The 60948-nt window shown below is 43.0% G+C and overlaps 3 protein-coding genes across 7 annotated transcripts in view; 2 read left to right on the top strand and 1 right to left on the bottom strand.

Moving 5' to 3' along the window:
* The first annotated feature begins 11544 nt into the window (after positions 1-11544).
* On the top strand, positions 11545-30915 carry FOXJ2 (forkhead box J2). Of its 3 annotated transcripts, none has more exons than XM_087855584.1 (11): positions 11545-11673; positions 18787-19133; positions 20442-20516; positions 21271-21339; positions 21512-21652; positions 22093-22291; positions 24640-25047; positions 25454-25555; positions 26110-26319; positions 26920-27018; positions 28152-30915. In XM_087855584.1, the coding sequence occupies exons 2-11, from the start codon at positions 18801-18803 to the stop codon at positions 28238-28240; spliced, it is 1725 nt and encodes a 574-aa protein (XP_087711710.1). In that variant the 5' UTR covers positions 11545-11673; positions 18787-18800; the 3' UTR covers positions 28241-30915. The 3 variants fall into 3 exon arrangements, with proteins under 3 accessions (XP_087711710.1, XP_045637187.1, XP_087711709.1); XM_045781231.2 differs by lacking the exon at positions 11545-11673 and adding an exon at positions 11840-12998; XM_087855583.1 differs by lacking the exon at positions 11545-11673 and having other exon boundaries at positions 17817-19133.
* Positions 30916-31645: 730 nt separating this feature from the next.
* On the bottom strand, positions 31646-39764 carry C3AR1 (complement C3a receptor 1). The gene is made up of 2 exons (XM_045781325.2): positions 39474-39764; positions 31646-35233 (listed from the first exon to the last, which is right to left on the bottom strand). The coding sequence occupies exon 2, from the start codon at positions 35221-35223 to the stop codon at positions 33769-33771; it is 1455 nt and encodes a 484-aa protein (XP_045637281.1). The 5' UTR covers positions 35224-35233; positions 39474-39764; the 3' UTR covers positions 31646-33768.
* Positions 39765-55211: 15447 nt separating this feature from the next.
* The window catches only part of NECAP1 (NECAP endocytosis associated 1), a 13875-nt gene continuing 8138 nt past the window's right edge, over positions 55212-60948 (top strand). For all 3 annotated transcript variants that reach the window (XR_015721598.1, XM_045781122.2, XM_045781121.2), the window contains exon 1: positions 55212-55368. Coding sequence is in view for 2 of the 3 variants with exons in the window: in XM_045781122.2 (XP_045637078.1) it covers positions 55274-55368 (95 nt within the window). In the remaining variant the exon portion in view is untranslated. The remainder of the gene's footprint in view (positions 55369-60948) is intronic.

Here is a 60948-nt window from a genome sequence, read left to right as displayed (position 1 = left end):
AGTCCAGAAAAAAAGTTGAATAATAGACTTTTAGAACTGTAAGAGAACTAAGAGTTCCACTAGCCTAATGCCTTTTTAAATTTTTAAATAACAGGTTTTTTTCTAGCCTATGTTCCTTTTAGAAACTGTTTCTTCCGGGGCGCCTGGATGGCACAGCGGTTAAGTGTCTGCCTTCGGCTCAGGGCGTGATCCCGGCGTTGTGGGATCGAGCCCCACATCAGCCTCCTCTGCTATGAGCCTGCTTCTTCCTCTCCCACTCCCCCTGCTTGTGTTCCCTCTCTCTCTGGCTGTCTCTGTCTCTGTCGAATAAATAAATAAAATCTTAAAAAAAAAAAGAAACTGTTTCTTCCACACCTTCTTTTCTCTTTCCTTAAATGTTAATATTTGTTTGCAGTACTACTTCAGTTAGCAGCAAATGAAGGTCCAGTGGTAAAGTGACCTGTTCAGGACTATTTGGCAAGTCTGAAATGGGCTAGACAAGAAGCTGAGTTTCTTCCCTGCTACAGCTGTGACCTTACTACTTCAGTGGTTTCATAGCAATGCCACACTGGAACAAAGTATTTCCTCTGAAAGGAAAGAACAAGGTAGCATTTTTTTTTTAAGTGAAATGTATCCAGTTCTTAAATTCTGAAAGTATAACCTTCCCATCTTTTTGGTATTAAAAATGTTAATTCTCCAAATGAAATGATGGTCATGGTAGATGGTAGCTGGTAATGTCTTTATATGACTATATAAAAAGTTCTCTGCTCCCCATTATATCTCTCTTGGTTTATAAAAAGAAAAGTGTAAAACAGACTTTTGCTTCATTCTTGTGTTGCTTCTGGCTCAGAATCCTTTCATTCTACTTATTACCAAGGACATTTTATTTTATTTATTATTTATTATTATTTTTAAGATTTTTTTTTTTAAAGATTTTATTTATTTAGTTGACAGAGATAGAGACAGCCAGCGAGAGAGGGAACACAAGCAGGGGGAGTGGGAGAGGAAGAAGCAGGCTCATAGCAGAGGAGCCTGATGTGGGGCCCGATCCCACAACGCCAGGATCACGCCCTGAGCTGAAGGCAGACGCTTAACCGCCGTGCCACCCAGGCGCCCCTATTTTTAAGATTTTTAATTTATTTGAGACAGAGAGAGAGTGCACACGCATAAGTGGGGAGACAGGCAGAGGGACAAGCAGACTGCCTCATGAGTGTGGAGCCCGACACAGGACTTGATCCCAGGACCCCAAGATCATGACCTGAACTGAAGTCAGATGCTTAACTGATTGAGCCACCCAGATGCCCCTTTTTATTATTATTGTTAAAAATTTTATTTTGGGGGCACCCAGGTGGCTCAGCCGGTTATGCATCTGCCTTCCACTCAGGTCGTAGTCCAGGGTCCTGGAATGGAGCTCCCAGTCAGGCTCCCTGCCCAGTGGGGGGGTCTGCTTCTTCTCCCTCTCCGTCTGCCTTTCCTCCCACTCATGCTCTCTCTCTCTCTCAAATAAATAAAACCTTTTTTTTTTTAAAGATTTTATTTATTTGACAGAGAGAGACACAGCGAGAGAGGGAACACAAGCAGGGGGAGTGGGAGAGGAAGAAGCAGGCTCCCAGCGGAGCAGGGAGCCAGATGCGGGGTTCGATCCCAGGACGCTGGGATCATGACCCGAGCCAAAGGCAGACGCTAAACGACTGAGCCACCCAGGCATTCCAATCAATAAAATCTTAAAAAAAAAAAAAAAAAAAGATTTTATTTATTTATTTTTTAAATGATTTTTTATTATATTATGTTAGTCACCATACAGTACATCCCCGGTTTCCGATGTAAGGCTTAATGATTCATTAGTTGTGTATAACACCCAGTGCACCATGCAATACGTGCCCTCCTTACTACCCATCACCGGTCTATCCTATTCCCCCACCCCCCTCCCCTCTGAGGCCCTCAGTTTGTTTCTCATAGTCCATAGTCTCTTATGTTTCATTCCCCCTTCTGATTACCCCCCCTTTCTTTATCCCTTTCTTCTCCTACCGATCTTCCTAGTTTTTATGTTCCATAGATGAGAGAAATCATATGATAGTTGTCTTTCTCTGCTTGACTTATTTCACTTAGCATTATCTCCTCAAGTGCCGTCCATGTTGTAGCAAATGTTGAGAACTCGTTCTTTCTGATAGCTGAGTAACATTCCATTGTATATATGGACCACAACTTCTTAATCCAGTCATCTGTTGAAGGGCATCTCGGCTCCTTCCACGATTTAGCTATTGTGGACATTGCTGCTATGAACATTGGGGTGCATATGGCCCTTCTCTTTACTACGTCTGTATCTTTGGGGTAAACACCCAGTAATGCAATGGCTGGATCATAGGGTAGCTCAATTTTTAACTTTTTAAGGGACCTCCACACTGTTTTCCAGAGTGGCTGTACCAACTTGCATTCCCACCAACAATGTAGGAGGGATCCCCTTTCTCCACATCCTCTCCAACAATTGTTGTTTCTTGCCTTGTCTATTTTTGCCATTCTAACTGGCGTAAGGTGGTATCTTAGTGCGGTTTTGATTTGAATTTCCTTGATGGCTAATGATTTTGAACATTTTTTCATGTGTCTGTTAGCCATTTGTATGTCTTCATTGGAAAAGTGTCTGTTCATATCTTCTGCCCATTTTTTGATTTGTTTATTTGTTTCTTGTGTATTGAGTTTGAGAAGTTCTTTGTAGATCTTGGGTACCAGTCCTTTATCTGTAGTGTCATTTGCAAATATCTTCTCCCATTCCGTGGGCTGCCTCTTAGTTTTTCTGACTGTTTCCTTGGATGTGCAGAAACTTTTAATCTTGATGAAGTCCCATAAATTCATTTTATCTTTTGTTTCTCTTGCCTTTGGGGATGTATCATGAAAAAGTTTGCTTTGGCCGATGTCGTAGAGGTTGCTGTCTATGTTCTCCTCTAGAATTTTGATGGATTCCTGTCTCACATCGAGGTCTTTCATCCATTTGGAGTTTATTTTTGTGTATGGTGTGAGATAGTGGTCAAGTTTCATTCTTTTGCATGTAGCTGTCCAATTTTCCCAGCACCATTTATTGAAGAGACTGTCTTTTTCCCACCGGATGTTTTTTCCTGCTTTATCAAATATTAGTTGCCCAAAGAGCCGAGGGTCCATTTCTGGGCTCTCTATTCTGTTCCATTGGTCTATGTGTCTGTTTTTGTGCCAATACCATGCTGTCTTTGTGATCACAGCTTTGTAGTACAGCTCAAAATCCGGCATTGTGATGCCCCCAGCTTTGTTTTTCCTTTTCAACAGTTCCTTGGAGATTCGGGGCCTTTTCTGTTTCCATACAAATTTAAGGACTATTTGTTCCAGTTCTTTGAAAAATGTCCTCGGTCTTTTGATCGGGATAGCATTGAAAGTGTAGATTGCTCTGGGTAGCATGGACATTTTAACTATGTTAATTCTTCCGATCCATGAGCATGGAATATCTTTCCAAAAAGATTTTATTTTTAAGTAATCTCCACACTCAGTGTGGGGCCTTAACTCACAACTCTGTGATCAAGAGCCACTGCTCCACTGGCTGAGCCTTGGGGGTGGGGGCGGGGGCGGCAGCAGAGCGTAAGGTGGGGGAAGGGCAGAGGGAGAGGGAGAAGGAGGCTCTCTTCTGAGCAGGGAGCCTGACACAGGGTTTGATTCCAGGACCCCAGGGTGATGACCAGAGCCAAAGGCAGCCACTTAACCAACTGAGCCACCCAGGTGCCCCTTCCTCCTTATTATATACTTTCCTCTACTTACAGAGGCTGGAAAACCAAAACCTCAATTTCCTAGATTTTCTTGCGGCTAGAATTCTAGTTTTAAGTTTCGATCTATCAATAATTTGCACATCCAAGAGACTTGAAAAGTGGGAGTGAGGCAGGGGCCATCTCGTGGCTGCTTTGGTAGCTGCTGCTGGCCAGCATGGTCATGGGAAGTCAGGGTTTTCGGCAAAAGTGTTCCAGCAACCATTTACAAGCTTCATGGCCACTGAAGGCTGCTGAGGCAGTGTTAGCCACAGTAGCTTCCTGATGCCTGGATCTTAAGGAAGGCACTATGTTCTTGAACTCAAAAGTTTCAGCAACAGTCTTGATTCCTCCCCTTTCTGCAGCTTCCCCCAGTGGGTGAGTTTAGTAGTCTTGTTTTTGAAGCCATATCTGGTGCTATAGCAGAGGCCCTGCTCCCCCTAAGTCCTTCCAACAAGTTTGTAACACCCACGTCCCCGTATTAAGGCCTTTTCTGCTTAAAATAAAGTGGTTTCTGTTTACTGTACACAACCCTGACGGAATACCTCATTGAGCAATAGTGCTTTGTCCCTTCTACACCTCTACAGCCCCTCCTATACCCCTGCCTTCCCTTTTCGTCTTCTTTCCATAAATTCCAAGTGCACCGTAACCTGGTGCTTTCACCCTTGAGGCCTTGTAGCTGTTGTTGGGCCTCCAGAGGAAAGAAAGATTACTGTGTTTCTCAAGGCAGGGGGTTGGGGAGGTGGGGCAGCGGTTAGGCTCCAGGAGGTTGAAGATTGTGCTAGGGCCTAAGATTCTATCTGACTCAGTGTCTTATGTTCTCACCAGTCAAGATGCCACTGGTTTATCTTTACGTGCTAGAGGGCTTGGATCTTTGATTAGGAACAATGCCAGTTTTTTTCTTCCTTAGACTTAGTGCTAGGCTCTATTTCCCCTCGGAGACAATTTCTGCTTTGATTTATTGGACATCATCAAAAGGAAAGTGACAGTGCTCTAACTGTATGAATTATTAAACCCAAAATAATTTTGTATGTTTCCACATAATTCATACAATATTACCAGGAAAAAAAAATGCACATTAATCTGATAAATACAATTCTTGAAAATTTTCTTAACATCTCCCCTACCTCCTTTCGTATAAGCAATGCATACCTTATTATCCTAGAATTATTTGTACCTTAGGAATAATTTTCCTATGGTGCTTTTATTATTGCAAATATAGCTCCCCCCTGCTCCTCCCCTTATTTCAAACTATTGTAATTATACTGAAGACCCAGTATGATATACTCTCTCATAAACTATCTGTCCTAGAAGATTCTAGCAAATTACAAAGAGGGAATCGTTCTGGATAAATAGAAGGTACTTGAATCTTGACGAACAGCCCGTGCAGTGTCCTGCAGTGGGAATGGTTATAACACTTTTGGGAAGTTTTTGCACTGTTTCCTCAATTTCTGAGCAGTTTTTAGACTGTGTTAAAGCACTGGTGAAATCTTGCTATAATCTTGCTGGAAAGCAAGCGATTCCATAATTTCTAGTATGGATGGTTATCTCTCAATGTTCTCAAATAGTAAGTTTTTCCTACCCTTGACTCTCAGATTGTAGGTTAAACAATTTATTTACCATTCATTGGATGTAGAAGCCATCTTTTTACTAATTCCATCTATCTTTTCAATTTTTCTAGGAATGTGGGTTAAGGGGAAATCTGCTCGCAAATTTTAAAGGCCTCAGGGTGTTAAGGGGAAAATGGTAGGTCTGGGAAGCAGATCTACCTCTCATTTTGTGGCTGGATTAACCCAGGTGGTAAAGAAGTGTGAAACATTTTTCCAGGATCATAAAATTGACATACTTTATTTTTAAAATTTTTATTTTATTTAGATATATATACTTTTTATTTAAAAAAAAAGATTATTTATTTGAGAGAGAAAGAGAGAGAGCAAGAGAGCCCACAGCAGGGGGGAGGGGCAGAGAGAGAAGCAGACTCCATCTTAGCAGGGAGCCGGATGGGGCACTGGCATTGCCAGGACCCCGGAATCTGACCCCAGCCTAAGGCAGATGCGCAACCAACTGAGCCACCCAGGTGCCCTAGATACTTTATTTTTAAAAAAATATTTTATTTATTTATTTGCAAGAGAGCATAAGGGGGTAGGGGTGGGGGCAGAGAGGGAGAAGCAGGCTCCGGGCTAAGCAGGGAGCCCCGCCATGGCGCTCCATTCGAGGGCTCCGGATCATGACCTGAGGCAAACGCAGACTCAACAGACTGAGCCACCCAGATACCCTATTTTGATCTAGATACTTAAAAAATATATATATAATATATATTATATATATTATATGTGACACTACCAGGCATCAGAGATACATCGATGAACAAAATATATTCCCTACCCAAAGTTTTTGTATGTGATTAATGCTCTTCCTTCAGACAAATCGTTTCCGTTCTCTACAACTCCGCCCACTCTCTTCAATTATTTTATGAATGATTTCTTTATGAACCCACCTGCTTGGATACTGTGATCCAGGGTCCATCCTTAGCTTTTTCTATTATAGCCTCAGTTTCCCTATTCTTCCTTAGAGGCAACGTTAAATCCCATGTTTTTCCTTTCCTCTGTCTCATTCTTTTAGGTAATGTAAGTAAATGGGACTAAAAGCTCATACGAATTTAATTATCATGTGTATTCCAGAAAGCCAGGGTACACGCTGACTTCGTTGAGTAAACAGGAAATTATCGATCCTATGCAGGAAATGACCTTGTTTGAGGGCAACGAAGGTGCCGCGGATTTCCCGCTTTCCTTCGGTTCCCTTCTAAACACATTTCCGGGTTTTAATCAATTTGGTCCTTCAGTACAATAACAGAGCCCAGCTGGCTCTTCCCAGTTCCACCCCAGACGTCGTCCCTGAGAGAACCGCCAATAGGCCCTTCCCTTTAGTGGACATTTTTATGCCTTGTTTTACCTCACTGCAAACCTCAACCAATCAGTAGTTGCGGTAGGAGGTACCAAAATAATCTTCACTTCCTCCCCCAAATAGCCACTCCCTCGCTTGCGTCATCCTGATGGATTACGGACGTAGCCAATCAACAAGCAACCTTGGGCCCAGCCTACCTTAAACCCAATCAATTAAAACGAAGACGGGGAATTGGGGGCGGAGAATGGAAAACTTGCCCCCTCTTTTGGAAATGGTTTGAAGAGGTGCGTCTGGATTTCGTGAACTTACAATTTTCGACCAACAATCACTGCCTACTGTATAGCTCAAATGCCCCAGTTCTGTTCTCTTCGACCCCACCCCAAGATGAGCCCCACCCCTCACATATCTCACCCCCACCCCCGCCCTCCAATTTCAGACGGGCACGCCCCCATCCTGAATCCTCCGGGAAGGAACCAAACCCAATAGCCGGTGCTTTACACGTTCCTCTCGTGCGGGTAGAGTAGGGGCAGGGCAGACCCTGCGGCCTCGGGCGCCAATCTTTCCATTCGGTGCGTCTCTCCTCCCTTCCCCACGTTCCCGGGTCGGAGCTGACACGGGAGTGGGAGGAGCTGAGTGTCTGCCCCGCTAGGGGAGAGGCTAAAGCTTCTTAAGGTGGAACGGAGCTGTTGGGAGGCTGGGCCTCAAAACAACTGGGATGTGACGTCCTCCCGCCTTCCAACCTCGTTTCTCAGTTTTTCATCTCTAGTCCCCTAACCTTAGTTCTATGCTTAGTTTTAGGGAGAACAAACAGGTTAGGTAGAGGATATAAAATTAGAGTAGAAAACTTAATAAAGGTATGGAAAGGAAGTACGTACCATGGAATTTTTCCTTTATGATTTAATCTCTGCTGTGTTCTATTCTGTTATTCCTAGATTACCCTTTAAAGTAGCAGCTGGAATTTCTTCTGGTGGGCAAACATGAGCTCAAATCTTGTCTAATAAATATTTCCAAATGAATCATTTGTATGTTCATTTATTCCCTACCCACTAGATCTGACTGCAGCCATGAAAGGAAGCAAAAATCCTGTGCTCAGTGGCTGTGGGTTACTTCCTACACCTTTTACCAGTAAGTCCTCTGGAAAACTGGAAGAGTGGAGGTGGTATGTTGCACAGCCTTGCAGTCTTGGCTCTAGTTAAATCTTCTCATTTGTAAAATGGGGTAATAATACCTACTTCCTAGGTTTAGTGTCAGTACTAAAAGACATAGCGTTAATGAAAATACTGTAATCTGAAAAGTGTAAGCAAACAGATAATACAGTATTATAAGTACAAAGTATATAATAATAGTGAATACTTACATAATCCTTACTATCTTCTAGTATTTTTTTAAACAGTATTTAAAAAAAAAATTTTTTTTTTTAAGTAAACTCTATCCCTAACATGGGGCTTTAACTCAGGACCCCAAGATCAAGAGTCGCATGCTCTACTGACTGAGTCAGGCGCCCCTTAAAAAACTACTTTGTAAAATTTCAAACAAATACAAATGTAAAGAGAATAGTATTTTATTATTTATTTTTAAAAGATTTTACTTTTAAGCACCTCTACACCCAAGTGGGGCTTGAACTCACCACCCAGAAATCAAGAGTCATATGCTTCAGGCTCAGCCACACGCCCTGAGAATAGTATTTAAAAAAAAAAAAAAAAGTCGTAATAAGCAACACTTGGTCAATCTTTTATCACCTGTACCTCTTTCTCCCGTCACTTGATATTTTGAAGGAAATTTCGGGCATTTCATAATTAAATACTGCAGTATGCATTTTTAAAAGATAAAGATCCTTAAATAACACACAGTACCATTAACACATCTAATATAACAATAATTCTTTGATATCACCAGAGTCAAGATTGAAATTTTAGTGACTGCTTCATAATACCTTTTCCAGTTGCTTTGTTCACATAAGGATCCCCCCCCCCCCCGCCCCAAATGTCCACATACTGTATTTGATGGATATGTCTCTTGGTCCATATACATTGCATTTGCTTGGTATGATTTTTAAGCCTCTTTAGGCTTCAGGTTTTTCTTCTCTGTGTACTTATTTAAATGCATTACGTGCACGAAGTCACATCGTCTCTCCACAACACTGTGAAGCAGATCCTATTATTATCCCCATTTTACCGATGAGGAAATAGAACAGTTAAGTGATTTAAATTCTCACAGTTATTGAGCATCAAAGCTGGGATTTGGATACACAAATCGTATTCATTGTGTCATATAATACATAAGTCTTTAATAAATGTTTCTAAAATGGTATTGTGACATATTAGTCACCAATAGTATGAGGAAGCATTTTGCTCAAGGTAGACGAACACTCGTGAATTATGTAATATGTTCTATTTCAGGAAAGGGTGAATCCTTACATTTTGGTTTCTTGCATGTTTCAGTGTAGTGACTCTCTCTCTCTCTCTAGATATATATGTTTCTGAGCTCTACACCCAACGTGGGACTCAAACTCATGACCTCAAGATCAAGAGTGGCATGTTTTACTACTGAGCCACTCAGGTGCCTCTCGGTGACTGTATTTTTATTCTGCTCCATATCACCCTTCTTAATGCAAAGTATACAGAGAATGAATGCAAGTGCTTCCCCCTGTCTTAAGGCAAAAACAAAACAAATGGAGGCTTATTTATCAGTTTTTTTTCTTTTAATTTAAAAGTTACATAAGCAAAACCCATATGAACACTAATTATAGATATAGTAGAAAATGAGGTAAATTAAATTACCTTCAAGCTCACATCTTTGGTGCATATCCACGTGTGTGTGTGTGTGTGTGTATACTCAAATACGTAAATACACATAAGTTTATATTTTTAAAAAGCAATTACATGATTATATTATACAAACTTTTAAAATATGATTTTCTCACTAGAATATATTCAGATATATGAAAAAAATTGGTCCTTTTAAAATAATGCATGCCTATTGCAAAATATCTAAATGGTAAAGAAGGAGAAAATCTGGAATGCCTGGCTGGCTCAGTCCGTTAAGCATCTGCCTTTGGCTCAGGTCATGACCCCAGGTCCTGGGATGGAGTCCCACATTGGCCTCCCTGCTCAGTGGGGAGCCTGCTTCTCCCTCTGCCTGCCGCTCCCTCTACTTGTGCACACAATCTCTCTCTCACAAATAAATAAATAAAATCTTAAAAAAAATCAGCTATTATATAGACATACCATTATTTATTTAACAGTTACCCTATTATGGTTATTTAAGCAAATTTTCTCATTTTCTACAGTTACAAATAATGCAGCAAATATCTTGTATATATAAAATAATTTATTGAGCTTTTAATTTTTCTAAATTTCCAGGAAAAGAGAGTCTAATCCTTCCCTAGCTTTCCCATTTTTAATACTACCTCTCTACCCCTGCCCCTCCAAATTCCACATACATAGAAAAATGTAGAAAATGATTGACAAATGAAACATAGCAAAACATCTAACACATAGCAAGAAGCATTTGATACCAAATTACCTATGTGTGGGAGAACAAGTTAATATTTCAAAGAGGGGGAAAATACAGCTTTAAATCTGTATAGTGGAAAAGGCTCAATTGGGCTTCACTTTAAGTTTAAGGATTTTTTTCATATTTATATCACAAACAACCAATTGACCTTTCTGCCTTCTATTTATGTAGAGGAAATGCCATCTATTTTCTTTTTTATTTGAATAGAGTGGACACACAATGTTACATTAGTTTCAGGTGTACAACTGCAGTGATTGCACAAGTTTATCCATTATGCTGTGTTCATCACAAATGTTGCTACCATTTGTCCCCATACATCCCTATTACAATAAGATTAAGGATGGTTTTTAATTCTGACAGTTCAAGACAATGGAATAGAAGTTAAGCGTTGGGTCTTTGGAGTTATTTGGATTTGTGGGTTTAAGTCCTGACTTCGCTACTTACTAATCATGTGACCTTAGACACAGTCATAATTTCTAAGTCAGTTTTCTCATCTGTAAAATAGGTCTTGTAATAGTAGTACCTTCTGGGATTGCGAGAAGAATTAAATGTGATAACACATGCAGAGTTCTTAGCTCAAGCCTGGCACACTGTAAATATAATGTAATTTTATCTATGCATAACTTAAAGTATCATACATTTAGCCAGAAGATAAAAGACTTCACTATCTAAATGTGAAATGTAGTCATCAAGCTGTAATCTTGAATACACAGTCTTTTTTTTAAACAATTCAAATATTTCATGGATGATACTTTTTGCTTTCATATTATTTTATATGATAGAAAGTAGAATAGTTTGAGAAAATTTTAACAGGTCAGAGGATGAAATATATAAGAATTTCCAGAGGAATAATGTGACTGGAGGAGGGAAAGGAGAGGTGAGCTCCCTGGTGGCATTTTTCTGTCTCTGGAGGGGGGTTATTCCGGATGGGGCAGAGAATAACATTCTTTACCGTGTGACACTCAGGACAAGATATGTTACAAGATCGTCAAGTGAACTGAACGAGAAGTCGTGTTTTGCATCCTTTGTATACTGTACAGTTTAAAAAGTATTTTCACATAAATTATCTCATGTGGTCCTTGCAACCGCCCTAGTGGGTAGTCAGGGCGAGTATCAAGGTCCCCTCCTCGCTAAGACTCGATAGAAAAGGGGCCGTGCACAAGTTTATAGAGTTTAGTCTGGAGTTTTCTCCGTTACGTGCTCTTTTATCTCTTTACACATCCACTCCTTCAACAAGCATTTACTAAACTCCAGGGTGATGTCAGGATAACAGATAACTCCGTCCCAACGCCATAAGCCTTTATACACTATCTCCGGGGAACGGGAAACCCATCAAAGACGCGCCGGAGAAAACACCTCGGGTCTGTCGTGTATAGAACACCCCAGAACGCGCGTGTGAAATTGCGGCTGACAGTGTCGGGCGTGAACCGGGGACCGTCCCGAGAGACGGCAGGGGGCTGCCGTCCCGCGCCGCCGGCGAGGTGCTCGCGGCCCAGCGGCCCGGCGGCTGGAGGTGAGCAAGCGGCGGCGCGTCCCCCGGCTGCGGGCGGCGCGGCTCTCCCGGCGCCGCGCACCTCGGCGGCGCGGCCCGCGGCTCGGCGCCGCCCGCTCCTCCTTAACCCGCGCCGAGAGGCGGCGGCGGCGGCGGCCGGGCGGGCGGGGGAGGGGGAGGGGCGCGGAGCGCGGCGCGGAGGCCGGGGAGGAGCCGGGGCCTGCAGCGGAGCCGAGCCGAGCCCGAGCCCGAGCCGAGCCCTGACACTGTCCGTCCGCCTTCTGGCTCCCCGGGAGCCCGGACTGGCCGGAGCCCGAGAGGTGGCAGCGCCGGGGGCCTCACGCGCCGAAGGGAGCGGACCGGACGGGACGGGACTAGAGGAGGCGCTGCCGCCACAGTAGCCAGGGACGGGAGTCGGGAGCCGCGGCCTCCCGGACCCTGCTGCCCAGGCCAGCTCAGGGAGAGCGGGGAGTAGGAAAACCCCACCCTCGGGGGCACCCCCGGAGCGGAGGCGGGAGCGGGGACGGGAGCAGCCTCTCTCCCCGCTGGAGAGGAGACCCTTACCACTCGGGAGACGGGAAGGAGAGACCCCTCTAGGGGAGAGTGTCTCCTAGAGGCGAGGAAAACCCCCCATCCTGGCCCGGGAATAGACCTCCAGAAGTCGAAAGGGGTGATCTTACTAAAGGAAGCAGGCAGAGCGAGACCGCCCCAGCGTGCCTCCACCCCTCCAAACGCACACTCTCAGCAGTTCAGGACTTCTGAGGCTAAGAGAAAGGGGGAAATGCCTGTGGAGTAGGCGCCCTCCATCCTATCCAGTACTCACAAGGGGAGAGGAGTCCTTACATTCAGAAGCAGAGGACACTCCAGGGAAAGAAGAGGAGTCGGCTTTCAGCCTTTCAGGAGAGGGGAAGAACTCTCCTCTCAACTTCCTTGTACCTAGACAGTGGAACAGGGCAGAGCCCCTCCGCTCAGATCTCCAGCAGACAGAAAGAGCCCTCCACTCCCGAAAGATCCAGTTTGGGGGGGAGGGGGACTCCCCCAAGGGGGAGGAGACAACTCCTGGTTGGGAGAGGCTCCTCCCCTCCTCCCCAGGGTTACAGGCAGGGTGTGGGGGGTGTGCCACCTTCCCCAGGTAGGACCTCCTTCTCCTCCCCCACCTCCTCCTCCCTCCGCTCCTCATCCTCAGGGGACCCAGTTCCCCACCCCAGCTTGGGATGCTCAGCCAAGTACAGGAAGAGCCACTGAGGATGAGACTCTTCATCTGCCTTTGAAGAGGGGAGTCCCTCCAACCCCAAACTCCAGTACCAGGTGGTTCCCTCCCTTTGCTGGGGGAACCTTGGAGACAGGTTAGTGCTTTCTTTCACCTTCTCTGTCCTCTTTAGGTACTAGTGGGTGTAGGGGCTGAGATGGTGGCTCTTGGGTTTCATCCCTGGGAAAGGTAGAGTAATAACTCAGAGAATCCTCTGGGGAATGTGTTCTGAGGAAGCTCCTGGATTCAAACTTACCTCTTGCTGCAGAGGCTCTGAGAAATGGGTTTCTTAGTGTTTGGGGACTGGATGGCTGGGATTCATCTGAGGTCCCTAGGGACATGTATGTTTTCATGCTGAGGGCAAAGGAGTATCAGCAAACACCTGCATTTTCAGAACTCCATCCATACTGTGTAATGATGAGGGACACATCCCAACCAGACTCCCATAGCTCTCTCCATTCTTGGGCTTTTTTACCTCACTAAAGTCATCGTGGCATTTCATGGCCTAGACTTGTCTAGGGCTTCCACTGATACTACCTTTTCTTACCTCGTAAGCCTACGTCAGCTTAATATCCAGAGCTGTTCTCTCCAACCCACTGTGATGACTGTCACTCACCCTTCCTCAGACACCAGGAGGCCTCCTCTCGTGGCACACCCACTCCTGGATGGAAGCATGCCTCTATCAATAAAATCCAAAGGGAAAATAGAAATCCCACCTGTCCCAAGGCAAGGAGAAAGGCTGTGGGGGAACGCTAACTCCTGCGTTGAAGTGCTTCCCTAAGGCTGGCCCTGTACCACTGCCCTCGTGCCCTACACAGCTCCTGTCCACAGCGCCTGTCCTCCACTGACAGTTCCTCGGGGAAAAAGCAGATCCTGGGTAGGAAGAGAGGGGTGTTGTTGCTCAGCCTCCTTCCAGTCTTCCGTTGAAACGAGTTGACACCCTGGGAGATTTGAGCTATGATGAATTTTCTTTCAGAAAAGCACCTAATAGTGTCATCTTTTCCCTTCCTGTGTCTTGTTCTGTGTCTCTGGAATCTTGTATTTAAGTTTTCTTTCATGAGATACGGAGCAGGAATCATCAAAGCCCAGGATCGTCAGAAAAGGCAGGAAAAAGGTGCCAGGAAATCCTTCTAGCGGAGGCCGGGCTGTATGTGTTCAGTAGTGTGTCTTTCCACCTGGGATCACTAGCTGGTGCCGGCTTTCCTGCCTTGCCGTTAGTACATTCCTCATCTGTGTGCACCTCACAGCAAAACCAAGTGGGAGGCTTCAGCTTACGTGGGTTTTTAGGTTTCCTTCTTTCTCTGTCTGGGCCATGGTGGGCTGCCTGAGTCCCTACGTACGTCTGCTTGGTCCTGGAAATTACCTGTTAGTGGTAGTATTTGAGGCTGGGTTATAACCCAGGTCTGCACAGCTGTGCTAGAGAGCGGTGTCCATATGTTTCTTAATTCAGGTGAATGTGGCTCTGTCTCTGTTTTGAGTGGGTATGTATGTAGAGACAGTTACATCCGTGCTTTTCAGACCAAGCCTCCAATTACCCAGAATCTGGTTAGGCCTCTGGAAGCAGGTGCCCCTGCGCGAGGACCTGGAAAGGGTGCTGGTGAGGCTGCCCTGCTGGGAGGAAGGGTTTGGCCTGACCTGGCCAGTGGGAACCCTCAGGAATGGCTACACGAAAGTCATTTCTTGTGGCAGGGCAGCTCAGTGTCAGGCTGGGGCCACTTCTAGAACTAGTAAGAGAGTTTCATTTCTGGTATCTCTGGTCTCAAAAGCATGAGGATCCTTGGCTCTTACCTCTAGAACTCCCTCCCCCACTTTGTGAAAAGAGCCGACTCTGGTGTAATAGCAATGCATTTCTCCCAAAGTGCTTTCCCAGATGCCGGAATGCAACTTGTTCGAGTGGCTCAGAGTGATCTGTACCACGACAGCTCCAGGTGGACCCTTACCACACGTCCCCTGCTGGGATGGAGTTTCCCTAATTCTCCTTGCCTCTGCGGAATCCGCTAGAAGCAGATGGCTGTTGGGTTGGATTAACTATGCTTTAAAGAGTGCTGTTTTCCAGATTGTGTCTTATGACTAGATCTGGCCCTGGTTAAAAATTAGAGATGATATCCCCTCGTTCCTTCATCTTTGGCATCTGCTTGGTCCTGGCATTGGTCAGTAGCGGGGTGACACTATCCCCAAAGTTAAAGTTGGAGATTCTGACATCCCGAGAGCTATTGCAAACTCAGTGCGGGTCTTGTAATGTAAACCATTGCAGGCTCGCCATTTCCAGTCTTACCTCAATGGTCTGCTTTCTCATTTCTAACACTCGCTGTTTTTTCCCCATTCAAAAATAATAATAGCTACACTTACCTAACACTTCCTAAACACCTTAAAAATATTCACTCGAGGCAATCCTCACAACAACCCCGTGCAGGTACAGTTATCATCTCTATTTTATAGAGGAAGAAACTACAACACAGAGAGGTTAAGTAACTTGCCTGAGCTTGCACAGCCAGTAAGTAGTGGAGCCAGGATTGAAACCCGGGCAGCCTGACTGGTAATTGGTAATGTGGTCAACTTAACCACTACTCTAGTAGTGTTGGCATTCTGTCCAGAGCAGGAAGTTATCACTCCTTCGTACCTGACCTTGGCACCATCCAGAGAGCGATTCCTGGCCTTTCAGATAAAGTGGGAAGAAAACTGTGCCTGTTGTTTTGACTTACACGTCTCATCCAGGATCAGTCTTCCACTCCAGCAGAATATCCTTCTGTTTTTCTCTGCCTTTCTCCCAGTACTGTAGTCTTCATTAGACGTCCTGTGGATGTGACGGAGCCTGCCCTTTGGCTGCCTTTCCCAGTTTCTGTGGGTATTTCCTTTCAGTCTTCCAGCACGCAGAGAAGAATGTGGCCTGACTCAGGTTCTGCCCAAGCCCAGTGGCACGAGGCCCACCTGGAGAGAGAGGTCTGGGTAACTAGGTTGGTTGGACTGAGAAATGGAAGTACCTCTTCTTTGCCTTTCTAATAATAGCCCCGAACATTAGCCTCGTGCCATTATTTTGGGGAGCATGGAATGTGTGGCAGCCACGAGCTCATTAAGCTTCATTCACTTCCCTCTAGGGATGAAGCTTTGGCAGTGTTTATGACTTCATCCCTTTTATTGAAGGGGGAAACTGAGGCATCAAGACTTCAGGGAGCAGGGGGTGGTTAGGGACATTTAGTGAGTCAGTGTCAAGGTTGGGAATAGAACTGAGGGACTTCATCGCTGAGGTTCTATGCACTGGACTGCCCTTCAAGAATGGGGAAGTGATGGGGGTGAGGAAGTGGGATGGGTAAAGGGAGAATTGTGCCGAAAGATCAGAAGGACCTTCTGCTGCAAGCGTCTTGTAGCTGGTAAGATTAGGATATATTTTCAGTGCTGGGCGGTATCTGGAGGGCTGACCGGGAGGGTGCTGGAGAAAGGTTAAATTTAACCTCTCCTAACCTGGTGCTGGGGTAAGGATAGGGAAGAGCATAGAACAACTAGCAAAGGCTGAGAGTGCTTCCCTTTCCGGAATTCACAGAGATTGGCATGTGCCAGATGGGTTCTGTAAACCACTTGAAATCTACTCTTATGTCCCTGTCCAGTGTTGGGAGACTTTCAAATGAAGTGTCCACGGAAGGCTTCTGTGTTCTTAAGATGAGGTTTCCTAGGGATCTTTAGCAGGAGGTAATAGGGAATTCTTTATAGACCTCCCCTTCTGGGGAGGACCCAGGAGCACCCTGGTCACTGAGAACCTGCTTATTGTCATGTTACTGTTCAGCGGGGATAACCCAGCTATAGGACCAATTATTGCCCAGAGCGCACTGCTTTACCCCAGATGCTGTGGCATTTTTATTTAGTGATGCGCTAGGAGGTCTGAGGCTTCCCGGAATGAGTAAATGTCCCTATTAGCTTCCAAGTTTCCATGATTTTAAGGCAAGATGGTGGTGGTGGGCTGTAAAGGAGGGTGGTGGGGAGAGAAGCTAAGGATAAAGGGGGAAACCCCTTCATGATGCTATTTATAAACATAACTTTTTCCCCCCTTTCTCCTGTCAAGCAATTCTTGGGTTTCAGTTGGGTCCCATGCTGCTCAGGCCCCTGAGGCACTAAGGTGTTTCCTTCAGCCTTGGAGAGTGGGTGTGTTGCTGGTGAGGAGCACGGGGCAGGGTACATGTGTGTACATGCAAAGATTGTGTGGGTGGGGACTTCGGGGGAGAGGCACATGAGTGAGAACGCTGACCCTCAGGAGAAAGGGTAAATCTCAAGGGGAGGAGGGTCCCCGCTACCGGTGACAGGGTGAGCTGACAGCCTGCAAGATGTGTTGGAGTCAGGAGAGAGGGGTAGGCAGTCATATCTGGGATTGCGCTTTTAACTGCAAAGTATGTGGATTTGTGTCTAGTTGAATCCATAATGCTTGTGCATATTATCCGGGTGCAGATTTAGAAATCACATACGCCATGTGTTTCCGTCCAGGATTCTGAATTCTGAGGCATGCGGGCCCTGGCTCCTCCCGAGAAATGCCCTGGTGGGACCGTCAGCAGGGATAGGAGAAGAAATACTGGCTGGACGCCCCCGGCTGTGCAGGCACAAACCTGCCAGGCGGCAAGTGCTTAGGGGGTTGCTGGCATGGGCTCTCAGCGAGCGCCAAATGGCTACCAAGCGCTTCCTGCCAGCCTTTCTAGACCCTGCGATAACAGACAGCAGCCGGCGTTCTTCACCTTCCCCCACCAAGACGTCACTCTGGCTGCATCTCTCTGCCAGCAAGAGCGCCCAGGCTGTGTGGGTGGCAGCAGGGTGTGCAAACATCAGGCGTGGGCGGTTTGGCAGCGCCAGGAGTTTGCATGGAGGGGCAGCAAGCGTGTGTGCCCGGCTGGGAAGGGAGGACAGAGGAGGAGGGCGGGAGAAGGGGAGCCAGCTCTTAGCCCCAGAGTGGCTATTTTTAGCCAGGCTATCTGATTGTTACCGGTGTGCACACAGCTGGGTGTCTCCCCCGGGCTCAGTGAAACCTCAGCAGGCTGAGAGGTGGGAGGTCCTTGCCGATGGCTTCTTCCTGGTGTTGGTGGCTGTGGGCGGGAGCTTGCCAGGAGTAGCTTTAAAGGTGCGAGAGCAGCTGTACTCAGGATCTGTTACCTCTGTGTGTGACTTTGTGCCCTGCTGGTAAGGTACATCGCATATCTCATCGTGATCTCTGGGTCCGGGGGCCACTGTTAATGTGTGTGTGCATCTGTCCTTTGCTGGTTGTCATATGTAATTTATGCTTGGGATGAATCTAATATGCCTCGCGTGCACATATATGGCATAAAAAGGGTGAGTGCTCAAATACATCTAGTATGAAACATCTGTAAAGTGTTGGTGTGTGCTTTTGTTGGTGTATATTTGTGTTTACTCAGACTTTTTCTTTCCATGTTCACTTGTGCTGTCTATCTGTGGATATTGTGTGTACATAAAACAAGCATCACATAATTGGAGAGTAGACTTTGGCTGATTTTACGTGGTATAGTAAGTTTAAAAAAAAACTATATAGTTTAAAATATTATGTTATAGGGCTTTAAGTCAGGAGGATTGAGGGAATAGCTCAATTGGGTGGGGGGTTTGACTTCTCTTTTAGTCCTGAATGAAGGGAGAGTCCTGTTGGCTATGTTCTACATTAAGATGTAAGACTGGTAAGTACTAGTCTGTCATCTGGTAGGTGATTGGTGATATATTGTTTGGGCGCTTTGGGAACCCTTGGTTGAGGGCTATCCTGTGACAGTCTCCCATGGGAGTTATAATGGGAAGAAACTCTACTTCCTTTAAAGCACTAAGATTTGAATATTATTTGCCACTAGTAACCAGCTATAACACGCATCTATTCTATTTTCCTCTCCCCTTTGTTCTCTTCTCTCCAGAACCCAGAAGTACCATGGCTTCCGACCTAGAAAGTAGCCTCACCTCCATAGACTGGCTCCCCCAGCTGACCCTTCGAGCCACCATTGAAAAGCTTGGGAGTGCCTCTCAGGCTGGGCCTCCTGGTGGCAGCCGCAAGTGTCCCCCAGGCTCACCCACAGATCCAAATGCCACCCTGAGCAAAGACGAGGCAGCAGTGCACCAGGATGGCAAGCCACGATACAGCTATGCCACCCTTATCACCTATGCCATCAACTCCTCTCCGGCCAAGAAGATGACCCTCAGTGAGATTTACCGCTGGATCTGTGATAACTTCCCCTATTACAAGAACGCTGGCATTGGTTGGAAGGTGGGATGGCTTCTGTAACCTGCAATTATTTTTAGCCTTTGACAGCCTTTATCCCTACTTTTGTTTCTTCCTATAACCCGGTCCAGTTCACTCTGACCTGTTTTAGAGATGTGTGAACTTAAAATCTTATATCTCCCATCCCCTACTCTTTTTCAGAGTTGAACAACTTTCATAAGGTATATCAGGGAAACTCCAGTGATATCGAGCCACTAAGTGTAGTTATGAGGATGGCAGGATGCTGTTGCTCATCATACCCTCTTACCTTCTGAGTCCTCAAAAAGGAGATTCATTCATTTCACAAATACTTATTGCCACTCCACTATGTTCAAGTCCTGTGCAAGGCATGGCATTGCTTCTTCCTACCTAGAGGTAGGAGTCTTACCAGATTTCCAAAGCTTCTGGCACATAGTCCTCATCTTTTGAAAAACTGTATACCAATAATAATAATAATAACAACAACAACAACAACAATAATAAGGTCCTTCACCAACAGCTCATCCACCAAGCAAGTAGTAAGAGGATAAGTTGTTTGGCAATAAAGGAAGAAGGAAACTCCTCTTCCAAGCAAAGAAGGAAGACTGATGTTCTCCATCTTTCGGAGCAACAGCTCATTGGCCAGTTGTTGAGTAGGAGTGGGGATTTAATGTAGTTCTTTTGCTCTGTAAATCACCAGTTGACATACAAACCAGATGATGAGCTGGAGGCTACTGGAAGCATTCAGCTTTTCCTTCATGAATGTGTCCCTGCTAACTTCGGCCACCCCCACCCTCATGCAGCACACATGTGCAACATTATTTCCTTCATCCAAATGTAGCATTCCAGTGGGCTGTTGAGAAAACAAAGGTGAACTTGTGCCATTGTTTTGCTCCTAATTTATATTTTGTTTTTCTTTATATAAACAATCTTAAAGTATTATTCTTTTATGGGAGATTAGAATGAATTAAGGAGCTGGGCAGATGTGATTTTGAGTTATTTATATGCCTGTTGTCAGTTGGGTGGAAAGATTGAAAAACTATATAACCAGAAAGATTATATAGGTATATATACATATATATATACCAGAAACACCTGGTAGTCAAATTTATAGGCATTACCTCCCACCGATTTAATTTCTGCGTTTTCTGATCTCAGTGCTCTTACTAGCTGCTAGGTAAGTTCCTCTATCAGTACAGTTAAGAGGTGCTAAGTTTGCCTGATACTTGAACTTTATTGTATGTTACGTCCTTTTGTGTCCCTCTGTGCCCTATTAGAAATTTTGCTGCTTTACAAAAAGTTGCTGAAAGCTAACTTGCTTCTCTGCTTCCCTAGAATTCAATTCGGCACAACCTTTCTCTCAACAAGTGTTTCCGAAAGGTGCCCAGACCTCGGGATGACCCTGGGAAGGTGAGACACTCCTATAAGCACTGAAAGGAGGGGCAGGAAGGAGAGAGGAGTAGTTGACAGCCTAGAGTCCTGTGGCAGTTTTAATTACGCAGAAGAGGAAATCATGTTAATTAGAGAAGCAGCTTTATTTTTCCTCAAAGGAAGAGCTTGGCCATCTCGCTTGTGGGCCCCCACTAGCATGAGTGACTAAGAAAGATTGTGAAATCTTTTTTTTAAATAGAATTATTTATGGTAAAGTTGACTTCCATGCCCCCTTTCTTATGTGTGGCACTCTTTCTAGATGTGAAAGACAGGCTAAATAAGCTTTGCGGGAACTTTTCTATACAAAAACCCCATGACTTTTGTCTTCGAAAGGGAAAAGAGATAAATCAATTTCTTCATTCGATAGACGTGGATGCTGGAGTTCAGGAGAGCCTTGCCTCAGATCACATGGAAGGGGAGGGTTGTGTCTGGGCATTTCCAGCTCTTTGAACTAGATACCAGAACAGTCGAGGCCTGTATTTGGACCGCAGGTCATACCTCTGACATACTCATTGAACTTTTAGGACAAATTTACTCCTCAAAAATAGCCAGTACCCTCAGGATTCTGTGTGATTCTCCAATTATCTTTCTTAATGTAACTTTTTTTTTCTTTTTCTTTTTTCTTTCTTTTTTCTTTTTTTTGTGAAAATCCTCCCAGATACCTACTTTTCCAAAGGTGGGAATTTCCATATATAATGATTTTGTTTTCTATGGGGATGGGTTCTCCTTCCAGGGCTCTTATTGGACAATCGACACGTGCCCTGACATCTCCCGAAAGAGAAGACACCCTCCAGATGACGATGTAAGCCCCCCCTCATGGGGATGTGCTGTTTCTGAGCTGGCCTCTCGGTCCACATCCTGTCCTGTAGTTTTGGTCCGTTCCTGCGTTTGGGGCAAAGGATGAGGTGAAACCATGGGTCTCGGGAGGATGTTTAGTTTCTGCTTCTAGATTTCTGTTCTTTTACAACCCTCAGCTATCCCAAGACTCACCAGAACAGGAGGCAAGCAAGAGCCCACGGGGAGGCATTCCGGGGAGTGGGGAAGCCTCACTGCCTTCCGAGGGGAATCATCAGATGTCCCTTCAGAGCCCCACATCTATCACCAGCTACGGCCAGGTAAGAAGTAGAGGGGTCAGGGTGCACAGGGATGGACGGACGGGTGGTGTTTGAACAGGTTCATAGGTCTGCCAGTTCAAAATTCTGTATTGAGTATCTGTGATGTAGTAGGTGGACAAATTGGGAAAGAAGGGGAAAGCAAAAGAGGGCAGCTGAGAGAGAGAGAGAGATGTAACAGAACTTTGAAGAGGATCGGGGGGAAGAAAAGTGGTGAGAAGAGAAGAAGGGGAGCCAAAAAGGTTATGAGAATGGAAGATGGGCAGAGCCTGGGAAAAAGGCTTGCAGTACATCACGATAGGAATAAACGAAATCGGGGAGATGATGTTCATTCACTGAAAAGTTAGGAGAGGATGAAGGCAAGCCAGAGAGCTTGGTGACCATGAAAGGGCTGTTTTCCTGATTGAGCGCATGGATTGAGTTTCTCTTACTCCTTTTTGTAGGGCACGGGATCTGTGGATGGTGGAGCAGTGGCAGCAGGGGCTCCAGGCCGAGAAAGTGCTGAGGGTCCTCCTCCCCTGTATAACACCAACCATGACTTCAAGTTCTCCTACTCAGAGATCAATTTTCAGGATCTAAGCTGGTCCTTTCGCAACCTCTACAAATCCATGCTGGAGAAATCCTCTTCCTCCTCTCAGCATGGTAAGCCTGCAGCTGGGATGAGGGCTTGCAGGTCCTTACACTCCTGAATGGGTGATAACATTCTCTTCTCTCCCTTCTGTCTTATTTTTCACACAAAGAGGGGCTGATCACTGGTCAGGGGAAGCATGTCAGAAACCAAAATTGTTTCGAGTCAAGCTCTTTTGGCTTAGTCCTAAAGGACAGCTGTTTCAAGAGGCAGGCTGGGTTATTAGCTTCAGAAAGTGAGTTGGAGGGATCCCCCTTCTAGAACTAAGGGCAGTGACTTGTTGGCTGCAGGCAGGTCATTTAGAGGATGGCCACTAGGGGACAGCAGTGGTTTCCTTTCCCTAAGAATCCGTTTCCTTGTGAGATAATTTAATTTTTTAATGTATTTATATTTATGTTGATTTTTTTTAAAAAGATTTATCTATTTATTTGAGAGAGCGAGTGAGTGGGAGGGGGCAGAAAGGGAGGGGCAGAGGGAGAGAATCTTTAAAAAGACTCCCCACCAAGCGCAGAGCCCACCTCGAGGCTCAGTCTCACCACCCTGAGATCGTGAGATCATGACCTGAGCTGAAATCAAGAATTACATACTCAACCAACTAAGCCACCCAGGCGCCCCATGTTGATTTTTATTAGGAAAAAATCTCAAACAGATGCAAAAATAGAGAAAATAGTATAATAAGCCCTCAGGTTTCCAACTTTTGAGATGGCCCAGTTTTAACAGGTACCAACACTCTGTCCAGCTCATGTCGTTTACCACCCAGCTTTTTTTTTTTAATTGGAGTAACTTAATGCAATTCCCAGACATGTCGTCCCACCTGTAGATAACTACTTCAGTGTGCAGGCGTAATGATAAAGACTTGGTTATCCACTGCCATTATTAGTCTTAACACAATTAGTAACACTTCCTTAACATCAGTTTATATTTTGTCCATACTCAAATTTCCTGAATTACCATGTGAGAGTAATTTAAAGTTCTTGTTGGAAGGCTCCTTGAGAGATCATTTGGTCCAGCCCTCTGTGACTCCTCTTTGTTTCTGTTTTTAAAGAAATTAGAGGTGGGGGGGCGCCCGGGTGGCACAGCGGTTAAGCGTCTGCCTTTGGCTCAGGGCGTGATCCCAGCGTTCTGGGATCGAGCCCCACATCAGGCTCTTCCGCTATGAGTCTGCTTCTTCCTCTCCCACTCCCCCTGCTTGTGTTCCCTCTCTCGCTGGCTGGCTCTATCTCTGTCAAATAAATAAATAAAATAAAATAAATCTTTAAAAAAAAAAAAAAGAAATTAGAGGTGGGGTCGACTTTGGGTGGGGCGTCAGACCCTATTGTCCTGTGCAGTCGCCTCGTACAGGCCGCAGGGGTTGAAGGGGTTGCTGAAAAATGATTAGAAGCCACCTTTTGGAAAATTTATATTAATTCCATGGGTTTCTTCTTTTATATCTTGGGGGATTTAGATCTGGAGTTCTGCTCTGAGATTGTAGCCTTTGCTTGAGGAATGAGTCCACGTCAGATGATTGGTTGATCAGAAGTGGGGAGCAGGGAGGGGCTCTCAGAGACAAAGTGAAAAATTAGATTGAGTGAGGATTCAAGTGTTCCCTCAAGTTTAATGGTGGCTGAAAGCCCCTGCCTAGGCTCAGTCTTTAGTTCTTCCCTGCCCAGCATGAGTGAGAAATTCATCCATCCTTACTCGATACCACACCCAACTCATGGTAGTGAATCCAGGAAGATGGTAACAGCAGAAGAGTGTAGACACAGTAAGCAAGAAGAGAGAGTAGGTGCCCAGTGGCTTTATTTTATTTGTAATTTACTTTTTAAACTTCCCCTGATATCTGACTGCTTTTGACACTGTGATTCCAGGCCTACCCCCAAATCCCTGAGGAATAGCATGAAAAGGGACATGCTGACATTTTTGCTAAACTTTTAGCAGCTGCCACACTGTCAGGGCCCTCCATCTGTCTGTTGTATCTACAGAGGTGGGGGAGCTGTAGGCCCAGAGGGAGCTGAGAGGATCCTTGCCTTCCCAGAACACCCTTACCCTTTGAAGTCTGGGGTTTCTGCCTGAGGCCTCCCGTCTCCACCCTGTGGAACTCCTAGTTAGTGAAAAATGCATTGGGGCGTCTGGGTGGCCCAGTCGGTTGAGCGTCTGACTCTTGGTTTCTGCTCAGGTTGTGATCTCAGAGTCATGGGATTGAGCCCCGCGTTGGGCTCCATGCTCGTTGGGGAGTCAGCTTGAGGATTGTCTCTGCCCCTCCCCCTGCTTGCAATGCGTGCTCTCTCTCTTTCTCAAATAAATAAATAATATTAAGAAGAAGAAGAAGAAGAAAGAAAAATGCATTGCCCAATTCACTTGGCTGCTTCCTCCCACCCTGCAGGCTTCTCGTCTCTCCTGGGGGACATGCCGCCCTCTAACAACTACTACATGTACCAGCAGCCGCCGCCGCCGCCGCCGCAGCAGCCGCCGCCGCCGCAGCCGCCACCCCAGCAGTCACAGCCGCAGCCGCAGCCGGCACCCGCCCAGGGCCCCCCCGCTGTAGGGGCTGCTCCTCCACTGCACACCCCGAGCCCGGATGGTTGTACCCCGCCGGGGGGGAAGCAGGCTGGGGCCGAAGGCTATGGGCCTGCCTCCGTGATGGCCATGCACCCACCCCCGCTGCAGCACGGAGGCTACCACCCACATCAGCACCATCCCCACCCCCACCCTGCCCAGCAGCCGCCGCCGCCGCCGCCGCAGCCCCAGCAACAGGCGCAAGGCCAGGCTCCTATCAACAGTACTGGCTTTGGTGAGTAAGAAGGGCGCAGGGAGCTCCGAGGGGAGGGCGCGCTCTCCCTTGTTTCCGACTGTGGCCTGGAGCCTGGAGGTGCCGTTGGTTAGGAAGTTAACAGTGCGTCTCTAGCGTGGGCCCCCCAGCACAGCTCCTCTGAGCAAGGGGAAGTTGCTACTTAGAGCTCTGTGTTACGGAATTCTTGGACCACCTGCGATTGCTTTACGTATTCTCCTGCCGAGGAGCTAGGCTGTCTCTCCCTAAAGCATCGGGAGCTTTACCAGCCCTCAGTCTCCAGGGAGGGAGATTTTAAGATGATCCTGGTAATGTAACTGATACCGGTGCACATAGTCAGTTGGCTTTCAGTTGGCTGCTGGCTTACACTGAGCTCTTTTTATTATTCACTCTCCCCACCTCTTTGTAGCCTTTCCTCCTGACTGGTGCTCCAATATCGACTCCTTAAAGGAAAGCTTTAAGATGGTCAATCGGCTCAACTGGTCCAGCATTGAGCAGTCACAGTTCTCGGGTGAGTGATGAGAGGAGGGTGGCCAGAGGGAAGAGAAGGACATTGTGAGTGGGAAGCAATAGAAACTAGCACCAGAAGGGGATGGTTAAGTGAAGTTTGAAGATGGAGGATTCCACTGTTTTCCCTCCATATTTCACAAGGTGGATGATGCCAATGTTACTTTCAAATTAATTTTAATTAACTTTGCCTTAACTCACTCAAAATATGACTGTGTTTTATCCTACCCTGTTCTGTCCCTGGAGTGGGAAGGGTCTCAGGAATTCAAAAACCTGGACCACTGTTTGGTAGTTTTATCACCATTTACTGGCTAATTCACTTACTCCCTTTGAAATTTTGTTTTTTTTTTACCAGCAAGATGGAAATTGTAATAAGAATTTAATAAGGAACCAACAGAAGAAGAGTTTAAAAATGTAGAGCTCTAAGTGCTGTCCATTATTATTGGCAATGCAGCTAGTCAGTGGTGTTGATTTATGAAGTGGTGGGAGATGGGGGTGGATACCGTAGGGGCTTCAGGACCTCTGCAAAGGGTAGCATTTCTTTCTTCTCTTTTGTAGAACTGATGGAGAGTCTGCGGCAGGCAGAGCAGAAGAACTGGAGCCTCGACCAGCATCACATTGCCAATCTGTGTGACTCTCTCAACCACTTCCTTACTCAGACTGGCCATGTGCCCCCCCAAGGGGGCTCCCACCGGCCACCAGCCTCTGCCCGTATTGCTGACTCCTGTGCCCTTACCAGTGGCAAACAAGAGCCAGCCATGAACCAAGGTAGTGAACCAAGCAAGTTACCAAGGAGATTGGAGGCTCTGATGAAAAGGGGGGGGGGAGGGCAGAAGACAATTGAGAAAAATCATCTGATGAGCAGTGACCCAGACTGAGCAGCGGGACTAGTTTGTCTGCTACGCTGACCGAACATCTAGTGTGTCAGTAAAGTCCTATACTGAAAAGCCGTAGGATTCCCTTTTCTACCTTAATTTGGGAGATCAGAATTACTTATGAAAAGGGAGGAGAAAGTGCCCACTCCCAATGTGCGTCTCAGATGGGCTTGTGATTCTCTATACTTCCATGATCTTCAAACCAGTGAAATGAAGGAGATTCAATGATCATGTTTCTATATTCGTCATCCTTCGAATAGCCATGAGGGTTCACAATTCTAGCGACACAATTCTACCTGTGGCTTTTTGCCCTAAGTGGTAAGGACTGATAGCTCCTGCAGAAAGCCTTTATGCCTGCTGAAGCTACAGCACAGAGCAAGGAAGGGAGGAGCCATTAAGGGGAGAAAGAGTACTTCTTTCCCCCTCTATATTGGGCCCCACTTCATTGAGTATAATAAAGTACACTCAAGAAACTCTTATCTTGCTTTGGCAGTGAACTCTTATGTGCACCCACAAGCCCCGCACCTCTACCCTGGCCCATCACCAATGTACCCAATCCCCACCCAGGACTCAGCAGGATACAATCGCCCAGGTAAGAGCCAGGAAGCTTGTTTCTCCAACAACCCAACACTCTCTACCTTGACAAGTTGTTTTGCTTTCCTCTGGCTCCGAGCCTGCATTCTCTTCCCTTTTGCTTGCCCCTGCTGGGAGTGCGTGAGCCTTCATGATTCCTAAGGCTGGAGGGTGGACCCCTTGCTAGGGAGGTTTATGTCATGGGAGACTAAAGAAGACTGCTTTACTTCGAGCATAACTTGTGCCTGCAGTAAGAAAAGGAAGTAAAAGCAGGAGCGCCTGGGTGGCTTAGTCGGTTGAATGACTGACTTTGGCTCAGGTCATGATCTTGGGATCCTGGGGTCAAGCCCCACATTGGGCTCTGCGCTCAGCGGGGAGTCTGCTTCTCCCTCTCCCTCTGCCTCTTCCCCTGCTCGTGCTCTCTCTCTCTCCCCTCTGTCTCGAATGGATAAAATCTTAAAAAAAAAAAATGAGTAAAAACATGCAAATAGTCCAAAGATGTAGAACATTTATGCCCAGCTTTGAAATCTAGATGGAAGATATGCTCAGGCAGATACAATGAACATGTTATACAGAGATACCTGCTTTGTGCCCATGTCTGCTTTCCTGTTAACCTGACTCCTATATCCGGGTCTGGAATTGAACTACCTCTGATGGGGGAGGGGGAGTTGGAGGAAGACCCTAACTTGCCATAAATAGTATAAAATGAACAGGTCATTTGCTTTTAAATACATTTTAGAAAAATCGCTGTTATTATCCTGCCTAACCACAAGTGTTTTGAATTTTTTGGGTGAAATCAGACCCTTTATCCATGTATTCCTTATCCATGTAATATATCTACAAATTTCTGTACTGTGATTTCATATAATAGTCCGTTGTGTATGTTTTTTTCATTATTACGTGGTCTTCATAAGTATAATTCTTAGCGGCTGCATAGTGTGAAATTGCCACGTGACCTCTGTTTACTCTGGTTTTTTTCCGGAGACCCCGCTGAAGTGGCAGCTGGCAATGAAAACAACTCTGGGCTGATAAGGACCATAGTTTCACCAGCCCTTCCTCACAGTAGTATTTGGGGCTGAGCACTGCCGATCTAGATTGAGAGAATAACTTTCCATCCACTCTCCTTTTAATTTCTTTCTCTCTTCCTGACAGCACACCATATGGTCCCTCGGCCACCGGTTCCACCTCCTGGCACCAACGAAGAGATCCCTGATGACTTTGACTGGGACTTGATCACTTAGGGCATCGTGGAGCGTGGCCGTGAGCCCAAGGCTGGGCGGCGAAGTCTGGCAGTGGGGCCAGAGCAGCCCCAGCCCATCCCTTCCTCCTTGCTGTATATACTTAGATATCCTCTTTTGTTCTTGCTCTGTCAGAGAAGCCACCGCAAGATGCTGCCGAAGATAACCCCCTCTTTCCTGCCTCCTTCTTCCTCTTCCTTCTTGTTTTTTTCCGAATTCTTTTATTATTATTCTTATTATGGTATTATTATTATTATTATTGTTATTATTATTATTGGTTATATGCTGTCTCCAGTCTACTGTCCCTCCTCCACGGACCGTGTCCAGCCCTTGCTAATTTAAAATCATCTGGCCGGAAGGTGAGGCCTTGACAGCTACAGAGAATAGTTTCAAACTTTGATTTACCTTTCTCTTCGAGAAACTCTATGCTAATCTCACCTTTCGGCCCGCAGTTGTTTTCTGTTCCTGTCAGTTCAGTCCAGTACGAGAGAAGCCACATTCTCAAGTAAAAGGGATCTAAAACACTGCTTGGCAGCCATGAATTTGCAGGTTTTACTCAATGGTGCTAATTTTGTCCTCTGAGCTCTTCCTTGTCCCTTTATATCTTCAACCCTTACTTCTGCCGATCCTCACTCCCCATCTAGGGTGAGAGTGATGGTGGTGGTGCAGGAGGGTGACCATAAAATCCTAGTGGCATAAGAGGTCTGGGTTGGGTGGAGTCAAGTACTGTAGAGGGGCGATGGAATATAAAACAGTCAGTTTCTATAAGCTACTAGAAACTTCTACTGGCTTATTCCTAGCCCTTAGTCTATTGGAGATAGAGTTGGTCTTAGCTAGAACTCTGCTTCTGTGGTAGGGATGAGGACACCTATTCAGCATAGGTTCAGCTTTTAGGAGATGGTTTCAATTTAACCCTTTTGAATTTTTAAACATAATTTTCTCTGGAAATTAACTGTGGCTCATATTTGCATTTACAAATTATCCTTCAGTCCCCTTTTCCCATTCGGCAAATATTATTTCGTCCCCCTTCATTTGTTGGCTCAACTCTTCCTCCCCTTTCATCTTCTCCCCCCATTTTCTGGAATGCTCAAGAAAGAAAAGTAAGCCATTATCACTCTTTTAGTTTCATCATGTCCTAGGACAAGATGGGAACCTCTTTCCCACTGATCATAGCAGAACCAAACCTATAGCATTGGTGGTAGGAGGGTGGGGAAAGGGAAAAGGAGCTGGCATACATGTGGGTAGGGAATATTTCAGTTATTCAATTATGTAGGCAAATGCTTCTCTCGGAATCCAGATCACTGGGGCTGAAGCTTTTGTCACTCAGCTTTCGAGGGGTGAAGGAAATTGGTAGAGGGGAGTAAATAATCAAGAGAGGAGAGTTTATGAGGGCCAAGGGAGACCCCCCAGAAAAAGGTACAGGGACAACAACTCTCCTTTAATGAGGAGTGGCCATGAGTTACTGCTGCAAAGTGCTTGGTGTATGTTTAATGTTAATTGTTGAATATTAGTTACGAGAGGGAAGAACAATTTTACTTCTGTTTTTATTTCACTGAATGTTCACTTTCTGAAAGCTACAGGACAAAATGTAAGGAATGGACAAGGCCACTGTCTCCGTGATTTCTGCTTTTTGTTCATAGTCTTTTATTTACCCATGACTTCCAGGAGATCTAGCTTTCTGCTCTTTCCTTTTTCCCTCATCCACCCCTTCCTTTCTTTGTAAGGGGGTTATATATGAGAGTTTTTTGAAGAAGACTGAAGCAAAGGGGCAAGAAAGGGCGGTTAACTAAAGAGCACTTTATTTCTGTGAAGTTCTTTGTAAGAAATGGGGGTACGAGTGGCTTGAATCCCCCGTTGTTGGGCGGTCAGTGGGGTGGAAGTATGACATAATATTTCCCGTTGGGGAAAGGAGAATGTCTCTTAGAGGGTGGCAAAATGCCTTTGCCCTGTGTCCCTGTTCTAGGCATCTCTTCCTGATTCCTGTCAGTCAAGGTGCCTCCTATACACAACTTCCCATCTGTTCTCCCCAGGATTCCCCCTTTACAAATGATCACTTCTTTTTCTAAACCCCTTTTCTACTCAGATCCACACAGGATTTGCGAGGGTAGACTAAATTGTACGTGTAAATTGTTCATAATTCTTCTGTGTCTTCTGAAAACTAGCCTCACGAAGACTCTGGTGGGCAGCCGGAGTAACTGAAGTTTGGGGCTGGGGTTGGAGATGGGCCATCAGGCCTCCTGGGATTTTAGCGCCCTTCCATTAAACTCAGCCTTGCTAAATGGCACAGGACAAAGCTGACCCTCTTTGGGCCTCAGTTTCCCCTCCCCTCCATGAAATGGAAAGAATACTGCTTTTTCTTGTTGGTCCAGCACTGCTGGGCTCAAAGTATAGTCGTTGTCATATTGGGTGATGTGTGCAAAACTACAGGAGCTTGCTGCCTACAAGAGGAAATGAGGGAGAAATGGGAGGAGAGGGACAGATGGAGCAGTTTCGTGGTATAGATCCACTCATCCTTGCTTTCCTCTCTTCGACCCCCAGGTTTCTGGTTTGGTGAGTCCTTCGTACCACCCATAATGCTTTGCATTGGTGCAGGCTGGCAAGGGGGTGTATGATCTCACAAGTTGTTGTTGTTGTTGTGTTTTGCATGCTTTCTTAATAAAAAAAAAAAGGAAGAAGAATGTTTATGGTTTTATCTTACTGGTGCTGGTCTCACATTTCTTTTTGCCAGGGTAGGGAGGCAGAAAAGGGGAAGCATTTGTCTTCCACTGGTCTTGTACCCCTTCCCTGCCTCCCACCCCTGGGTCCCATTAGTTGATCTTAAAATTGTTTTATAAGATTGCTGGGAAAGCAGAATTAAAAAACATGCGTTTTACATTGCCTTTTTCCCCAATGCTATTAAATATAGTGAAATGTTGGGAGAGGCAGTCACCCCTTGAAGCTTGGTGTGTGGACTAGGCCACCTTGCCTGTGTTCTGGCATATTTCAAAGACTGGAGGTACTACAGTTTCGGGAGGAGCTGGATCTCCATCTGGGACTTCCTGTAAATACAGGTACTTACCAGAATTTTCCATAAGAAATGAGGGAATTCCAATTGTAGAATTTTTTTCATAATACATTTCCCGGGGATGGAACTCTCAAAGAGAATCCAGAAGTAACAACTATCGAGTCTTTCAAACTCTGCCATTCACCCTAATATCCTGTACACTAAATGCAGGAGTTTGGGGCTTACACCCAGGGTCTTGTGAGATATGTTGGGACTTCCAGGAGCCTAGCTAATTGCCATTTTAGCATTTTAGCAAGCCTCCCGCCGCCCACTATGAGATTAACTTGCTGTGTGTGTAGAGATTATGATGTATTCTGAGTGTCAAACAATTAAGAGGATCCATGAATTTCAGTCTTGCAAGGAACCACAAGCAAGAAAGCGTTTATTCATATCAAATATATAAGCAGATGACATTGGAAGGTGGCACTGTAAATCTTACATCACGTCAGACATTGTTACCTCACAATTGAAAGACTTCCCTTGATTTGCAATTTTTCTGTATTAGTACCTTATAACTTATTTGTAGTCTTGAGCCTAACCTCAATCACTGAACAAATAATAGTGCCTTGCACGTCTAAAACATCTCATCTTCTCTTTTTTAAAGATTAAATAATTACATTCCGCTTAGGTGAGGCTATATTGTAGTACAAACCCGAGATTTCAGAAGTTCGACACAATAAAGTTTATATATACAGACAAATGAGACGGTAATAGAGTTAATAATTTTTTTTTAAAGATTTTTTAATTTATTTATTCGACAGAGATAGAGACAGCCAGCGAGAGAGGGAACACAAGCAGAGGGAGTGGGAGAGGAAGAAGCAGGCTCATAGCGGAGGAGCCTGATGTGGGGTTCGATCCCAGAACGCCGGGATCACGCCCTGAGCCAAAGGCAGACGCTCAACTGCTGTGCCACCCAGGCGCCCCAATAATTTTTTTTTTTTAAATGAAAGAAGGATGGAAGGAAAGCTATACGTATGGTTGGAATCCACAGAATAGAAGAAAGTGTGTGGTTATGAGCAAATTGAAGTATGATGATTAATGAATATTAGGATGATGGATAAGCAAAAAAATATGAATGGATAAAATTCATCTTTCAAGACAAGAAGTGATTTTATCATGTGTATGAGAACTAGCTGCATAAGCACACGACTTGTCATGGTAAATATCAGAAGAAATGTCTAAAATTGTTGCAAGTGTTATTTCTGGGAGAGGGGAGTGGGAGGAGGGATTGGTTGGGCAGAGAAGGGCAGGAAACTTCTTATGTCTCATTATAAGCCTTGGGTTCTCTTTAAACTATGTGCATGTATTACTCTGGGAAAGATAAATAAATAGGTTTAAATAAATTATAATACAGATGTTGACCAGATAATGTAGCTGAATCCATAGGGAGTGCCTCTCCAGAATTTTAAAAACCCAGAGAGAAACCTGGTGAATGATACACACGTGCCACCATGCTTTACAAAGTTTGATGGTATTCCTCGAGGGTACTCGGTCATTACGCAGTGGATTCAAAGATTTCTGCTCCATCCTCCCCCCTCTTTCTCTTCTCATTGGAAATGAGTTTCTTAGGGAATATTAGTTTCAAGCAAGAGGAGGGGAGCAATTTGAATCTTATGAAATTAGAGGTTATTAGGTGCACAAAGTGTAATATGGAAGACGAGTTAGAGGCAGGGGAGGAATAAGGGAATAAAGGAGCTTAAGAAAGGGAATTGAAGAGAGATGGTTCTATCAATAGGCAGACTGAGTAAACAAATAGAAAACTCCCCAAACCGCAGCTTACATGCCATTTTATGAGTGAGTTTTCAGATGCCCTAGCAGCCTGGCTTTGCACAGTAGATGCCTATTTAGTTGTAATGATGGAAACCTGAAATTCCCATGTCCTGTATCCAGGAGTATCGCACGTAGCAAGCATCTGATGTTGTCCTCTGTTCCAGACTCAGTCTCATAACTGCTTGTTTTCATAGACTTTTTCTTTTTGCACCTTCTTTTCATTGAAAAACATCATCACCACCACCACAGCAAAGCCATAAAGAAATGATCATGTTTCACTCAGGTAAGACTAGATGAAATGGTTTTAAATTGAATCTGGGAGGGGATTTGGACAAAACTAAAGAAAAAATTTCGTGATGGAAAAATCATTTTAAAACAGACTAGGTTCTCAATGATCTCATTGGCTTAGTTTGGGATAGAAATAGACTAATTTTTACAATGATTCTCTAATTTAGCATTCATTAGAAACGAGAGTTTGTTAAAATACTTGCTGGGCCCCAACCCCAGAGATTCTGATTCAGCAAGTTTCTAGGTGATTCTAACAAGTTACCAGGTGATGCTGATGCCCCTAGTCTGAGGACCATACTCTGAGAACCTATGGATTGATTCTCTGATGGTTTCTGAAATCCCCTGCTCACAATACCCCTCGTTGTTTTAGAAACCTGTTGCACTGGGTGAATACCCAAGAATCTCTGCTTGGCTCGTCTGCTCCATATCTTCACACGGTCGTACTGATGCTGTTTCTTTCCAAAAAGACTTTGCTTTGGGGACAGCTGGTAGACTGTGTGAGGTCCTCACTGAAAGCTGCCTCCAGAATGCCCTTCACGGACTGCTTTGCTTTCTTCCTGAAATCTTTTCCTAGGAGGGCATAGAGGAAGGGATTAAAGCAACTATTGGCAGATGCTAGAGCGATGGACACATGGTCCCAAGACAGCAGAGCTTCTCCAAAGGGAGTTTCTGGGTCATAAAACAATGACAGGACTCCAACAATGTGGTATGGAGCCCAGCAGACACAGAAGACAACCACCACAGCCATAGCCACTCGCAAGGTTTTGATCCGAGTCTTGGTGAAGCGGCCCCGTCGCATCCGGAAGATAATGAGGCCATAACAGCTCACCATGACAATAAAGGGCAGAAGGAAACCCACCACTAGTCTAGTGATGGTTATTGCCATCAGGGGTGTTAGTACTTGATTGTCATATGAAAATTGGCCTAAATCATCATCCTGGAAATCTTGGGATAGCTCATATGCGTATAAGGAATTGCTGGAAATACCAGAGTAAAGCTCTAAATCAGTAGAGAGAAAAGTCTCAGAGTTATCTGGTGGGTCAGTTCTGTGATCTTCAGTGGGAAACCCATTGGAGATTAGAGATGAGACCTCATCAGCAGGTTTAAATAAATTATAATACAGATGTTGACCAGATAATGTAGCTGAATCCATAGGGAGTGCCTCTCCAGAAGGTCTTTGAAATGTTTGAGAATAGAGGATAGTGGTGGCTGTCCAAGGAAGATCATTTGTTTGTAAAGAGAAAGACTCTAATCTATCATCTATTTCTCCAGGCAGCTGCACCATGGAGTTGTCAAGAGACCCATTTTCCAGTAGATCCATGGTGAAGTCTGAATAATCTAATGAGCTGTAGAGACCAAAATTGTAGCCACACATGTTATGGTTGTCTACCGCGAATGTCTCCCGGTACATGAACACAGGTATACACATTACAAAAGCCACCACCCATATACATCCACAGATAGCGAAGGCTGTCCCCACATTGCGGTGGTTCTGGCACCAGATTGGCTTGAGGACCAAAAGGCAACGATCCAGGCTAATGGCAGTCAGCAGGAAGACGCTGGCAAACATGTTGAGGACGATGATGGAGGGGATGAGCTTGCATAAGAGCCAGCCATAGGGCCAGTGTCCTTGGAGAGCCAAGTGGGCCAGCGAGAAGGGCAAGGAGAGGCAGCAGAGGAAGTCCGCCAGCGTGAGATGGAGAAACCAAACCGTGTTCACCGTCCGCTGCATCTTTAGGCCAGCCACCCACAGCACTAGCCCGTTGCCCGGCAAGCCCAATAAGAAGGTGAGGCTGAGAATGACCATGGAGAGAATGACTTGGGGTTCATACCAGGGCTGTGAGGGTAGGTCCGTTGAATTGTTATCTGCAGAGAAAGGCTCCATTGCTAAGCTTCTATAAAAATATAAACAAAAATATTAAAAGTATCTTTTTTTTTTTAAAGCATATCCTTAGAATTATAACCCTCCCGCATAATGCTGTGGAACTATAAAGGCTCTCGCTCTGTTTTAGTTTTTATTCCTTGACTTTACACTGGACCGCACAAAACATTGTGTGATCATTAAAATCTACCGTATCAACTTAAATGTGTATAGAAATCATAATTTCATTTGGAAGTCCCTATCAGCGCACATTTCTCCTCTTTCTTGCACTCCAATTTCTCATTCTGGCCTGGTTCCTTTCCTCACCTGGTGTTCCCTATTAAAAACAGATAAGCTATATGGACAAACAATAACTTCTAGACCAGAGGTTCCCAGCTTTAGATCCACGAAAGGGCTTTATGAGCTCCAGCACCACCTCAAACAGTCTGTAAGATTTGAAGTTTACATATTCTCATTTCTATGAGGGCAGAAGATCCAGCCCCTCCCCCCCCCCCAGATTTTCAGATGACTCACTACCACAAAAAAAGGTGCTGTAGACTCAGTTATGCCTTTATTTTTTTTGAGAAAAGATTTTATTTATTTATTTGAAAGAGACAGAGATAGCAAGAGAGAGCATGAGTGAGGAGGAGAGGGCGAAGCAGGGAGCAGGGAGCCCGATGCAGGACTCCATCCCAGGACCCCAGGATCATGACCTGAGGCAAAGGCAGACACTTAACCGACTGAGCCATCCAAGCACCCCTCAGTTATGTCTTAAATTTTTTTATTTTTAAGACTTTTAATTTATTCATTTGAGAAAGAGAGCAAGAGAGAGAACAGGAGTAGGAGCGGGGAGGAGGGAGGGGCAGAAGGAGAAGAAGACTCGCCGCTGAGCAGGGAGCCCCCATGTGGGGCTCGATTCCAGGATCCAGAGATCATGACATGAGTCGAAGGCAGACACTTAACCAACTGAGCCACCCAGACGGCCCCAGTTATATCTTTAGATACAACCTCATCTTTTCCTTTTGCTTTCAAATTTCTCAAGAGTTGTTTCTCTCTCTGCATTGATTCCCTCACCACCCATCATTTCTTTGTTTGTTTGTTTTTTTAATGTTATTCATGAATATATACACATATATTCATATATATACATGTGTGTATATATATATATACATATTTTTCTTAATCAAAATTTAACAGAATTCCATTATTCTGTGCCTATTTAAAATTCTTTAATTATGGTAAAATACACATAACACAAAATTTACTGTTCTAAAAATTTTTTAGGTATAAAGTTCAGCAGTGTTAAGTAAATTCACATTATTGTACAATTCCCCACAACTTTTTCATCTTGTAAAACTGAAACTCTAATGCTATTAGACAACAGCTCCCCACTTCCCTCTTCCCCCAGCCCCTGGCAAACCATCATGCTACTTTCTGTTACTATGTATTTGATTACTCTGGACATCTCATATAAATGGAATCATACAGCATTTGTCTTCTGGTGTCTGGCTTATTTCATTCAGCTTAATGTTCTCAAGGCTCATCCATGTGGTAGCATATGTCAGAATTTCTTTCCTTTTTAAGGCTACATAATATTCCATTGTATGTAAGCACTGCATTTTGTTTATCCACTTATCTCTTGATGGACATCTGAATTGTTTTCATCTTTTAGCTCTTGTGAATAATGCTGCTATGAACTGGCGTGCATATGCCAGTTCAAAGCCACTGCTTTCCTTTCTCATCTAGTCTCCACATTATGCGGTAAGATTTTACCTTAAGGAATACTCAGTCTTCATCTAGTTTTTTCCCAACCGTCCCCAAAACATCTTCTATAGCGGATTTATCCACAGTGATAGCCAATCTAGGATCACACTCTGCATCGGGATGTTATGTTCCTTACGTCTCTTTTTTAAGCATAGTTTCTCTTTTTCAAAGGTGCTAGCTTGTTTTAGAGTCTGTTCTCACCACTCACTTTTTACCCTTTGTAATTTGCAATTTTTTAACCCCTTGGAATTTGTCTTCTACCCCATCACTGGGCTAAAATTACCTCTAACTAACAATTCCAAACATCCTTTTCTCTGTCTTCGACTACCACTCCATTCTCTTGGCCTTTGTGCCATTACCCTCACCTAATTCTGAAGACTCCTGGAAATGCAACCTAGCTTATAGCTTTCTTGAACAACTTACTATTCAGGCTAATGCTGTTTACTTCTGTCTGCAATTACGTCCTTCACCTTAACCTCCTTTGTCCTGCATCCTTAATCTCTACCTATTGAAATCCTAGCCATTCTTCAAAACAAGCTCAAATATTATTCTTCCTTGAAACCTCTTAGAGTCTAATAACTAATCCGAAATGAGTTCTTCAGCTTCTTAAATTTGTGTGTGTGTGTGTGTGTGTGTGTGTGTGTGTGTGTACTTTGATTCTCCTTTCATATTCTCTATGCAGTGATGCATTTTGTCTTGTATTATAATTATTATCATGGCTGTCTTATCTATTATTCTGGTCTTCAAATTCATGACGGTAAAAATGAGTCTTGTTCTTAAGTGCTTATTCTACTGAAGTTAGCACAATGCTTTATACGACATAAAGATCAAAGATTACTTCAGTGGATGAATGTTCATTTTGGGGGTTTACTTTTTCTTTTTCAACGAGATTTAAAATTCTTATTCTTATCCATAACCCACTAAAGATGCTGTCTCTTCCAACTTCCTTTTTGTTTTTCAGTTTCCAGTTCTTACTGGTTATAATAGCATTTTGTTTTTCCTTTCATAGAGTCCCAAAATATTTTCGTGACTTGGAATTAGTTCTGCTGAGCTAACCAAATGCTGTCATAGGGTCGTACATGATTAGCAGAAGTTAAAATAACTGAATCAACAAAATAATAAAAAAGAAGAAGTGGTTCTCATTCTCCCTCTCTGTAGCCTTATTCACTCAAATATTCAAGTCGTATCAGGATCCCTTCTTTTCTTATTGTGCACGGCAGCTACCCTGATCCACTGTCCTGCTCCAATATGCGTATTCATGCGGAGATCCATAAAATATTGAGAGAAGGATAGAATCAGGGAGGGTAGGACCGAAAGGAAACATAGCAATTATTTTTCCTTGTCTCTAGTTTTATTTTTCAGTTTTTGACATGGAAACTCAGCAAATCAGGGGACTGTCACATATTCACAACTAGGAGGGTTCTAAGATCTTAAGCCCAATGTCCGTCATGCCAATACTCTTTCTATTACAAAGAACCACAGAACTAAAAAGGCTTTGGTATTGTTGATAAAGAGAAAGGTACCGAGAGCTGCACAAACTGAAGTAATAAGGATTGAAAAGAGGGGTTCCTGGGTGGCTCAGTCTGTTAAGCCACTGACTCTTGATTTTGGCTCAGGTCATGATTTTAGGGTGGTGATTCGAGCCCCGCATTGGGCTCTGTGCTCAGCACAGAGTCTGCTGGAGATTCTCTCCCTGTGCCCCTGCCCACCTCTCTTGTGCTCTCTCCCCCTCTGTCTCTAAAATAAATAGATAAATCTTAAAAAAAAAAGATTGAAAAGAGCAAAATTCCAATATAAATAGAGTCATCGGTGTGAGCTATACTTTAAATATCACATATCATCTGTCTTAAAATGAAAGTATGTATGAATCAGTCTTAAAAGTCTTTCAGAATGAACAAGATCACTTTTTACATTTCTCCAAGTGTTTTGGCTGAAAGGCGTTTCTACATTTAAGATTGGTAGAACTCTTTCTCCTTCCCTCTCTCCTCCTTTCTTTCTTTCTTTCTTTCTTAGTTTTCAATACTAAATTGACCAAAAGTAGTTAAAAGGATAAAGAAAATCCTGAAACTAAAATTCAATTATAACGGGAAAAGAAAGTACATTCCAGAATCAAATACTAATGATAAGGTGACAGAGTCGATAACAATAAGGAATAAGCAAAAGAATAAAAGAAAAAAGAGGAAAATTGAATGAGAAAAAAAATATAAAAGGCAACTGATTTGAAAAACAAAACTGTTATGAAAAGCTGGACTTAAAGTTCAGAAAGAGAAACATAGCCAATCTAAGAAAAAAAATGGCATGAAAATTCACTATTAATTCTAGAACAAAAAGAAGAAGAATGAAGATAAATAGAATGTGGGATATTTAGAAAAAGAAAAGTGGATGTGGGGAAAAACAAAAGAAATAAAAGTTGGGGAAGAAATGGGGGGAAGAGAAAATGATGACCTCAAACCATTGTTGGTAATTAGCAGAGGAAACACGAGTCATCAGGTGAATGTAGATTTTCTTACCAAAAACCTGAGACAGTAGCTGAAGGCCTCAGCACCGGTCTGGAGGTCCCCACAAATCCTGTGTGGTTCTCACACTTACGCACAATCAAGTTATGAAGTATGTTTAGGAAATTTTTCCTCTTCCCTCTCTCCGTTTCTGATGATGACAGATGAAACTCCACACTTTTGACTACTATCTGACTTCACAGGATGAGTTTTGAAATCAGTCACTCCTCAATGTCTCAGATAAGAAAAGTAAGAAAAGCAGAAGTGGGAGGGCATAATTCTCGGATGTTTTCTGCAGGACACAGAATACAGCTAAAGAGAGAGTACTTCTGTACCCAAGCTTCTCACTTTATAGGCTTTTGCTTGCGTTTTAGAAATGCACACGAATGACCCTGCGCTCTGTGAGGGCGGAGGTGCGGAGTGGTTGGGACGCACGACCCGCAGGATCCCACGTAAGAATCTCAAGTCGCATCTCTCGAGTGCTGACTACGTGTAAAGAAACATGCCACACCACAATCAGGTTAATTAAGCTATGTTCTAATATCGAGAGATTCACAATCTAGTAGGAGTATGCACCCATACACACACACACACACACAACCCCTATAATACAACCCAGACTATAATGGCAGAAGTACCAATAGAAGTAAATAGTAGAACGTAACAGGGAAGGCTACATGTAGCCGGGGGCAAACTAGGAAAGTCTTAAGGTAAAAGTAAGATCTGGGCAGGTCCTTAAAGACTTTTTTTTAAGACTTTAACATTTTTAAAATATTTTTATTTATTTATTTATTTACTTATTTTAATTATTTTTTAAAAAAGATTTTATTTATTTATTTGCCAGAAAGAGAGAATGTGAGAGAGCACAGGCAGGGGAAGCAGCAGGCACAGGGAGAGGGAGACACAGGACTCAATCCCCGCACACTGGGATCATGACAGGAGCCGAAGACAGATGTTTAACGACTGAGTCACCCAGGCGCCCCTTTTAAAAAAGATTTTATTTATTTATTTTATTGGAGACAGAGAGAGAGAGAGAGAGAGCTTGAGCAGGGGGAGGGGCGGAGGGAGAGAGAGAATCCCAAGCAGACTCCATGCTCAGTGCAGAGTCTGACAGGGGTCTCAATCTCATGACCCTGAGATCTTGACCTGAGCCAAAACCAAGAGTTGGATGCTTAAACAACTGAGCCACCCAGGCACCCCTTGGGCAGGACCTTAAAGACTTCTAGAGACAGGAGAAGCTGACATGCTGTTTAGAGTGTTTAAGTGGAACAAAATGAGGGCCAGGTGGGTGGGAGAGAGAATGCGTCAGGTATTGGGGGTGGGAAGAACAGTCAATCAGATTGTTCCATCAGGAAGCAATGTAGAAGATTGAAGCAATGTTTGCTGCTTAAACTACACATCTTAACGAATTCTCACAGTATTCTTTTACACATATGTATATGAAATAAAATTCACTTCGGTCAAATGTATTTGAACACTGTTGCCTGGGGTAAACGCTTCAGTCCGTATTAATCAACTTATTGTCCAAACAATATCTGCTCCTCCTCTTGTTTGCAGAGAAATCACTGTGAAACATTTCTTTCTTTTTTTTTCTTTTTAAAGATTTTATTTATTTATTCGACAGAGACAGCCAGTGAGAGAGGGAACACAAGCAGGGGGAGTGGGAGAGGAAGGAGCAGGCTCATAGCGGAGGAGCCTGATGTGGGGCTTGATCCCATAATGCCGGGATCATGCCCTGAGCTGAAGGCAGACGCTTAACCGCTGTGCCACCCAGGCGCACCTGGCTCCTGTCTTTTTAAAGATTATAAAGCAAATAAAACCAGTTAGAGAACTTCCAGTTGTGATCCTTAGATTTCAGATCAGGAAGAAAATTACTGAAAACATCTTGTAAACAGTGCTCCTGCTTCTGGATGACTTCTGTCCCTTCTTATAAAGTACTAGCTGTTTTGTGGTGTAATGTTGAAAATTTGGGGAGATTTATGTGGTTATCTTCTGCTTTGTTCTTCTTTTTCTTTAACATTTTGTTCATTTGAGAGATCGAGAGAGAGAGCACAAGTAGGAGAAGGGACAGGGGGTGAGGGACAAGCAGACTCCCCGCTGAGCGCGGAGCCCAACACAGGGCTGGACACGGGGCTTGATTTCAGGACCCTGAGATCATGACCTGAGCTGGAATAAAGACTCGGATGCTTAACAGACTGAACCACCCAGGTGCCCCATGTTTTGTTCCTTTTGAATATCTAATTATAAATGTCAAAGCAGAGATTAGATGCTCCAGAAAGAATGAAATTTTGAATATATATTACAAAGGCAGTCATACTAAAACCTTTTATGAGCTACTGAATAATTCTACATTTTCAGTGATGGCAATTTGTATTCACCTGGCCAAATTAAAAACTTTGGAACCAGAATCTCTAGCCTGTTTTGTCTGAGAGAATTAAAAATAAATATACAACAAAGTTTCTGCCCTTAAGAACTTTGAGGAAAGCTGAATTTAAATCCCAGCTCTGCCACTTCATTGTGTGACTGTACAGAAATTATTTAAATTCTGTGTTTTCATATCCTCACCTACAAAATGGAGATTGTGTCAGATTTTATCTATTGAACTTCAGCCCATTCCCATCCTTCCTTATTATCTCTCAATCAGAAGCCTGGGCAGCACATTTCCTAGACCTTCTCTCCAGTGGAATTCTAAGTAGGCTCTACCAGACGGGCATGCTCATGTGCTATTGGACGGTGGAAAGTAGGGGGAACTATTGCATTTGATTCTGGAACTTAGTTTGTTCACAATGATTGCAAATCTATTTTATTTTTTTATTTAATTTATGTATTAAAAAATCGCTAAACCCAGTGTGGGGCTTGAACTCACAACCAGGAGATCAAGGGCTGCATGCTCCACTGACTGAGGCAGCCAGGTACCCAGGATTGCAAATCTGTTTTACTTTATTTTATTTATTTATTTATTTTTAAATTTTATTTATTTATTTGACAGAGAGAGAGACAGCCAGCGAGAGAGGGAACAGAAGCAGGGGGAGTGGGAGAGGAACAAGCAGGCTCCCAGTGGAGAAGCCCGATGCGGGGCTCGATCCCAGAATGCCGGGATCACGCCCTGAGCCAAAGGCAGACGCTTAATGACTGAGCCACCCAGGCGCCCCTATTTATTTATTTATTTTTGAGAGAGAGCGAGTGTGTGTACACGTGTAAGTGGGGGTTGGGGGGCAGGGGGAGAGGGAGAGAGAATCTTAAGCAGACTCCACACCCAGCACAGAGTCTGTCATGGATTTGATCTCACGCACTGAGATCATGACCTGAGCTGAAATCAAGTCAGCCACTTAACCGACTGAGCCACCAGGTGCCCCGTAAATCTATTTTAAAGTAAAAAGAACAAAAACTGTAAAATAAACTAAACATTAAAATTATATATATATATATAACTATATTATACACAGACACACAGACACACAGACACACACACACACACAGAAAGAGATTGATTGAAAGGGGAATCCTTTAGCTTCTGGCTCCTGTAGCAGAAGACAACTGTGGTGACTCCTGCGAAAGAGATGGGATGTGTGGCCGAGGCAGCTGCTGGCCCCTGTGGGCTCTAGCAGGATTACTGGTTCTAGCAGCAGCCGCAAGCCTGTGAATTCCTAGGTGCCTGCGAGGCAGCAGCAAGAGCCCTCAGCCTCAAAGACAAGTGCATACTTGCCCATTCTAGATGACACGCTTCTCCAATTCTAGGCAAGCAGTCTCCTGCAGTTATATTGTGCCCTCCCCTTTTATTCCTCTAGCCCTTCCAACACTTTTGCAACCAAGTGCTTATATTAAATACCCTGCTTGATGTACCTACAGTGGTTTCTATTTTTTGGGCTGGGCAATGACTGATTTAGGGGAATATTCACAGTGCCCTGTAGGATTGTTAGGAGTTAATGAATACATGCCAAGAGTGTTGGCACGTAAGGACTCAATAAACGTTAGCAATTATTATGCCAAAGAATTACGTGGCTTCCAGTTTTGCCTATTATATCACAGCCATTCTCCCATCTTGAACATTGAACGAATAACTTACAGAATGTTCTTTTCCCATTGTTAAGTCATGTCCTTTCTGTCAAATCCAATCCTAACCTGTGGCCCTCAAGGAATATAGATTAGATGTACTCCCTCCTTCCTCTAGCATAACTGCCTAATTATGCGCATAGTTACAGTAGAACCAGGAAGGAATACAAACTGAAGAACAAAGTCACCCAGGAAGGAAAGCAATTCAGTTGAACAGTAAGTAAAACAAAGCAAAAAACTGCTAATCCCATCAAAATGGCAAATATCTGATGCACGTACGCCCGGATCTTGAAAGAAGTCAGTCAGATTTGCCATGATGAATCACTCACATCTGAGCGGTTTAAAGAAAATTAGATGTTTCTTCTATTGATTTCTTGGTTATTATTTTTCTATTATAGTACATACATAGGATAGGCAAGGGAGGGGGATTGAAGGGGAAGGAAACTGAGTCCACGCACATTTTTTATGAACACGCTTTGGGGCTTTCATTCCGTGAAACTGAAAGCAGACAAGATGACAAGGCTTCAGTTTGTGCTTATCTAATCTGACGAGAAGCCACGGGAACGTTTTTTGGTGGGGCAGGATTCCGAACTATTGAGGAACAGATAGCTCTTGCAAGTGTAAGTCTACATAATTTCTGAGTAAATTTCGGTGGATTTTGTAGGTTAACCATTCTATTTGTGCGTTATTTAGAAAATGGTGATGGGCATTAAGGAGGGCACGTGATGTGATGAGCGCTGGGTGTTATACACAACTAATGAATCATGGAACACTACGTCAAAAACTAATGATGTACTGTATGTTGGCTAAGTGAACATAATAATTAAAAAAAAAAAAAGGAAATGTCTTCTCCATGTCTTTTCTTCTTACTCTTTCCTTCCCCATTTCATTTTCACTGTAAGGCAACAGAAGGTGGTACTACTGTGTTGGGAAACCACCCAGTGTTCCCCTCCGGTAGGGAAAAAAACCAAACCAAACCACTTCTCCCTCTTCTGTATATCTCCTTCATACAGCTGAGAGTTCACTTCCGACACTCCTGGTCATCACACCTGTGGGTTGTTGTTGGTTTTTTTTTCTTCCCGCATCAAACAATTCTGTGAGACTAGCTGGTGTCAATTTAACTCGATTCCACACTATCTCCATGGAGATAGTGTTTCATCCCACAGATTAAGGGCCAAGTCCCAGAGGATTGTTCTTCACTTCAGGTGCTATTGGCAAGTGGTTGGTCCCCAGGTTACTCACAACTTCTGTGCCTCATGGCTACGAGCTCTTCGAGTCTCATACTTTTGGGATTTTTATGGCGTTTTCCACACAAAGGTGTGATCCATTATTAACTCCTTTTCCCATTCTTCTAGCTTCTCAAGAGAATGGGGGATGGGGCTGAAAATTTCAAGCTTCGAAGCGTGACTTTGTCTTTCCAGAACCCTCATCCAGGAGCCAGCTGGGAGCCTCCCCAGAGCTGCTCATAAGACAAAATTCACTCCTGTCTCCGAGGAGATTGCAAGAGTTTCAGGACCGCTGTGTCAGGAATCCAGTTCAAGGACCAAATATATAGAACAAATGCTCCTAATACTCTTATCACTTAGGAATTTACGAGGGTTTTAGGAGCTCTGTGTAAAGAACTGGGACATAGGTCAAGATACATACTTCTTATCATAAGTCACAATATCGTACATGGCCCTTTCAGATGAAACGTTCCTTATATATTTGCCCCATTTGCCAGCCATTGAGGGAAAAATGGTGTTAGAATGGTAACTCCATTTTAGTTACTATGTTCTCTGTTGTGTAGCTCCTGAAATACTGAAAATAAATGTGTCAATGCTTATCTTTATCTAAAAGAACATAATTCTTATTTCAAATGTAAATTAGTATCAATAATAGTAATAATTTATACACTGAGAACTTATCTACCAGACACCACGCTAAGCACTTCATTGGTTGTGTGTTATTTAGCACTCCCAACTCCCCAGTGACAAGATAGGTACTAATATTAGTATCTCATTGTCAAAAAGGACACTGAGTTGCAAAGGGGCTAATGAGTTATCCACGTTCACACCACTACGTAAATGGCAGAATTAGAACCAGACAGCTGGCCTCCGGAGCTTATCTTCTTAGACAACTTGTTCCCGCACGAAGGCTCTATTCTCTCGGTATTCGTCGTAGTTTGTGCTGCATAAAGTCACCAGGAACACTGAATTGGCAGGTACTGAACCATTGCTGCTAGGGGAGCCACAGATTTAGGTTCTGCCATTTGGTCATAGCATTTTGGTTAACTGATCACTCTACAGTTGACTCTTGAACCACATGGGAGTGAGGAGTGCCGACCCTCCACACAGTCGCAAATTCACATACAACATTCGGTTCCCCCTGACCTTAACGCTGAACGGTCTACCGGTGACCAGAAGCCTTACCAGTAATAGTTGGTTAACACACATTTTGTATGTTATATGTATTATATGCTGTATTCTTACAATAAAGTGAGCTAGAGAAAAGTAAATGTTATTAAGAAAACCTAAGGATGGGGCGGCGCCTGGGTGGCTCAGTCGTTAAGCGTCTGCCTTCGGCTCAGGTCATGATCCCAGGGTCCTGGGATGGAGCCCTGCGTTGGCCTCCCTGCTCAGTGGGAAGCCTGCTTCTCTCTCTCCCACTCCCCCTGCTGGTGTTCCCTCTCTCTGTGTCTCTCTCTGTCCAATAAATAAATAAAATCTTAAAAAAAAAGAAAAAAGAAAAAGAGAACCCAAGGATTGGGTGCCTGGATGGCTCGGTTGGTTAAGTGTCTGCCTTTGGCTCAGGTCATGATGCTGGAATCCCAGGATTGAGCCCCACGTCGGGCTCCCTGCTCAGTGGGGAGCCTGCTTCTCCCTCTCCCTCTGCTGCTCCCCCTGCTCCTTCTCTCTCTCTCTCTCTCTCGCTCACTCTCTCTTTCTCAAATAAATAAAATCTTGAAAAAAAAGAAAATCATAAGGATGAGAAAATAAATGTATAGTACTGTACTGTATTTATTAAAAAAACCCAAAGCCACTATAAGTTGACCTGAGCAGTTCAAACCCATGTTGTTCAAGGGTCAACTGTATAAACTTGTTTTATATGTATTTCTGTTTAAAGATACCTTATTTAATGTACATTGTTGATTAATTAACACTGAGTTCTCTGCCAGCAGCACTATAACTGATGCCTGAATGAAATTTATCTAACACACGTATTTTCTTTATAAGGCACATCACAGACTTCTTATACTTAGGAACATAACACAGCACTTCTGCACTATGCTTTGGGGCCATTTTATTTTATTTTAATTTTTTTAAAAGATTTTATTTATTTATTTTTGGGAGAGAGAGAGATCTCATGAGGAGGGGCAGAGGGAGAAGAAGACTCCCCACTGAGTAGGGAGCCCAATGCAGGACTCGATCCCAGAACCCTGGGATCAAGACCTGAGCTGAAGGCAGACATTTAACCAACCGAGCCACCCAGGCGCCCTGCTTGGGAGCCATTTTAAACAAAATCAGCAAGAAAAAGCATAAAAATACAAAATCTTGGCACTGCATAGACTGCAAAGGGCAGTTGTTTAAAATATGAGAGGTGAGGGGCGCCTGGGTGGCTCAGTCAGTTAAGTGTCTGCCTTCGGCTCAGGTTATGATCTCAGGGTCGTGGGATTGAGCCCCACACTGGGCCCCCGGCTGGGAGCCTGCTTCTCCCTCCACTTCTGCCCGCCCCCCCCGCCCCCCCCCCCCGCCCCGTGCTTGCTCTCTCACACTATCTCTCAAATAAAAATAAAATCTTAAAAAAATAAAATACGAGAGGTGAAACAAGAAGGTACAACACTACCTTGTCCAATCTCAGCTATATATGTGCGTTTCCAGTGAGTCAAATTTTCTGCCACTCCGTGTGTCCAAGAATGACTGTGGAAAGTTTGGGGAATATTGATCTTGACATTACAAATAAATTTAAGCAAATCGGCAAATTCACAAATACAGAATTTACGAATAACGAGGATCTACTAGAATTGCTAAAAGTCTTGCGTATTCTGCGCATTAACTGGATGGAGATGTTGGAGGGAGAGGAAAAATTACTGAGGCAGGGGCGCCGGGGTAGCTCAGTTGGTTAAGCATCTGACTCTTGATTTCAGCTCAGGTCGTGATCTCAGGGTTGTGAGATCAAGCTCTGCGTCCGGCTCACGCTGAGCATGGAGCCTGCTTAAGATTCTCTTTCTCCCTCTCCCTCTGCCCCTCCCTCCACCGTCTCTCTCCTTCTTTAAAAAAAAAAAAAAGAAAGAAAGAAAGAATTATGGTGGCAGAGTTGCATGCTGGTGAAGGACCTGATCTTGGAGACGTTTAGATCCATGTTTGCCAGTCGTTAACAGTAGAGAAGTTAGTTAATCACACTGTGTCAGTTTCCTCACCTGTAAAACAAGCACGATAATAACAGTGCCTATCTGTTGTGAGGATTAATGATACAATGCACGTAAGCATGTAGAATAGTAGTCAGTATTCAATAATTGTTAGTCATTACTATAATTCAGCCATACACACAGTATTATTAAGAATACATGCAAACATTTAAATATAAATTATAGGCAGCTATTGTGTTGGTATCAGAAATGTAAGGTGTTCTTTTCCTGACATTTAAATATTAAATGAGCAAATCAATAGATTTTCCCATATCTCAGCATATTTTTGATGAAAGTGGGGATAATACTGCTAACCAGCCAACACTGTTGTGAGAAATAAATGAGATAGTGCATGTGAAAGCATTTTGTAATTTAAAAAAATTATTTATTTTAGAAAGAGAGAGAGCATGTGAGCAGGGGGAGTGGTAGAGGGAGAGGAAGAGAATCCTTAAGTAGACTCCGAAATGAGAGAGGAGCCCAATGCAGGGCTCCATCCCACGACCTTGAGATCATGACAGGCGCTGAAATAAAGATTTGTATGCTTAATCAACTGGCCCACCCAGGTACCCTGCATTTTGTAATTTTAAAGGTGCTATATATCATTTAATACCACTATTGTTGTTATACGGAACGTTTATTGTTGAAATCAGTAACTAACAACTTAGCTGCTTCACATATCACCTTTTAAATGTGTTGTGAGGTATATAATACATTTGGAAGAGTCTGTAATGAATATGTACATTTTAAATAATAACAAAATGACTACCTTGAGTTTATCATTCAATTTTTTTCACCCAGTTTTAAAAGTAGAATGCCACCAGTATTACTCTGTGCCCACCCTAATCTTCCTCCTCTTCCCTCACCCCCAATATCCACAACTGGGAATTTTGTGTTTATCATTTCCTTTCATTTTGAAAATGGCTTTGCCCCCTAAATGCATTTCCCAAAATCATACAATTTCAGATTTGTTCATTTTTGAATATTGCCCAAATGGACGATCTTGTTACTTCTTTTGTTAACTTACTTTTCCCCCCAATCAACATTCTGTTTTTGTGATCTATCCCTTTTGCTGCCCATAGCGAGTAGTTCATTCATGTTCACTGATTACAGTATCCTCTTATATGAATACACCCCAGTTGATTTGTTCTAACGATGGACATTATTTCCAATGTCTTGCTGTCATAAATGGTAAACGATGTTGCGATAACGTTCTTGTGCATTTTTCCTAATAACGTCCAGCCCCTGGTTGTATGTTTGCACCCAGTGAACATATGCAGGAGTTGCTCACTCCAGTGGAGAACTCCTGGTACGACCACATTCAACTTTACTAGAAGCAGCCAAATTCCCACCAGTTCCATTGCCCCACATCCTGGCCAACATTGGATATGGACCAATTTTTAAAATTTTTGACTATCTGTGTCATGAGAAATGTCTTCCAAAACCCTTCACTACTTAAGGAGATTAGCCTGGAAATCAACTATTTCCTTAGAAAATCATCTACAGACTCTAGTAACTATAGTAGGGATTAGAAATGGCTTCTGTTGGATTTACATTTGGTGGTGCAGTATGAGATGACAGAGTTGGGAGGAAAATCAGACATATTTAGCTGCCACGTCTGATCCTTTTCCTAATTACATCCCACACCTGCCACATGCCTCATGGCCTTGAGATGAAGTGGAGGTTCTCAAAGGATGAGTTATTGCTGCAGACTTCCCTGGGACCAAATCATTATCCATGTTCTGTAGCTGTTAAGGCTTGAACACCTAGGGAGAAACAGATATTTTTCTTAAGTCAGAAAATAGGATCCTAAGTCAGGAGTTCTCATTTGGAACTTCAAGTGAGCATCTTCAAGTGAGACGTATCCTTTGTTTTTCAGGGTTGTAGGACCCGGTAGAGTTTTCTCCACAAATGCTAAGGTGGCTTTGATCTTAAATTCTGTAAATAATTGCTTGGTTTCCCCCCCTGTAGGCCTCTAGATCACCATCATTTTAACTGTAGATATTGATTGAACACACCCTGTGTCAGGCATGATATAGAGTAAATCAATTCGACAAAGTTAGAATTCATGACCTCTCAGATTTAGATTGTCAAATTCACAAATCGGGCCAGTTTAACCTGACCCCATAGCTGCAGGACCACACTTGGAAGCAAGGAGGAGGAAGAGGTAGATTTAGGTCAATGACTGACTTTATTTACTATTTAACTAAAATGTCATGAAATCATTGTAAAACCAGTACGGTGTTTCTAACTTTAAAAAATGTTCATTTTTGAATTATACAACTAATATGTGCTCATTGCAAAGATCAAATACAGACATTAAAAAAATTTTTTTAATTCAATTAATTAAATGCAGACATGCTTAAAGCAAAAGCGAAAATTCTTTTTCTACTTCTCCTTTTCCCAAGTGCATTTCCCAAGAGGTGATTGCTATTAAATGTATCCTTTCCAAAATTTTTCTATGTATATGTAAGTATATGTGGAGTATGCGTGTGTGTGTGTGAGCATTGCGATACTCACTTTATTTTTTTCAATGTTTTTTATTATATTATGTTACTCATTTTAAATTATGTATATATAACTCTGCAGCTCGCTTACATAACTCGGTAATTTACCAAGTCATTTTTTCATTACTTACTCTAAAATTTTTACCTCTTGGGCTCCCATTCTTTATTTTATTGTGATGACATATTTAAAACAGGCAAGTAAGTGTATATAAAATAGAATTAGCATCAGCTTTATCAAGTTGTGACTAATCAGTTTTGTTAAGGTTTTAATATTATGCTATATTTACTTCAGATACTTTTAAAAGATATATACTCCTTCTCCAAATCTTTTATCTCTCTCTCTTTCACCAGAGATAACCACGTTCCCCCCTAATTGCTTTTATACTTTTATTACATATGTATGACTTCAAAAGCAATACGTAGTTTTATTTTCATGTATTGAAATTTTATATGCATTTACTGTTACAAGTTAATTATTACAAGAGTAGCATAAAGAAGGGTATAAAATGAAAAAGAGTTTCCCTTTCTTTACCCTTTCCACTTACCAGAAATAACAGTCCCTGTTAAGTATCTTGGCTATAGTTCCATAATTATTTTATGCCTATGAAGTCTAGATTTTATTTATTTATTTATTTATTTATTTATTTATTTATTTATTTTAAAGTAAGTTCTAGATCCAACATGGAGCTTGAACCCATGATCTCAAGATCAAGAGTTGCATGCTCTACTGACTGAAATAGCCAGGCACCCTCATATTTATTTTTTTATGGAAATGACCTAATATTATATTTTTTTTGTACCTTGCAGTTTTTCACTCATTAATGTAACTTTTCATATCTGAGCATATAGAGCAATCTCAATGTTTAATAGGTACATAGTACTTCATTGATAGCTGTACCATAGTTTATTTATTTATAGAATGGATCAATTCCAGATTGATGGACATTTAGATTATTTCCATTTTCTAATTACAAAAATTCTGCAGTAAATATCCCAATATTTTTTGCACTTGTGAAGTTATTTTTATGGTTTATATTATGTGAAAAAAATTGATGTGTGTTCAAAACTACACAAGCATACTATTTCTGTACCAGTATCTTGGGTGCTTCTTTATTAAATAGTGTGGTGTGGTGAAGAGAATGTTAATTTGTAAATCATGAGACATGAGCTTCCAATCCTGACTTCACCAATTGTGTCTTTGGACAAACGATTTAATAAGTCTGGGATTCAAGTCTGTCATATGTAAATTGCAAGATTTCAACCACAAGGTCACTAGGTCCATTCTAAGTAAGGAAGATTAATAAACTATGATTGAAATACAATTTTTATCATTGCATTTGTAGCAACCCTAGGACTTAGAACAATTATACTTTAACAAGTACGATTTCATGATAGATAACAGTACCCTGAGCAAAGGTAAATCAGAATTGAAAACCCTGTGATAAACAGCTTTTTGTATGTGCACAAAGAATAAAGAACTAAAAAATATGTTACTGGCAGAAAAAAAATCAAGAAAACTTGACTTTTATTTTCATTTTAAAAATATATCTAAAAGTAGTTAAAATATGAGATGCATGAGGGACCCGTCATTTCTAACAGAAGTGATTGTGTCGAACTCTGTCAAATCACATACACTTGGAAAATCACACATAGGAGAAAATTAGCTTGATTTCTGGGACAGTTAATCTAGTCTTTGGTCCAGAACTTTTGAATTGTGTAGCTGCTACCCCCTACTGGTGCACAGAGGTGAATTCCAGCCAAGACATTTAGCATTTTTTTGACTGGGAAAGAACAAATTATCCCAGTACAGATGGACAGAAACGATCATTCATTTAACAGAATAAAAGAGTATGGTGTTCTTACTACATTCTAAAAACTGTAATGGATACTGGGTAAACACAAACATGTTTCTTGCCTTTGTACCTATTAACAGTTGAACGCAATGTGGTAAGAATTAAAACCTAATTATAAATAATGCTGTGAGAGCATAGAGCGGGGTTTAGGGAAGTTGAGAAAAACTTCCCAGATAAATTGATATTTAACTTACATCTGAAGGCATTTTACCAAGGAATGAATGGGAAGGACATTTCAGTCTGTGCAAATATGTTCAACACGAACAAAGATGGTGTGTTTGGAAAATTACAGCGATGTGATTAAGTTAGAGAAAACGTTGGGAGTGAGAGAAAGATGGCGTGAGAAAAGTGGCTTTACGTGACCCTGAAAAGAAAGGTTGGGGCAAGATTATGAAGAATCATCTAGCTAAGAAAATTAAAATTTATTGTACAGACAGTGGAGAGTTTGTAAGATGACTCTTTCAAAATGCAGAGTACAATGTACATAATAATCTTAGTATATGAAATTCTTACTCTTTCTTCATTCTTTATAGTTCAGAATCTGTTTCTGGGTTTGCCTCTCTCTCTCTTTTCCCTTTGTTCATTTGTTTTGTTTCTTAAATTCCACATATGAGTGAAATTTACCCACGGTAAAAACACATTTTTTATTTGAACCCAATGCACATATATATATACTTGAAACAAAGTTTTCCCAAAATGATAACCCTATTAAATTTGATGGCAGTTTGTCATTTTTATTGTATTCTGTTCTGTTCTATTTTATTTTATTTTATTTATTTATTTTTAAAGATTTTATTTATTTATTTGACAGAGAGAGAGACAGACAGCGAGAGAGGGAACACAAGCAGGGGAAGTGGGAGACGAAGAAGCAGGCTCCCAGTGGAGGAGCCTGATGTGGAGCTCGATCCCAGGACTCCGGGATCACGCCCTGAACCGAAGGCAGACACTTAACGACTGAGCCACCCAGGCGCCCCTGTTCTGTTCTATTTTATGTTATTGTTCTCAATCCACAAAACTGATTTCAGCACCTAGTAGAACATCTTGACCCACTGGTCACTATTTTACAGGTTAAAGAAAAAGTAATGAAGACTATGAAGAACACGGACAATTCTGGAATCAGAAGTAGTTGAGGACTACTGAAATTTTAAGTGAAAGTTTATTGGCTTTCTTTTTGGTTTTTATCATGGATCTTTTCCTATGGCCTTAATAACAAGGTATATTTTAAAATACTTTTTATGTTATATATACATTTTTAAAGATTTTATGTATTTATTTATTTGAGAGACAAAGTGTGAGGTGGGGGAGGAAGCACAAGCAGGGGGGAGGGGTACAGGGAGAAGCAGACTCCCTGCTGAGCAGGGTGCCCAATGCAGGACTGGATCCCAGGATCCTAGGATCATGACCTCAGCCGAAAGACACTTAAGCAACTGAGCCACCCAGGCATTCCACGTTATAGATACTCGGTTGGTTAAGAGTCTGACTCTTGACTTCTGCTCAGGTCATGATTTCAGGTGGTGAGCTGGAGCCAGGTGTCTGGCTCCCTTCTCAGGGTGGAGTTTGCTTGAGGTTCTCTCTCCCTCTGCCCCTCCCCTTGTGTGCTCAGGCTCACTCTCTTCCCCCTTACTCTCTCAAAATAAGTAAAATCTTAAAAAAAAAATAATGTCTCTAAAATACCTGTTAGTGGTTTTACTAAATTAAAAGTTATATACAACATTTTGATCAATTCTGAGAAATTTCCCTTCAAAATGTTATATCAATGTACATTCTGAGTACCAGTGTATGAGAGTAGCCAATTTCCCACATCCTTGCCAGGGATATATATCGTTAAGTCTTTTTGAATTTTAAGAATATCACTTTGCCAGGTAGACTATTATTAAAGAGGTTTTCAACCTGTCAGTATAATGAAGGGACGCAGACCACTGCTATTGTATTCCGACAGACTTCAGTTCCTAACTTGGTTTTGACATCTATCCCTGCTAATTAAATTGGTTCAAAGTGATAGTGTTATGGCAAGTTTACATGTGAAGTGTACAAACATATTTATGGAAAGAGTTCAGTAGGATTTATCATTACAATAGGATTTGGAGCAAACAGTGGGCATTAAATAATGCTCATTAGTCTTTGCGAAATTTATCAGTAATCGAGTTGGTCCCATTTAAGAGTTTAAGAGGTTCACATTTTCCAAAAAGATAACCAGAATGCACACTGAAAGTGCGGCAAACTTTCAACAGGTGCTGTTCTGTAAAATCCGAGATTAAAAGGTGCTATTAGGCAACTAGTCAGGCTGGCATTTTTAACATTTAGACGCTGGAGGATTAAAATCCACCGTGCCTACAACTGGATCGTATATTTACTGTAGGTACTCGGTTCGAGATTACCAACAGGCAGATACTCCTTTTCTGCTGGGAAACTATGGTTAAAAAGTGGTTTTTATGAGAGACTATGAACTATGAGAAACAAACTGAGGGCCTCAGAGGGGAGGGGGGTGGGGGAATGGGATAGACCGGTGATGGGTAGTAAGGAGGGCACGTATTGCATGGTGCACTGGGTGTTATACGCAAGTAATGAATCATCGAGCCTTACATCGCAAACCGGGGATGTACTGTATGGTGACTAACATAATATAATAAAAAATCATTTAAAAAAAAGTGTGTTTTGTCAGAAAAAAATTCTCCAGGTTTCAAGTCGGTTTTCCTCTCTAAGCGCTGCGGGTACCTGCCAGCAGCAAGATGGCGCTTTCCCCAATCACCTTTCGGGAATGGAGATTTCCATAACGCGGGTCACGCTCTGGAAAGGCCGTTTTGCCATTACCCAAGATGGCGAACTGCGCAGCTTCACGGTTTCCAGGTTTCAATATGGCTTCCCCAACCCGTATCTCCGGAGGTTAACCTCAGAAACCAAACTAAAATCGCGCGGAAGAAGCGTAAACGGAAGTTGTGCTCAGCCCAACTTCCCACCCCCGCGCGTTCGCGCCGGTCCCTACGTCCCGCCCCCGGTGGCGCGGAGTGCAGAGCCAAGATGGCGGCGGAGTTGGAGTACGAGTCTGTTCTGTGTGTGAAGCCAGACGTTAGCGTCTACCGGATTCCTCCCCGGGCCTCTAACCGCGGTTACAGGTACTAACCCCGAGGCACTGCAGTGCACGCATACCGGGTCGGGGATGACAGTTTCCCCCTCGGGTAGCACGCTGCGAGTCCCTTGCCCCTGCCACCTCTGGGTTGTCACCTTGCTAGCCTCCCCACCTGCGTTGTTAACCGCCCTGCCCTCCTGTTCTTTCCTCGCTGTGGAATGCCATCCTGGTTATCCGCCGCTTAAAAAAAAAAAAAAACCACCAAAAAACCGACTACCGTCTGCGTCCTCCCACCCCTCCTCCCTTGGGCCCCTCTGGGTTACCCATCTGCTCCCCATCATCCACATCCAGTTGTGCCTGCTCCGTTGCCAGTCACCTTTAGTTCGTTTTTTTCCTGCGTCCTTCAGTTTGTCAACCTTGTCGAAATCCCCTCCCGTCCACCCTCTCATACACATTTCCAGTACCCCGTGCGCTTTTGTGGGTGGTCGTTGTATTGGCCATTCTGTAAGTGATACAGTTTATCTTCTGTGCTGTTGTCAGTCTTGCTACCAAATATCATCCACCATTTGGCTTTCTTTTTAGTTCTTTTGCTAATGGGTAAAGCTTATGATTATAGGTTTTCCAGTGGTTGTCCATTGTTTCTTTTCAGTACATTTGCTTGATAATTACATAGTATTTTCAGTCCCCCCCTTAACCTCTCCCATAGCTTTTTCTCTCCAGAGTTAATGCAGCATTTTCTCTGTAGGGCTAACTAATCACCTTGTAATCCAATAAGGGTGAGGTTCTGAGGATGCTGTAAGAAGTCATGAAGTCAGGTAGTGGAAAGGGTTAACATGTTAACTGGGTTACATGTTAAGAAAATATGAGTATTACCCCTGACAACAGCTATATGATTTGGGACCAATCTCTTAACCTTTCCAAGTCTTAGTTTTCTCATCTGTGAAATAGGAAAAAAGAAGTTAATGATAGTAAAACCTGCTCTAGTTATGTACCTCACAGAAGTTTTTGCAGGATTAAATGAAATAATATAATAAATGTGAAAGAATTTAGGAAACAGTAAAGCAGCATGTAAATATGTAAGATCCTGTTCTTAGTGTTGTTCTCTGACCCACATCACCATCAAGATTTTCCTCTTGGCACTTATTATTACTTTGGCTGTTGTCCTCCTTCTGTGTCCATTATTTTGCCTCCTTACTGGAGGTTCATTCATCATGAATCAGTATCTTTATGCTTGCTGACCTGTGTATTAGACCCTGTAGGTTGTACTTTTTGGCAAAGAGGTAGTCCTAACTCCAGTCTTTCAGTCAGACTCCAAGTTGACTGTGAATACGAATCCACATGCCTTTTGATGGTAGTTACAGGTAAGTAAGATGTGTGACTCAGCTGAGACATCACCTTCCTTGCAAAGCCCCCCTTGACCCTTCCAGAACGGCTTTGGTATGTTCTGTGTGTGTTTCCATAACACCTATGCTTATCTCAATCATAGTGAGTGAGTGCTCTGCCTTATGTATTGTTATTGATTGCTTGATCTGTTTCTGTAGACTAGTTATGAACAACTTGCGGTCTTTTCTAATTTTATAGTACCAGGGTCTAGTACAGTGTCTGGCATATAGTGGGCACTCTGTAAGCATGGAAGAAATTAGTAGATTACACTTAATCACATAAGTTAGCATTGCTTGAACTATTAAATAAGGTGAAGTAGCGCATGATTTCCAGCTTTAGTAGTTAAGACTTCCTAAAGGATATGATACACCATAAAGTGGGGTTCTCTTCTTTTTCTTCTGCTTTAAGGTTTTTTTAAAAGACCTTCCTTCGCTCACCCATCTGCATTCTCTGCCGTCTCTTCCTAGTTTATCTATAGCCTTTTATCCTTATGTCTGTTAACAGCACTGAGCCATCAAAAGTTTCCCAGTTTTCCTCTTTTTCTTGTTATCTATGTTTTCCATGCTTATTGACATTTCTTATCCCCCAAAAGGCATTTTATCATTAGCCACTCTTACTATAGTGAATGAAGAGAGCTGCACTAAGTTTGCATCGAGATTCCCATTTATTTGCTTTTGGCAAGACACTTCACTCTTTTTTTTTTCTTTAAAGATTTTATTTATTTGAGAGAACGAGAGAGCACACAAGCAGGGGGAGCAGCAGAGGGAGAAGGAGAAGCAGACTCCCCACTGAGCGGGGAGCCCGACTCAGGGCTAGATCCCAGGACCCTGGGATCATGACCCGAGCCAAAGGCAGACACTTAAGCAACTGGGCCAACCCAGGCACCCTGACACTTAACTCTTTTGAACTGTGGTTTCCTCATTTGTAAAAATGGATATAATACTACTTACCTTGCAATATCCTCTCACTTAGTTTTCATAAGAATGGGTGTAATGCTTGTCATGTAATAGATGCTTGATAAATATTACTTTTATGTCTTTTTGTCTGCCTGATCTTCTTATTTACAGAATCCATTTTACATTATGAACGTGACTACTTCTTTAGGCTGCCATTTAAAGAAAAACTGGGCTTTTTAGGAAGCAGGGGGAATACTTGGTTTGAGTGACTAATAAGATTAGAGAGAATGAATGACTTTGATTCACCTAGTGTGAGCTGTTGCTTCTCAGGCTTTCACTGACAATTTAGGTCGATAAGAAAGTTATAAATGATTAAGACATAGTTTTCCAACCTATAAAACTGTTTTTATATTCATCATTGCCCTCCTCCTCAGCTAAATCAATAGTAAACTTAATAGTCTGTTTTAATGTAGTTAGAAGAATGCTGGACTTTGAAATTAGGCATTATTACTTACTGTGTTACTGTTCTTCACTTAGAGATGATAGGCTTTTCGTGCCTATTCCATATGGTGGCTGTAAGGATTTCTTACTGAGGTAAATGAAGATTTGTGAAGTCAGTTCGGAAGACCAGCAAAACCAGGAGTTCCTCAGGCCAGGTTTGGGAGTGGGAAAGGAACTAAGGCTCAGGGCTGAGGGAAACTGCTGCTGGGAATGTCCATTCACTTACTGAGAATGTGTTAAATATTGGCCACTAGGCACGCAAGGAACCTGTCCCAGGAAACACATCTAGTAAGTTTGTCCCTATTATATTCAGTACACTATGTTTAGCTCATGGGGGCATGATAGAAGTAATGACTCATTTAAAACAAATTAAAATACAGGGCCCTTTTAGAGCGTTGTAGTCTGTATCAGATTCAAGTACTTGAGCGTCTTGAGGCAGGGTATCAAGAGAGGAGGACATGACAAAGATTTGTCTTAGAAATCCTGTTCAAAACCTGTGCTAATTTTCGTTTTCTCCTTTCCACCTTTTGCTTACCATTTGTTAAACTTATTTTTATTTAGATATACCTTATTGTTACCTTTCTAACTTCCAAGTATTCGTCTTCAGGTTTCTAAGGGATGGAGTTTTGTTTTGTTTTTACAATTTTATTTTATTTTATTTATTTTACTTTATTATTTTTTTAAGACTTTATTTATTTATTTGACAGAGAGACAGCCAGCGAGAGAAGGAACACAAGTAGGGGGAGTGGGAGAGGAGGAGGCAGGCCCGATGCGGGCTCGATCCCAGATCCCAGGACGCTGGGATCACGCCCTGAGCCAAAGGCAGACGCTTAACGACTGAGCCACCCAGGCGCCCCATACAATTTTATTTTTAAGTAATCTCGGCACCCAAGGTGGGCCTTGAACTCACAACCCTGAAATCGAGAGTCACATGCTCTACTGAATGAGCCAGCCAGGTGTCCCAGGATGAGTTATTAATAACTTTTACTTTGCCCTCTCTTTTCCACATGCTGACAAAACAAAATCACAAATGCATTGCTTTGTAAAATTGGTCATATTTAAATAATGTCTTAGATTTCATTCAAATTCATTTATCATACAGATTGTAGGTATTCAGTATTTTGTAATGTTTCCATGGACGTTGGTATTTCTAGCCCACATGTCTTTCCTAAACTCCAGACTCATATTCAGATGCCTTCTCTATATCTTTGCGTGAAAATCTGTTTGACATCTCAAACTCTGCATATTCAAAACTGAATTCCTGATCTTTCTTCCCAGACATGCTCTACCTCTAGCCTTTCTAGCTCAGTTATTGGCAGCTCCTTTGCTCAGGCTAAAATCTTCAGTCATCCTTGACTTCTCTCTTTCCTTCTACCTCATATTAAATCCATTAGAAAGTCCTGCTTGTTTACTTTAAATATATCCAGAATCTAGCCACTTCATCAGCTGCTCTCTCTTCCTAGTCACCATCATGACTCCTAGATTACTGCGCTAGTCTCTTAACTAATTCCCATGCTTCAGCACTTACATCCCTACCTTGCTTCTGCACACAACAGACAGTAATCCTTTTACAATAAAAAGAAGATTGGGCTACCGGGAGGCTCAGTAGGTTAAGCATCCAGCTCTTGATTTTGGCTCAGGTCGTGATCATCTCGGGGTCGTGGGATCAAGCCCTGTGTCTGGCTCCACACTCAGCAGGGGGTCTCTGCTTGAGATTCTCTCCCTCCCTCTCTTTCTCTCTCAAATAAATAAGTCTTTAAGAAAATAACTACTCTCTTAAAACCAAATAAAAGGAAGATCATGTTTCACCTCTGCTTAAAACCTGTAATGGCTTCTCCTTCACTCAGAGTCAAAGCCAAAGTTGTTACAAGGCCTATAAAATTTGGCCCTCTGTTATCTCTCCCACTTCATCTCTAAATTTATTTTATTCTCACTGCAGTGGCTTCCTTTTTTTGAGGGCAAACGTTCCAGACGGACTCCCACCTCAGCACCTTTGCACTAATTGTTCCAATCCTGGAATAGCCCCCTTCTTCCAATATCTGCATGAATAACTTTCTTACTTCCTTTACATTTTTGCTCACATTTCACCAAGTTAATAAGGTCTCCGCAGCCATCTTCTTGAACGCTGCAACCTGTTTACTCTCCCACTACCCTTCCAATTTCCCTTTTCTGCCTCTGCATTTTCTTTTTACTTTAGCACTTATCTTCTGAGATACTAATTATTTTGCTTATTTTTTATGTTTATTTTTATTATCTGTTTTCTATTATAATGTAAACCTCATAAGGGTAGGAGTCTTTGTTTTGTTCATTCACTGCTGTATCCCAAGCACTAGAACAGTGCCTGTGACTTAATACACACTCTGTAAATATTGGTTGAATTCAATGAAAGATGATGATAATTTAGGGATTTGGGAAGGCTTCTCTTACCCAGTATAATTCATTTAGTAGAGTTGTTACCTGATCAGTAAAATACTGTTATATAAATTATTATCTACGGTATGGAAATAGTATCATGGTAATTTTTAAAAATTGCCTATATTTTTACTTCACATGTTTTTATTGATGTTTATTGTATAATCCTTACATAGTAAGGATTTGTTTGCTTTGGGCTATATGTAATAATGAGGCATCTATGTAGAGGGGATCATGAGTTATTCTTATTGATTATTTAATTAGGTAGAAAGAATAAGCAACCCATGGGGCACCTGGGTGGCTTAGTCATTAGTGTGTGCCTTCAGCTCAGGGTGTGATCCTGGGGTCCTGGGATCGAGCCCCGCATCAGGCTCCTCTGCTGGGAGCCTGCTTCTTCCTCTTCCACTCCCCCTGCTTGTGTTCCCTCTCTTGCT

This window comes from Ursus americanus, chromosome 25 (assembly GCF_024610735.1).
Source record: "Ursus americanus isolate L20-20 chromosome 25, mUrsAme1.1.p, whole genome shotgun sequence".
NCBI lineage: Eukaryota > Metazoa > Chordata > Mammalia > Carnivora > Ursidae > Ursus > Ursus americanus.
Note: the sequence above shows the minus strand (reverse complement) of the source record. Positions and strands in the feature narration are given on the sequence as shown.

Excerpts from the sequence above, each read along its gene's own strand:
- FOXJ2 (XM_087855583.1), top strand. The coding sequence starts at position 18,657 with ATGGGAGTTATAATGGGAAGAAACTCTACTTCCTTTAAAGCACTAAGA. Across the intron at positions 21,340-21,511 it reads GACACCCTCCAGATGACGAT|CTATCCCAAGACTCACCAGA; the intron begins GTAAGCCCCCCC and ends TACAACCCTCAG. Across the intron at positions 25,048-25,453 it reads TATCAACAGTACTGGCTTTG|CCTTTCCTCCTGACTGGTGC; the intron begins GTGAGTAAGAAG and ends ACCTCTTTGTAG.
- C3AR1 (XM_045781325.2), bottom strand. The coding sequence starts at position 35,223 with ATGGAGCCTTTCTCTGCAGATAACAATTCAACGGACCTACCCTCACAG.